This window comes from Seriola aureovittata, chromosome 5, assembly GCF_021018895.1.
Source record: "Seriola aureovittata isolate HTS-2021-v1 ecotype China chromosome 5, ASM2101889v1, whole genome shotgun sequence".
NCBI lineage: Eukaryota > Metazoa > Chordata > Actinopteri > Carangiformes > Carangidae > Seriola > Seriola aureovittata.
In genome coordinates, this window is record NC_079368.1 from 1,196,549 (window position 1) to 1,268,637 (window position 72,089).

Sequence of the window (72,089 nt, forward strand, 5' to 3'; positions counted from 1 at the left end):
TCCCCTTCAATGCAAGTTATTGTTATTTGAGAAATTTTTGAATTTCAGAAATTAAAAACCTTTCTGAAACCACAACAAAGTGTATTCTGCTGGGATATGCTGCAATGTTTACCTCTGAACGTGGCCCCTCTGGTCAGAGCTGGGGGCTGAGGCGGGGCCGGCACCAGGGCACTGATGTGGTTGAGAAGGGGCTGGCCGTCTGGTAGGGAGGTGTGTGTCAGCTCCTCTGGCTCCTCACTGATGTGGTTGTCATCGTCACACAACCACTCCTCGCAGCAGCCGCCCTCAGGCCGCGCCAGCCGGGGCCACGAGCAGCGCCAGTCGGGTAGAGGCACTTTGTGGGGACAGAGGGGCATGCAGCCCACCACCCCGTCCATACAGGTGCACTGGTGCTCGCAGTTGGGCTGAAAGTCCTCGCCGTGCTGGTACATCCGCCCACTTAACTCGCAGGGCAAACCCTGGGCCTCAGCTGTCAACACGTACACACAAAACAGGAAACAGAGCTGAGGACGCTTTAGAAAACACATCTAACACCTCACAGCCTGTAGGGTCAAACTGGGGAAGGAATACATTTTCTAAAGGGAATAGTTCATGATTTCATGCTTTTTAAATTAAAGGGATGTGCTACTGAGGAATAAAGAAGGGATGGTCCAAACTTGTGCAACAGAGGCAGAAACATGCTGTCAAGTCTTTCAGTCCCTATTATATGTCAACCTACAAAAGCCCTGTATCCTACAGTTCCCATAATGCACCCTTTATTTGATCCTCCCTGTCCACATCTTTAAAACTCCAGTTTATGACGAATATTTGTATTCTGCAAAATAACCCTGATGACATCACTAGGTTATTTTCTCCTTCAGACTTTATACAAATTTCTCCACAGGCTGAGCAGCAGGAAGAAAATCAGTACTCCTTTAATATATAAATCTTTGTTTACACTGGTCATTTGTCTTGTGATTTATTTGGACTGGTAGCCATATTTTTCCTCCTTATAAGAAGTGGTCACGAACAGTTTGCCTTCTGTTATGAACTGTTCAATGAGGGATTTTTTTTTCTTGATTTTCAGATTTATTGAGGGATTTTGATTTTAATATCTAATAATTGATATTATAATAACTACCTTTATATTATATTATATTATACTGTCTGTTGTATATACATGTACATGTAAATATGTGAATATATTATATTTTGCTATTTCATTATTATTATAATACTTATCACTTTTATTCAATTTTTATTTTTCATACAAGCAGGTTTTACTTTCAGAAGATGCACAGTTTCCTTACTACTGATATGTTTTGTTGTTTAAACCCAGAGCTGTTTTGTTCTTTCATCTTAGTTGAGTTGAATCGTGTGTTTTGGTTGTGTCACCCTGCTCAGTGTCACCCTCACCTCGACACAGTCCTCTCTTGGGATCTCCTCCAGCCCCAAGATGGCAGCGTAGCCCCTTGATGTGATCACAGGGCTCGGTGGCGCTGCAGTCGTCGTTGAACTGCCTCGCACACACTTTACAGCAGCCGCAGGGGTCGGTCACCCAGCTGACGCCCAGCGGGCAGAGCAGAGGTGAGGGGGCACAGGAGCACTCAGATGGACACTCACCCTCTGCAGTCTGGGTCAGGGTCAGAGGTCAGGTCAGGATGGAGGACAGCTCATCCAACATTAGCCATAAAGATTGAAAACAGTGAACCTTCACAAACACACATGAACACAGAGAAGCTTTAAAAGCAGCCGGTCAGAGACTCACCATAACTGCAGCACCGCAGAGCACAAACAGGGTGGTGATGAGCTGTTGTAAAGTGACAGGGTTAAACATCCTGATGCAGCAGATCAACAAAAACAGGAATAAAGAAGACGGCGCTCAGATGAACTGTCCAGAGTCCTGAGAATAAAAGAAGCATCAATCATCAGCTGTAGGATGAAAGCGTATCCACAGTCCAGAGAGGTCTGAGAGGTCGCTGGCTCATCTACAGTATCCTGGTGTCAGCTCAGCTCTGCCTCACAGAGAGGTCTCCCTGTGCAGGCCCTGTACTTATATACACAAATGCCCCCGCCCCCGCAGTGACATCACTGACTCTCCTCTCCAGACATCTGGAGGGGGTCCAGAGGGATGAAGTGGCAGATACACTGGTGTGAAATACTAACAGACAAACATTGACCAATCACTGTGTCATGTGACCTCGATGAGAAACGTCAAGGTGTCAAAATATATGCAGGAAGCAAATCTTTAACAATTAATAGTGACTAGTGTATCCTGGCAACCAAACAGTGATTAAAATATGTTGTAGTTCAGGCCACACATACCCAGAGGTATTACACAGAAGAAAAGAGAAAGCACAGGCAGGACAGGTGTCATGGAAAACCTGAGTAGGGAATCCCACTCCATCTTAGTTGAGTGGTGATGTGGAGAAAATCCCTGTGAACAGCTCGTCCAACCCACCAGGCTCAGTCCTTTCCACCGCACAGAGCTGTGGGACTGTGCTCAGGACATCCTGTGTTCCTTCCATCTCTTTCCTAATGGGCTGCAGTCCAGGAAACACAGACCTATCTTCAGGTTCCCATGATTGGTAGGAAAACCTCTGTATTCCCATTGTCATCTCAGGGGCACATAAAAAGTGTTTTGCTGGAGAGCAGGAAAGTCCTCGCATTAAGCTTTGGCTCGCGCTGCCATGAAACGTAGGAAATGTACATCTACGGTGTTGTTTTTTAAAAGATGAAGACGCAGTAGTATTTGAGTATCAGCCTATATCACGCCGTGTTAAGATAATGTGTAAATATGCAGTGTATATATGTATGTTTTTGGTGTGTATGTGAAGTTTTCAATGTGTATGTACACACTTTCATTGTGTATGTGGTAAATGTGATGCATGTGCACATTTCCATTGTGTTTCACCCTAATCGGCCTCCCATACAAGCACAAGCTGTCCCACCTGTTCTGTTCCTGCTACAACCCAAAAATATCAAGTTAGCCAATACATTTAAAATGTATAAAATTGTATAAAAATTTATGATATTAATTTGAAATTCATGTTCCTCATACCACTCTTTCTTTTGGAAGCAAGCACTGTGAAGAGTGATGAGCCTCGATTTCAGGATGCATCTTCAAAGCTAGTTCACTATATTTAACCCAGTGTTAGGTCAACCTACCCGACTGAAGTAACGCAGCATTTTTTAGTGTGAATCAGCCGTCTTCTTTGTCTCTGTTTTTGGATTGATACATTTCTTGGCAAATTACCGCCACCTACTGTTGATGAGCAGATTAGCACGAAGCCGTCAGCAGGGCAGGACGTAGCGCTTCATGTATGTTCTTGTGTAACATGTTGCCTCTGGCATGTTACATTAAACACCTAATTTGAGCTTTAACATCTTGTAATATGGAATTAAATTTTGTCAGTACTTTTATCTTTATTTGTTTGTGCATATTTGTGTTATTTTTTATATTTCTATGATGCTATTTTACTATTTCACTGCTGTAGAGAGATTTAAATGGGTAAACTTTCATGCATCCATACAACACAATGGAGCTTGTAAAAACATGGCTCCATAGCACCACTAGTGGTCAAAAAGCCCACCCTGAAAACTTCATCTAAGTTGAACATGTTGCTGAAACCAAACTAGTGAACGTTGGTCTCACTTCCTGAGAGCAGGTGTTGTTGCTCCAGACTGAAGCAGTGATGTTACTGTGTGCACACAGAGCACAACCTCACACCACACACAGTGCACTGACTTACGCAAGCAGCCACCCAGACACCCAGCCGGCCTAGCTGTAAAACCACTGGGAAGCCAGGGTGGGGGGTCACTGGGGTAAGATGGGGCATGGGGCGGAGGTGGGGTGAGAGCACCTTGTTGGGCAGCAGCAGGGAGGAGGGCAGGAGTCTGGATTCTTAGCATTCCTGGCTCACAAAGGCAGGATGTGTGTACTGGCCACACTGCGTAAGACACTGATGGAAGAGTGGGGGGAGGGGTTGGGGGGGGGGGGTTGCCAGTTGGCAGCCTCTTGCCTGGCTATGTGCCAACCATTGTTTGTCAGCCAGGCAAACATTTCCAAATACATGGAGGTCAAGAGTTGTCCGCAATTCATGTGTTTATAAAAGTCTTTAAAACTTCTAACGAGGAAACTTTTCTCTATGAAAACGCTCCTTACAAACCAGCAACCATCTCCACTCTTCAGTGAACAGCTCATCAAACTGTCATAGCAACCCACAGGACAAACAGGAAGTGTGTGCAGGTGTCCTGCTGTTGTGTGGGAAACTCCTTTGTCCCTGAGGGGACAGTGATGAGCAGCCTGTTCTGGCTCCGTTCCTGTTCACCCTGTATACAGCCGACTTAAATACAACTCTGAGTCCTGCCACATCCAGAAATACTCGGATGACACAGCTATTGTGGCGCGTATCAGGAACAGGCAGGAAGAGGAGTACAGGGATCTGACGATGGCCTTCAGTGAATGGAGCAACAAGAACTGCCTCCTTCTGAACACCTCCAAGACCAAGGAGATGGTCATGGACTTTCACAGGTCTAGGCCCTTCAGCCAGTCAACATTCAAGGGAAGGACAGTGAGGGGGTGCACACTTATAAATACCTAGGTGTGCACCTGGACAGTAAACTGGACCGGCCCCTGAATTCAGATGCCATCTACCTGAAGGGGCGGAGCCGGCTCTTTATCCTCAGGAGGCTCAGGTCCTTTGACGTCTGCAGTGAAATGCTGCACATGTTTTATCAGTCAGTGGTGGCCAGTGTACACTTTAATGCTGCAGTTTGCTGGGGCAGCAGCATGTCTGACACATCTCACTGCGCTGCAGAACAGAGAGGTTCAGGAGATCCTTTGTTCCCACTGCCATCAGGCTATACAACACCTCAGCCAAAGGAAGTGGACTAATCTTATTATTATTGTTCATTTGTTATTAACTGTTTTTATTATTATTATTATTATTATTATTATTATTATCAACAATAAGCTGATGGACAGATGAATTTTCCCTATGGGATAAATAAAGTATCTATCTATCTATCTATCTATCTATCTATCTATCTATCTATCTATCTATCTATCTATCTATCTATTTATCTATCTAATAATAATAATAATGATAATAAAAATCACAAAGGAATCTAATCTTGCAAATAATGATTCTGCAGGATCCCCAGTCTTTACTAAATCTCACAGTCACAGACTAAAAACTCTGTGACTTATGACACAGTGTCTTTAGAAATGAGGATGTCAGACTTCTCAAAGTGGTTGGCATTAAATGAAAAAGTAAAGCAATGCAAAACTTTGCACCTCTGACACTTTTTCGTAGCAGGTAACTATTTTATAATGTCTAATGGACAGATTGCTGTTACATCTGCTGAGAACATAACAGAGCAGGCTCAACGTGATGAGCCAGTACAGTTTATAAATAATCAGTCTGTTGTCTGCACCGTCCAGCATGTCGTACTGCTGGGTGTAAAGAACACTGCAGCCTCAACAGGCTTCAACATCATCGATCTTCCTCTTCTGGCCTCAACACATGTAGCACATATATAAGCAATTACTGTCAGCTGTGTGTGTGTGTGTGTGTGTGTGTGTGTGTGTGTGTGCGCGCGTGTGTATACAGTGTGAGTCATGACATCGTCTCCACAGGTTACGTCTCTGCTGCATTCCTCATACTAGTGTGTTTAAGAAGCTCCTGGTAACAGCTGTCATCACTCATCCCATTGTTCTCCTGAACAGGCTCCATTTTCCCTCCATACACATATTTTCTTTACTGTATACACTGATACCGAGCAGCTGATCACCAGCTGAACCTTAGATTCCGTAGAAGAGTGTGAGCAGATTATGTCATAGTTGTGGTGCATTCGGCCCATGACCTGGCAGTGAACATCTGCACCGTAGCTCTCTGGTGCTTGGAGTACAGCTTTTCTTCACAGTTTAACATGAAATTTAGAATTTCTGCTTGGTATCACAGTATCATTTGAACTGGCAATGTTACAAACGTTTCTTTGTGTCAGGGACCAAGCAGTCAAAAGGCTTGAAAAGGCTGAAAATAAGGGTTTTCATTTCACTCAAAACATGTCAAAAATAAACATGAATGAAAATAAAAAAAAAATACTCAAAAATATTCTGCTAACACAATCTTAACATCACACCTTGACTAATAGAAAATCTGAAACCTGCAGCACCAACACCAACAGCAGTTTAGTTGAATTTTAACTTGTTTATTTTTGTCCAAATATGGGCAAGCGGTTAATCAAGTTAGATCAATTAGTCGCAATGACTGGCTGAGTAGCATCACATGACCGGTACTGTAAAGGCTAAAAAAGCTGCACCTATAAAAATAGAAATGCTCACTCAAAACTGAATAATTCTCAATCATTTATAGCACATAGGTCCAGCTCTGGATGCAGATAGGACAGCATCTAGGTCCAGACTGCAATCCACGTATTACTGACCTCTAATATATAAGCAACAAATTAAAAATAAAACAGGAGAAACAGAAACAGAGACACAAAATGCTGCATAAACCTGTGTATTACTGATTATCTGTTATTATTTTAATATATGAAATACTGTGAGTGTATATACAAGACAGATAAATAGACAGATAGACAGATAGATAGATAGATAGATAGATAGATAGATAGATAAATAGATAGATAGATAGATAGATAGATAGATAGATAGATAGATAGATAGATAGATAGATAGATAGATAGATAGATAGATAGATAGATAGATAGATAGATAGATAGATAGATAGATAGATAGATCTATAGATACTTTTTTGTCATTCAAGATACAACAAAACTTAGTTTGGCAGTGATCCACACCTTATAGTGGCATAGTCTACAAAGATAAATAAGAATACAATAGTGTAATATTCATTTCTTGCCTGCTCATGTGACTGAATTTGAAGCTCAGAGATTGGATGTTTCTTGTCAAGTTGCACCTTTGGAGTTGAAGTTACATTAACCCCCGAAAATTGTATGCACACAAAATTTTACCTCTACTTTTTATCAAAGAAGCAGATTGAATGTTTCAGCTGAGTCACATTTTCAAACTTAATCCTAAACCTCTAGTCATTTAATCTCTGTCAGTGTTTCTCCCTTTTCTTCAGCACTTTGTAAGTTTTTGTAAGTGTTATACAAATAAACATAATTATAATTATAAATTAGCAATAGAGGGCCATTGATTTATCATAGCCCAATCCACTCTACAGCCCAATATCACAAATCATAGGTTTGCCATAAAGGGATTTACAATCAGTACAGAGTATGACACCGTCTAAACTTAGATCCACTTCAATGTTGAAATCTCTCCACACAACGTTCAACAGGGAAAACATGGAAGAAAACATAGAAGGGATTCTCTTCTAAGAAGAAAAGTGTATATCTGAAGTGGATCTTATCTCACTCACTTTAATTCGTAGGTTTTTGCTGCCACCAACTAGTGGTGATTGGAGGAACAGCAGGTTAAATTTCAAACCTACTGAGGACTGTAGCTGTTCTTTCAGCCTTCAGCTGATGTGACAGAGCCTGATATGAGAGTATATTTGCAGCAATATTTTTTCATAGCGTTAACACTTTGAATAAAAAAGAACCCGAATCACCTCCTCATGGTTGTATCCCTCCTCCACTCGATAGTTAGTGAGCTAGTTCAGGTTACAGCCTTGTTTATCCAATCATATAAAATATGAACCAATTGTGTGAAATTTTGTCATAATTTCTGTATGAAGTCTTTAGTAATGGCTTAAAAATGTTTTGTGAGGTCACGCTTGACCTTTGACCTTAGACCACTAAATTTAATACCTTGATCCTTGAGTCCAAGTGAACGTTTGTACCAAATTAGAAGCTCCTTCAAGGTGTTACTGAGATATTGTGTTCACAAGGCCAAAACTGTGTTTTGTGAGGTCACCACACCTGTGACCTTTGACCCTTGACCCCCAAAATCTAATCAGTTGATCCTTGAGTCCTAGTGAATGTTTGTGCCAAATTTGAAGAAGTTCGATCAAGGCGTTTTTGAGATATTGTGTCTATGAGAATGGGACAGACAGAAAACCTGAAAACAAAATGTCTCCTGCTCTGACTGTCGCCGGCATGGAGGTATAAAATGAGGACATGAGGAAATGAGTTAATGAGTTAATGTGGCTGATCAATTTCAGCTACGGTAATTCTATTTTAGGGCGCTGCAGTTTAAAAGAGTACAGTGTATTAAAAATAATCATTTACAGGAACTTGTCGCAAAACTCTATTCTCAGTTCTTTCAAAAGGGTTTGCTTGGACAGGTTTTCATTTTTCCACAAACTCTTAAAGTTCCAGGACAAGTAAAAGTTAATGAAAGCGTGGGCTCGTGCTGCATGTTCTGATGTGAGCCGGCAGCTGCAGGCAGCTGGGCAGAGGAAGCTCAGCCTGCACATTCCTCCACAGCATCTAATAGGAGTGATGACAGCAGGGAGCACAGAGCAGCAATAACTGGCCATGGTGCTGGCAACCCTGGCAATAACCTGGCCATTGTGTGTCTGGCATGAGCAGGTGTGCTGCAGGTGCTGATGGACACGCCTCTACTGAGAGGTGGAGGTATAGAGCAAAGCCATTCTTAAGTTACTGTCTCTGCCTTTACTTTAACTGTAGCTACAGAAACAAACTCACTGTTTTTATATTTAAAATGGATCAAATGACTTGAAAATTCTCTGTGACAGTCCAGTTGTACTAGTTACCAATGGTGATGAATTATTAAAAGAGTCATTAGTTGTTTTTTAAAATGGCATCTATCTGACAAACACACAAAAAAGACCATTAAGCCTGCATTTATTATTGTTTTTGGTCAGTTTGGGGCAGTTCAGCAAGTGGTAAATTCAACAGTTACATACACTCAGTTGGCAGTTTATTAGGTACACCTAGCTGAATCTATTGTTCACATACATAACTATCCTTTCATGGTGATTGTGATGTTCAGTTTGTGTTGAAGCTGTTTCAAAGAGGTTAGCCTGCAGTTGATTTACATCAATGAGGGTATACTGAAAAATAGAAAAACGTTGTATATGTCAATACAGTGCAACAGCACCACACATTACATCCTGCACACTGATTATACAGGTGAATCAACGACGCTCTGAAACAGCTTAAAAGAAAACCAAGCATGCAGAAAGCTGTATTAGGTGTACCTAATAAACTGACAATGAGTGTATGATCAGATTCTACATTTTATATTGAGAATATTTTGGCAAACTTTTCTTCATATCTCACACAAAGCACCATTGGCATCAGGAGTGCAGCTCTGCAGTTCTTCAAATGACTGCAGTTTTTGATGCTCGGTCACAACTACCTGACAGTGGTGAATGCAATGTGGATAGCAACCAAAGGTAACACCATCAATTGTGTAACCACTTGGAACACAGTCCCACTGCTGAATATGAGTATTAAATATTAAATTAAATTGTATGGTGCATGGCCAAAGTAATCAGTCATTAATCATGATCCAGGTAAAAGTTTGAAATAAATGTGATACTGTTCTGAAGTCATATCATCCAGCCATAATTCACAGTCATTTTTTCCACCAGGCCCATGGACACGCAACTACATAGACTACAACTGGAATGTTATGACGGAGTATTAGGGCCAATCTGAAATTTTGAGAATAAAGTCATAATATTGCGCAAAAAAAAGTCATAATATTACAAGAATAAAGTCATTATATTTCAAGAATAAAGTCATAATATTTTCGAGAATAAAGTTGTAATATTACAAGAACAAAGTTCTAATATTTCGAGAATTAAATTATAATATTATGAGAATTAAAAATTTTAAATTTCAAGAGAAAAAAAACAAAATTTTTTATGGATATTTCATCAACCAATCAAACAGCTGAAAGGACAGTCGGTAGCTGTCTGAGTTGCTGTTTGTCTGTCTAACAATAGAATAGACTCAGTTTCTTCACAATTTTTTCAATGTCCTGGTGCTGATGATGATGATGATGATGATGATGATGATGATGATGATGATCTCTTTATTTGTGAAACCTCTGCTGCAGTAGAACTTCACAGGATGCTCCACGTTCCTCATTTTAAAGCTTCTGATATTTCCCCTCTAAAACAACATGGAACCTAAAATTACGACTTTATCCTCATTATATTATGACTTTATTATTGTAAAATCACGACTTTATTCTTAAAATATTGTGATTTTATTCTTGAAATTTCAGATTATTTTTCCCTTAATGTGGCTACTGAGTTGTAGAGTGTCCCTTGAATAGAAATGATAACAGCGCTTGGAGTTGAGCCTGATAGTTTGTTGATCAGTGTGTGTGGATTTTAACAAAATCGATCTGTGCTGCAGTGGAGAACAATGTGTCCTTTATTTTGAAAAACAAAAAAGGAGGTAAACTTAGTTCTGCAAATATGAAGGTGGGCAGTGGGTGGAGTTTCCCTCCGATACATAAAGACAAGTAGACAGATAAAGCACAGTGTTAGAGACACTGTACCGACACTGTGAGAATACATGAAAACACAGTGAGCACAAATGAAGAAACAGAGGCCAGAGCATCAACACAGACTCTGCCTCTCCCTCCAGTGAATCTGAGGTGTCTTAAACTGCACACTGCACATTTAGTCCACTAGAATAAACAAACTGGTATTTCAAAGGGCCTTTAGTGTGGGAGCTTCTGGTGTAGCCAACTGACAGAGAGTGTCCTGTTAGTGGGCAGGGGAAAGGTAGCACCACTACACAGAGCCGCCTGTGATTCAGAGGGGAAAATGTTATCACAGTGAAGCCATAAACAGAAAACGTTCCAGGGCTTCCCCGAGGGAACTGGGACACAAACACATAAAGCTCACTGTGTCTGAGATGGCTGGAAAACCAGTATACAGTAAATGGAAATGAACTCATTTTTGATCGAGAGGTGACAGCACAGCAGGTATTGTATCTGTGAATAAAAACAGGCCTGGCAACACTCAACCTCTTTCCTTCGTTTGACATTTCCGTCGGCAAACCAGCGAGATCATTTGTTTGCTCAGCAGCTAGCAGCGCGCACTAATACCCAATGACAAACATTCAGTGTTTTTGGCATCTAAAATTAGACAGGAGTGTTTGTGCTGATATTCGGCTGGATTGAGGTCATTTATTCAAAGGGCTCTTTGAAACCTCTTCAGGGTTTGGGGTGAAAATTCTTCCTGCTAGCTTAAGCTGCCTGGTGGAAGCTACACGTAGCAGCAGCAGCTAGCAAGACTTCCCTTGCTAAAGTGATGTAGAAATGAATGATGCCTGTCCATGGCACTGCTGTCCCTGACATACCACACACTGTGGTTGTTGACAAGTCAAGCCTAACTCATTTGCATATTGAGATCTGATCACAATAAGGTGACCAGATATCTGAAATGAAAACCAGGGACTAACCAGTTCAGCAGTCAATATGTCATTAAAATATCCATTGTAGGGAAACTTCTTCTTCACGTAATATGAATTAAAAAAGGGGACAGTCATGTATTTTGGCCATGGTAACTGTTGTCCTCTAATAATGACTCCCACCTTTCAAGCAGGCGTGAAGTCCTATTGTCTATCTAGTCCTCAATGATTCATATCCTTTTAGTTCATAAGAGTCCACAGATCAAAAGAATCAAAGGGTGAATGTTGTCGGGTGAAGTACATTAAAGACAGCGGGAAACTTCTTCTTCTTCACTTCTTCCAAAATAAACGTGGATCATCACGTTGTATGTTTGTTTTTGTTAGGTTACCGCCCAGTTATGAACTTCTAACCAATGAGTGAGCCAGCTAACATCTTCTCTGCCTAGAGACCTGGACAAGCCACCAAAAGGTGGGACATCTGATCACCCTACATCAAATGGATGCAAACTGAAGGTAACATGAATGCGTAATAATACCAGGTGTGAATGCAAAGGCACGTGGCAAGGCAAGGCAAATTTATTTGTATAACACATTATCATAACACAGAGGTCATTCAATGTCCATAGAATAAAAGAAGCATAAAAATAGAAGTAAAAAGTATAATTAAAAAAAATATGGTGGTCCTGAGAGCGCAATGCACTGCAACTTAAGAAAAGACATTCACATAATGGCTGAAAGACATTTCACCCTGTTTAGTTTTAACTCTGGGCTCCACTAACTGACCAGCTTCTGCAGATCTTAGAGACCTGTTGGCTCATATACATGGAACATTTCTGAAATATATTTAGGATCCAGTAAAAAAAGTAAAACTTTGAATTCAGCTCTGTATCTGACTGGAAGCCTGTAAAGACCTGAGAACTGGAGTGATATGTTCTGTTATATGCGTGGATCAGACATTATTATCCAGATAAGGATCCAGATAAGGATCACATGTTAACACCAGGTGGATATGGGGCCTTAAAGAATTAAAAACAACTGTATTTGTGTTTTAGTTTGATCCTCCAAACTTCAACAGCTGTTGGAAGTCCCTGACATTAAAACCTGTGTGGGTCCTTCACATCTTGACATCCCATCAGTTCTTGTGATTACAGGTCATTAAAGCAACTTCACTGCCAGACAGGACGTTGATATTTGTTATTTATAGAACAACTTTATGGTTAGAGAATGACATGTTTCACATCGTGGCCTTCAGCCATGATGAAGGTCACAGTCTGAAACACATTGGTCTCTGACCATTACATTGTTCTGTTTACTGCAAGTGTTTTTCCCTCTTTACAGACCTTTCTGCACTGTAGGAGCTTATTAATGCTGAATTAGTTTAAATTTCATATGTAAAATAACAGTAATAGACGGTAAGTGATTAAAGAAATTGAAAAAATATGTTCAGTATTTACAGTCTGAGGTATTTATACTTCATGTGACACCATAATTCTTTATTTATGTCACTAAAAGTGTGTGTGGATCATCTAAAATATATAGAATTTAATTTAAGTGACTATTGTAATTTATGGCTGTAATACTTTGATGAGTCAACCTTTACATTATGATATTTTAAATAAATAATATTTCTCTCTGGTACAAGAACGTTGCAGGTTTGTGTTCACAGTGATTCTATGGTGACACCTGCTGCCCTACAGACACAACAACCCAACCCAGTGTTAGACAGTATAACATTATACGTATATAACATGAACCAGAGTCTGAACTCCAGCTGATGATGCTTAGTCACTCATTTAAAGCTGTCACACATTATTACATGAAAAACACCTGCTCACAGTCTCCTCTTCACTGTCTGCTGTCTTTAGGAACGTGAGATTGGACCAGGGGTAAAAAAAATGTTTTCAGCTCGAGACCCAAATGAGAAATCTGGTGTCTCCCAGGGATCCAGACTTACAACAAAAAATACATCATTATTGCTATAACATTAACATATATAAACTAATGATAAAAAACACAACAAACATGAATTTAAAATGTATATGAATAAATATGATATGATGATAAATTTATTGATTGTGGCTTCATGTACAACAGTAATTTGACATCTTCTGTCAATGAAATCACCACTCTCACTTGTCATCACCACAGTCACACACACACACACACACACACACACACACACACACACACACACACACACACACAGAGAGCTCTCACCCAATATCTTTCTAACTCGCTCTCCCATCTCTCTCTCTCTCACTCCCCCCTCTCTTTTGCTCTCTTCTCTCTGATTGTTCTAATGTCCGAACAGTCTGATCTTTTTAATCAATCAAAAATGTTTTTAACATTAAAAAAAATCAACACTCTCACTTGTCACTTACACACACACACACACACACACACACACACACACACACACACACACACACACAAACCTTGATGCTGCGGGTGCTTGGTTTTAGATGTCTGTACAATTTGTTTATTTTTAAGCTTTCACTACTGAGCACCTCCCCACAGAAAACGCACTGAGGCCACGCCTCTGCATTTCGAAAGGCTTTGATGAAGCCAACGTTTATGAGCTCTTCTTTATACTTTTGCTTTGATATCATGGACACCGCAATCTGAAGTCGTCACTCAGGTAACGCTCACTCACTCTCTCGTGCAGGTGTCACTGACCAGGGTGCGTGAAGAGGGGGAGGGGGAGGGGGAAGGGAGGGGGGGTGACAGTCTCGCACACAGCAATGTGTAGCAAAAAGAACACCAATTCTATTTTGATTAGGAAAATGAATTCAGTCAATTTTTTGGCATTTTACTTGGCCAATCAGCGACCCAATAAAAACAGGCTCGCGACCAATTTTGGGTCGGGACCCTAAGTTTGGGAAAGGCTGGATTGGAGGATTGAGCCGTGGAGTCACTTACTTAAGAGTACTGGAGGTCAAGTTCTGCATTTAATGATAAGATGTTTCTACAAGTAATGAGAGAAAAGAAAAAATGATTGATATCTTCTGAGAGTGTGATTTCATCCTGTATTTAGTCTTAAAATGGTGTGTTTAAATGGGAAAAGAGGAGGAAAGGAAAGGGAAAGGAACATGCGCCTCCTTCCACCAGGCTTGTCAATTTACAAGATACAGGACAGTTGGACTGTGGAGCAGCAGGAGGTCTGAAGTCTCAGTGGCAGATGGTAACTTAGGATGAAGATGAAATTCACAGCTTTAGAAAAACGGTCTGCCGTGGTGAGAACAGTGGTGTTACCTTCAGACAGGCAAAGGCCAGTAATGAAGTCCAGCATGACGTGAGACCAGAGATGGTTGGGAAGAGGCAGAGAGAGCAGCAAGCTGGAGGTTGGTGGGAATGCAAACCTTTGTTTTACACTTCTTGCATCTTCTTTTCCATTGTATATTATTCCATCTCTTGTTATTTATTTTTTTATCTTTAAAGCTGTTTTTTATTTTAGTCTTCCACTACGTTGGACTCATCATGTCATTGTTATGACGACGGCCTGTCCTCCAAATCTGTTGAAAACAAGGTGAAAATAAACTATTACAAAGAGAAAGTGTATAGTTTGTGAATACTATAAATACCATATTTAACTTGTGGCTCTGATGAAGTGAATTCTTTGAAGTGTCAGTTGAACCAGGAAGGGAAGGGCTGAAGTCAGATCCTGGTTTGTCCTGGGGCAGTTCAGACAGTGACCTCCAGGTGAAGAACGCCCTGCCCCAGGTCCGCTGTCCTGTTCCTGTTGCCCCTGGGGCAAGAGACGATCAGCAGCCGCCCAGGTCAGCCCACATCCTCCACCTCAGGAACAAGCCGATGGTCTCTGAGGAGAACCGAACCACCAAACATGACCTGAAGCTTAGACACCAGACACAAAGACAGACTTCGACTACAGCTCAGATCTAACTACCAGTCAGAATTTCTAATTCTATGAATTAAGCACAATCTCAAACTGAGAGTCTCTGAGCATGATTAGGAATGGAAAAATGGATTATGTCATGGCACTACAGAGAGAAAAACCATGAGCCAGCCACTTCCCACTAATTTATTGGCATTGAAAGAATGGATTTTGGATTTATGAATTTAACACAATCAAACCTATATAAATTTGTTTAAATATTTGTATATATAGCCTCCATATATAGATGGCCTCCACGTAAGATGCATCTTGGACAATACCAACCACCCTCTCCACAACATTCTGGCAGGACAGAGAAGAAGCTACAGCTGCAGCAAACGTTTCATCTCACTGCGCTGCAGAACAGAGAGGTTCAGGAGATCCTTTGTTCCCACTGCCATCAGACTATACAACACCTCAGCCAAAGGAGGTGGACTAATCTAATTATTATTGTTTATTATTATTATCAGATGTTATTGTTATTATTATTATTATTATCAACTATAATCATTATTATTATTATTATTATTATTATTATCAACAATGAGCTAATGGACTCATTAATTTTTCCTAAGGGATAAATAAAGTATCTATCTATCTATAACACAGAACATACAGATGATGGCTGTCAGGGTATATGTACAGAAGTCCGGAAAAGTAAGTGACTTTTTTTTCTAGGAAGAAAGAAAAATAAATTGGAAAAATGAAAATCAGTTACCTCTCAGGGTTTGTTTTCACAGATGTAAAAAACATAAACTTAAAAATTATCCTGGAAAAAAAAAAAAAAAAGATCACTTGCCTTTCAGGGCTTCTGTAGATATGTATACTGTGATCTGATATATTTTCTGGGAATTCAGTTGAGAAACAATCCATACCAAGGCGTCATGATATGCAAAAAAAAAAAAAAAAAAAATCAAATTGCGATTATTTTGGCAGATGATGTGATTTCAAGGTTTGCCTGGGGGCGGCGGGGTGGTACTATATCGTACGACGAAATCGTGTGTGTGTGTGTGTGGGGGGGGGGGGGGGGGGGATTATCACTCACTCTATAATTTTCAGAACATCTGTGAGAATGAATAAAAAGTGATGTTAAAATCGTGTAAACGTCGGCTTTAATACACTCGTTAATTCACTGCCAAAGACTTGGTACTCTTCTTTGACTCCTCTCTCTCGCTCTGATCCACCGGCACCTTCCACTTGTGGCTGAGAACCAGGTTCTACTGTCAGTCCTGACACATTAACTGTATCTCGTCAGTAACATGAATTAACTTTTTTTCCCACATTAGAAGAACTAATGATTTCTGCACTCTGCACTGTTTCACCTGTCCTCGAGATTCTCCTCCCCGGGAGCTCCATTTTTAAAATAATCTGATTTGAGACATTTCTGGAACAAAAAAAACAGGCTGGGATGTCACGTTAATTTAGGGAAACTCTTCAAGAAGCTGGGTGTGCTTGGATGTAAAAGAGATAATATTCATCTTTTATGTTAAAAAAGGTGGCAACTGGTTTGGTTTTACTTGACATTACATTACTCACTGCACTTACGGGACAAATTGCGTCCCGTATTGATTCAAATCCACCGAGTACCAAGAAAACAAGTGCTACAATTTTGTCGGGAGGCGGAGGCGTCGCGTTATTGACCCGAGTCACCTGTTTGAAGAGCCGCAAACTCATGTCGGCGCCTCCTTCCGCAGGCAGAATATCCAGCGCGTTCGTATTCTTCTTCTTTGGCAATTTCGGATGGCTCTGCCTGATGTACGGATTACGATACAGCGCCGCTACATTGCCGTAGTGGCGTACAGCCGCAATTGCAGTTACAAACGTCAAATCCACCGAGTACCGAGAAAACAATAATAGAATTTTGTCGCGAGGCGGAGAAGGGACGAAATTTGACGGAAGGGGCCGACTCACAGTTCTCTGTGCAGGAAAAATCCTGGGATTTGTAGGCCGGGGCGTCTCTGTAGCACCACAACACTTATGGTGCTAACAACGCACAACTATGTGACACATTTTACCTTCATTAGGTCATCAAATTACAGCTCCTGAGATTTGGAAATTGGTCATATTAATTTCATATAAATATTTTTTATTATTTTTCAATTAACTGTGCAGATGTAATTCATATATAAAATAATGACATAGGAATGTGTTTTTGGTTGAGCCTCTGAATCAAACATCTGACAAAATTCAATACAGCCCTCAACCAGACATTTCATCACACCTCTCTTTGACTCTTCTTTTGCCTGTCTCAGTCAGATCTGTTCTGAAAACTGATTCAGATGGAGAATGAAGAAAAGTTAAACCAAAATGAGGTGTCCTATTGAGATATTATTTCACCATGAGCCTCCAGGACAGCTTCAGTCCATCTTGTCATAGACTCTCCAGGATTCTTTACAGAAGGGTGAACAGCATGCCCTAGTGGTGGTGGAGAGCGCTGTCCAACATGTCGCTCCGAAGTCTCACACAATTTGTCAACTGTCTACACAGAAATAACATTTACCTATTTAGTTGTAGACCGACCCTGACTGTCTTGTTTGCTCTGTGAGTTCCCAGATGATCAGACATGTCTGAGTTGGAATCAAGAATCTGGACCTTTCCCCTGCAGTGTAAAAGATCATCACATATGTACTTCACACACTTCCACTTCAAATACAGCAGAATAAAAAGCAACATTCTGCCTTTTTGCTCCCTATGGTGAAGCCAGTCAGCTGATGAGAATGTTGGGAGGTGCTTATGGGAATCATGTTCACCCAGCATCGGGCCACTCTGATCAAATCACATCAAATCAAATCAAATTTATTTATAGAGCACATAAAAAAAAAAAAACAGCAAACAGCTGACCAAAGTGCTACTGTCTCTATTTGACAAAGTTTAACATTGTTTGGGCCGAACATTAAACTGAAACTGATTGACTGTCTTTAATGTGTCTTGCTCAGTGAGCAGTGGTCATCTCTCTCAGGATGTTACCAGCTGAATGGAAGTGATTTAAAGTGAGATTATTCTGCCATGGAGTCAATATGTATAGAATTGGAAAACTAAATATGCTTAATGAAGGTGGGTCATTCTGTCAGGTAGGAAATACTCACCAACATACACTATCATCATGGACTATTCATTTATGTAATTATTTTTTCTGATAAGTAGGAACAGCCATTTTAACTGCCACAGCATGAAAAATACAAAAACAAAAGTTACATAGATTGAAATATATTGATAATAATTAGATTAATTTGTATTTCAATATATTGAATGTAAATGGGAGAAAATACATTTTCATACTTATGTTAAATTTATTGAATAAATATTTATATAAATAGTTGATTTTGGCAACTTTGTAATATTTTTCACACATATTAGACATGGCTGAATAATATATTTTTATTGGGAATATTTAAATATATTAATTGCCTTTATATGTAAATAGGTTTAGTTCTCCATCTATGTAAATACACTAATTTGTAATATGAATTCATGGAATTTGTTAACATAGTGGTTTTCTGTGGATCCAGTGGACATAATCAATGGCTTCAGGAGCTATAGGACACACCTACTGGAGGTTGACAGAAAATAAAGCAAATTGATTTTATTAATACTATATTGATATATATTTATTGATGGAGTGTTTCTAGTACGTGGCACAGCTTTACTCAAATGAGACTCACTTATGTAAGTTCTGTTACATTTTTCTTTAATTAAATGAGTTATGGACAATTGATGGCATTGAGTTACTTTCACTTTCTCTTTTCAGCAACTGTGTAACTATGAGCAACCACCAAAGCATCAGACTGACAGTCACCAGTTATATAGTTCCTGGACCTGATGAGACCTGATGAGACCGTCCCTAACGCAGCTGACCATCATTAAAGTATCTTATAACGTTGCCAGACGATTTAACAAAGTTTCACACATAAAGTCTATTCACAACAAAACGAGGAGAGAAGACACACAGGTCACGTTTTCCATGTCATTTATTTTCTGAATTGAATTTCAGATTAGCAAAATTGTGTAAAACCTCTATTCTTAAAGCAGCAAGCTAATAATTAATAACCATGGTACAGTCCGATCACTGCTGATTCAACAAACTAATCTGCTACAGTTAAAAATTTGGTATTGAATGACATCACCAACAGGTATCACATGATTAATGAACAGTATTTGTTTTGATTCCTCTGTGAATTACAGGCTTATTTCAACCAGAATCAGAGCCTCAGACTGAGGGTTTGTTCTCCAGGTCGCCGTGACAACAGGTGTCAGTCAGCAGAACAACACAGGGTGAAGAGTCGGGCCGCTCGGTCCACGCACACTCATCTGCTGAAGCTCCTGACGTCATCCTCGCTGCTCCACCAGGGGAAACAGCAGGTGAGGCACCTTGCTGTTTTTAGTATTGATTATTAAATGATTCTGGTTCCATCTCAGTTCAGCCAGTCCAGATCATTATCTTCCTCATCATCACCAAACAGAGGGGCGGGGGGTGGACGCCCCTTCAAACTCTGGACACAAATAAGAGACAGGAAAACATGAATACTGTCCAACAGTGTTGTATTGATAGATTCAGTTAATACAGGACGGGGGGTGGGGGTCAGGGGGTGTTACTGGATCAAATCTGAGAGCTATGATTGAACTCTACAGATCCTTCCTCACCATCTCATCCTCCTCGTCCTCCTCGCTGGGTGCTGTGGGGGGGTTGGCAGGAGTTGTGATCTGGAAAAATGTCTCCTTTCCATTTTTCTCACCAATTCCCCCAGTCAGACTGAGATAGCAGCAGACAGAGAGAGTGTGTGTGTGTGTGTGTGTGTGTGGGGGGGGGGGGGGTACACAAAGAACAGTGAAGAAGAAAGATAAAAGGGAAACCGGGATGAAGCATGAGCAAGAAACAAGTTTAGATGGTTAGTTTGCACAAATACATGTGTACATCAGTAGGAGTGAGTTGGGGGGTGGAGGTCACACACATATAATTCAAGTTAAATGAAATCTAGTTAATAAAAATTAGGTTACATTGATTTTGTGACCATGTCAAGAGATACAGTTCATCATATGATCTAATTAAACAAATGTTTTCTTCATTCACAACAGCAAACCATTTACAAGAATTATGAGTTATGAGGTAAGGTAGGTAAATGTTTTTTATGCTGTTGTATGTTGGGGAGACAGAAATGCTGCACATGATAGAGACAGGATTAAAAAGAGTCAGGTTCTTCAGCTCATTAGAAAAAATTTTGGAGGAAAGAGTTGGAACCAGACTTCAGTGTGATGTCATCACCTTCATCAGCTGTCTGCTGCTGTGCTTTCTCTGATTTCAGCTGTTGTTTCACATGTACTCTTTTTACAATTGTGCATTTTTAAGGTTTCATATTTGTTCCTGTTTTATTGGTCCCATTTTCAGGAACATCACTTTGGGCTGCTTGTATTAAATAATATTAACAAGGCGGTCAACTATGATCACACAAATCCATTGTTTCTAAGTTCCTATGATGTGAAATTTATATGAAATTATAAAATAATGTAAATAATGTTCAGAGCTAAATCAAAGTCACTCCAGACTGAGTCTGGAGTTTGTAAGTTTATTGGAAAAAAAGATAAAAAGGGATTAAAAGGAGATGTGTTTCTATTGTTGGGGTTAAATTATGGAACAATAATAATATACATTTAAAAATGTGTCATTTCCTTTTGGTTTTCAAAAGAATGGTTTACGGAGCTGTTTGAGGGTTACAGTGTGAACATTTTTCTTTTTTTTTTATGGGCAGCTTAAATTGATAAGAATGTAGGAAAACCTCAGCCTGTTCAGTCACGTCTTCATACACAGACTGTTGGCTTGTCTATATTGTTTATATTTACTGTATAATGTGTGGTGACTGAATAACTTCAGAATAACTAACTTAGTGTCCTGGTGGGCTCCTGGATGACACTAATGTCCTCCTACAGCAGTGTCACTGTTGTGTAAGTGTTGGTACCACTTTAAAATCAGACTCCCCTTGTAAAGGATTTACGAATGGTTTGTAACTAGTTTATTCATTAACTTGTTAACACTTTATAAATCATTTATAAGGGGGGTCTGACTGTAAAGTGGGACCGTTTGTCACACTGTATGGGGATGAATAAAGTCATCTGATCTAAACTAGTTGAGATGCTGACTTCCCTCCTGTCGGACAGTGTGTGGCTGAGCGTCACCTCCATCCCACCTGTTGTTTAACTTGAATCACTGGAGGCCAGACTTTGTTGAGACTCAATGTTGATCAGATTTTACTAGTTTACCAAGAAGGATCTGTTCAATAACTCACCGTGCGTGCTCTGCTGAGCTGTCCTGCAGTGCAGTTGGTGGTGGTGGTGGGTCGGCTGGGGGTCCAAAAGCTTTCTGAGAAGCAGTATTTATTTCTGCTTCATGCTCTACATTGTTTTTGCCTGACACAGGTTCCTGTTCATCCTCAGGTGGTGAACTCTCATCAAATCCATCATCTGGATCTGCAGACTTGTCTTCGGGCTCTGGGGTGGTTTCTCCTAGCTCCTGCTGAACTTCAAACTCTGTCCCCTGTGGTTTGTGCTCAGTGGATGAAGCTGGATGGAGATCGGTGGCCTGTGAAGCCTCTGTCTGGCTTTGTGTCTTTGACTCAGTTACTGTCTCAGTCTCTATCTCTGCTGCTACATCCTGATTCATCTGGGTCCCACTGATATGGTGAGAATCCAGCTCAGCCACATGTTCCTCCTCCTCCTCCTCCTTCTCTTCCTCTTTGACTTGTCTCTCTCCATTCACATGTACATTCTGATGAGGCTTCTCCTTTTTTCGTTTCACATCATCACTTTCTTCTTCCTCCTGTTCCTCGGCTTCCTCGGCTTCTTTTTCTTTCTTATGGAGGGAGGACGTGTCGGAGCCACTGAGCAGCTGCAGAGTTACATTCTGGGGACAAGAAATTGAAGATCAAATGATTGAAGAATTCAGTGAGTGTCACTCAACTCCATTACAGTGAATACAATGAAGATTCACTGATATGGATGCCAGTGTTTCCCACAGATTTATTATTTGTGACCCCTCCCTGACCTGACTCCCGTCAGTATGGCCGCATGATATGCAAAAAAAAATCATATTGCAATTATTGTTTATTAATAATAATAATAATAATAATAATAATCATATTGTTGATATTGTGACAGGAAGCAGAACAATAAATCAGTGTATAGGAAACACTGGATGCTAAAAGCAGTGGGGACTCACTGTAACAGTTCAATGTGAACTGGACACGGGATCTTTCTCCATAATTTAGTCCATTTAAAAAATATGTCATTAAGATTCAGATAGATTCATCTAGATAGATTTGATCCTACCTTAATGGTGGAGACAATCACCCCCAGCACAGCCTGTCCACTGTAGGATTCACTGACGTCAAACTCCCCTCGCAGAGAATGAAATACTCCATTCATCACGCGCTTCACCTGCAACCACAAACAGCTGATTTCACTCTCATGGCTCAGTGAGAGTCATGTCACACACATGTCCAAAGACAATTCAAAAGTGAATTCCTCTTAAAAGAGACATCATCTGCTTCTTGAGCTACAGTGTCCACTAAGAGCACTTCTGGTCGTGGACTTTATCCTACTGTATACTGGAGCTGCTGTATTTATGTTCTGAAACTCTGTAGGTCCCGTTCTCAGGTGCCGCCACAACAAATATCTTTTCATGAATGATGGAAAACTGGATTATTGTGCTGCACCGTCATTCTATTGTTTCATACGTGTATGTGTGTGTGTGTGTGTGTGTGTGTGTGTGTGTGTGTGAGACCTCACCTCTGCTGCAGTGTCTCCTGAACTCTCCTGCTCTGCCAGTTTCTTCTCCAGTTCAGATACTCTTCTTTCAAGCTTCTCCCTCACAGCTCCTCCTTGTCTCTCCAAGGCTGTGTACTGAGAGAGGATAACATACAGTGACTGTGTGTGTGGGTGTGTGTGTGTGTGTGTGTGTGTGTGTGTGTGTGTGTGTGTGGAGGGGGTGTTAAGGAAGTTTTCCTCAGGAATGAATAGCAGTTGTGTATGTAAAGGCGATGCCTTACAAACTTCCTGTATGTGACATCCGTGACAAAGTGCATTCCCCATCAGCTGCCTGATGACTGTCCTCCCTCTTACCTTCTCCTGCAGGGCCTGCAGCTCCTCAGTCTGACCGTGCTGCTGCAGAAACCTCTGCTCCTCTGAATCCCTCGACTGCTTCAGAGCTGTAAACTGTAGAGAGTGAGAGAGGCCAGCCAATAATCACACATCATATATTCACATATACACAATATAACCAGGGTCTTCAAATAGAAGTCAAAGCTTTGTCAAAATGTTATAGTGTGGAACTTCTCTAAGCATAATTAAATGATATATTATTTTCTCATTTCAAAGTAAGCGCTGTAATAAGAACATCACAGAGAGCCTAAAATAAAAGTGCTTCATTTTACTTAAATGAAATAGGTCAAAACATTCTCTCCTGTGTGTGTGTGTGTGTGTGTGTGTGTGTGTGTGTGTGTGTATCTCACTGACACTCAAGTCACAATGACTGGCTGAGTAGCATCACATGACCAGTACTGTAAAGGCTAGAAAAGCTGCACCAATAAAAATAGAAATGCTCACTCAAAATTGAATAATTCTCATTATCTCATTATCATTTATAGCACATAGGTCCAGCTCTGGATGCAGATAGGACAGCATCTAGGTCCAGACTGCAATCCACGTATTACTGACCTCTGATATATAAGCAACAAATTAAAAATAAAACAGGAGAAACAGAAACAGAGACACAAAATGCCGCATAAACCTGTGTATTACTGATTATCTGTTATTATTCTAATATATGAAAAACTTTGAGTGTATATACAAGATAGATAGATAGATGCAGCAGAGGCCCAGATGTCCTGACCTTAAATCCTTATTAGAAATCAAGTTCTTAAAATTATAGCTCCTACATTTCCCATAATGTGATAATGTAATTGCTGACATCATCAGAGCTCCATTACTACAGTGACAGTTCCTCTTCAAGTCAACAACCAGTGAGACAAACTTTCAGACTAAAGTGGATGAACTTGTGCGCTTTTGTGTGTGTGTGTGTGTGTGTGTGTGTGTGAGATACCTTCTCCTCCAGCTGGGTCATCTTGTCCTGCAGAGCATCTCTCTGCTCTGATAGGTCAATCAACTCTCTCCTGTGCTGCTCTTTAGCAGAGGCCAACATCTGCTCACACTTCCTCTTCCAGTCGTCGTCCAGCTCCGCCTGCAGCTGAGACAACTGCAACCCACACAGGGTACGAGCCGTTAGTGGTCCTGCTTAGCGACATCTTAACAATGATGAACATGTCTTTTATTAACTGATGGAGAGGATATTTAAGGGAGTTCAGAGAGAAGACTAACTGCACATTATCAATCATGTTCCTATAGTATCTTCTTTGCTGAACAGCCCTTTCATTGGACGCCACCTGTTCAGAAACGGCGGTGTCAGTGCTGGTCCTGGCCTTGCGAAGCTGAGCTCGGAGGTTGTCCACCTCCTGCTGGCTGCTCTTGCGGAGCTCCTCCACCTCCTCGTCCCGACGCTGGCGCTCAGCCTGCCACTTCTTCTTTCTGTCCGATAGTGTCTTAAAAGGAAGAATTTACATGTTTTACAGGTTTTAAGATTTTTTTTGCTAATTTATTGAAATTTATTAAAAATCTAAAACTGAGATCTCCCATTTACAAAACCTATCCAGACCCGTAATTTGGCGCTTTGTAGAAGCCTCTTTGGCAGCAGTTAGAGCTGAGTCTTTGTCTCTAAAAGCTTTACCAATCTGGATTTCGGCAGTTTATCTCATTCTTCCTGGCAGATCATCACAAGCTCCATCAGAGTGGATTTGAAGTGTCTATTAACCAACATCAGGTTTCTCCACAGATGATCTGTGAGGTTTAAGTCTAGACTCTGGCTGCTCCACTGAAGGACAGCCAGAGACATGTGCTTAAGCCACTCCAGTCTTCTCTTGGTCGCCAGCAAGGTGAGGAAAAATGGGCCGTTTGATGTTGACTGAATCTTTATGAACAGCACATCTGATTGGGGTTACATGGTCCCAAATAGGCTACCTATACTGCAAGGCATGTGCAGGACCATCTTCATCTCTCCCACCCTTTCAAGTGGATCTGTCCATCCAAGTAATGTCAGAGGTCAGGAGGGAAATAATCACAAGAAGACACAAAGAAGCCAACGAATCAAAAATCCTAATGTTAACGTTCGTGGACTAATGGAGCTAATAAAGGTAGGCCAGAGGGCATCATGAAGTGTCTGCCATTAATTATTTAGCATGACCGAAATCAAAGGAGTTGGATTTGTCCTTTAAATACAGTCCAAACCAGAACATTCAAAACGTACTCAGGAAAGTGAAAGTCAGGAAAGTTTTTCAATGTAAAACCATGTGTGTTTAACTTTGACCATGTAAGAGAATCCTTTTACAAGTGGAATAAATAACTGGAGACACATTTATCAAGAATTGAGGAACACAACAAAACTGTCCATGGTTCTCGATCAACCACAGCGCTGCCTCTTGATACTGTATATATTGTATAGCCTGATACGTTATAAAAAGCCTGATGTTGATGTTGACAAAAATCACAACTGAATTTTGTTCCCAGTCCGACTCTGGCCTCAAGTTCAGTTTTTGTCTCATCAGACCAGAGAATCTTTTTCCTCATACACTCACTCCAGGCCGTCCTGTACCTTCTACGCCCTCTACGATAAAGACCTGGTTGATGCTGCTCAGGTGGTCGTCCTTCCAGTGGGTTCTCCAGCTCTGTAGAAGACTTCTGAAGCTGTTAGAGAGACTGTTGGCTTCTTGTTCGCCTCCCTGACTAAGGCCCTTCTTGTCTTCTCTGCGTGCCTGTCATTCAGGGTGTGCATGAGAGTGTGCTGCGTGCATATTGTGGGTATGGGCTCACTACTGGGAACACTCAAAGCTTTAAAAAAGGATTTATACCCTTGCTCTGATCTAAGGCATGCCACAATTTTATCATGGAAGTCTAGAGAGGTCATTGGGCTTGGTTTTTGTTTTGACCTGCAGTGAGAATTGAGGGACCTTATATACACAGGTGTGTGTCTGTCTAAACTATGTCCAATCAGTTCAGTTGCCACATGTGGACAATCAAGTTCAGAACACATCTCAAGAATAATCAAAGCAAAGAGGTTAGTACCTGACTACAGCAAAGGGTCTGAATACTTTTAGAAAAAAGAGATCTCAGTTTTTGTTTTTTTATAAATTTGTTAAAATGTCTAAAAACATGTTCGTCATTATGGATTATTGATTGTAGATTGATTGGCAATCTGATTGATTGGCAATCTTATGCATTTAAAATTAAAACTACAACAAAATAAATTAAAAGTGCAAAAAGTCATCCTCGTTGCCATGGTGACCTCTGTGTGTTGTGATATTAAGTAAGTCCTGACTCTGACAATGACAGAGGGACAGAAACATCACATGTACTCACTCGTTCTAGACCCTCTCTGTCGGTCTTCAGGTCCTGCACTTCCTCCTCCATGTTGTTGACTCTCAGCTCCATCTCTTTGCGTCGTTGCTTCTCTGAGCGGTACTGGGCCTGAGCCCTTTCTGCCACCTCCTTCAGCTCTGAAACACATTCGTCAGAGCAGCGTTGTTTTATTATGTTAACTTGATGTCACCTGAGTCCATTAGCATGTAGCATCGGTTATTTTCCACAGTTCTTTTACCTTTTACACTGCAGGAAGAAGTGTAACCACATACACTCCCATTACCAGTTTAGTGTGTCAGTTTGTTTACTGAAGCCTTTTTAGAGGGAAGTCAACTTCCTGCTGCTGCTGATTTTTATTGTGTTTGACTGACAGACGTTACAAATATTTTGTGCACCTCATACATATCAATGAGGGTAGACTTAATATTAGAATGCATCACAATCTAAAACCTGCAATCTACAATCAACACAAACCTTCCTGCTGTGTCTCCAGGGCAGCGATGCGTTGGCAGTGGCTCTCACCGTCCTGCAGCACTGAGCTCAGTTTACTCTGCAGCTCCATGGCCTTCTGCTGGTGAGCTGTGGCTTCCAGCTGCAGCTGGGACAGCCGGGCTGCAGATGAAGCCAGATCTTCTGTTAGACGAACCTGGTGGGAGGACAGAGGGAGGGGTGAGACGAGGAGATGTGCGGTGGCTGTCGACATGTAATCAAAGCCCAGGCCACAAACAGACACTGGAACAGAGCAGTGACAGCCTGGATGAGTGGCTACTGGTGATGGTGGTGTGAGCAACGTGACCCTGTGGAAGAAAAATGAAGAGTGATGGCTGATGGAAAAGGAGACAGACGGGAAAATGAAGAGAGAAAAGTCAGTTCAAATGTCAATGAAGCGTGAAATAAAGAAGATTATTGCAGTGAGAACAGTTAGATCTGGGTCAAATAGTAGTTCCACATGATTCTTGTCATTTTGTGCAGCTTCTTTGGAAGCGGTTGGTAATCATATCAGCTGTTTAGTCCCAGTATCGCATCCAAAGTGAATTTGAAATCACTTGCAGAGACTCTCTAAACTGTGTCCTGTGACCTATGAACTGACTGTTTACTGTCTCAGGGATTTATGTGTTGTGCTCCCTCTAAATGGACATGATTGCAAAATGATTTTAGGCAGAAACAGCAGGTTTAATCTGTCAGTGACTAATTTCACTAAGGAGCTCAAAACAGAATCTGCCTCAGTGAAGCTGCTGATTTGAAAATGAACTTACACAATTTCACTTTTTCATTGTTTTTCTTTATGTTGCAGATACTGTTTGACCCCAGTCTGGTAGCAGTACACAGAGGAAACAGGCTCACCTGGCCAGAGCCCAGGTCCCGAGGCAGTGCATGCTGGGAAGAGAGAGCAGTAAATGCTAGATTTTCCTCAGAGCAGCACAGACAACCAGGGAGAGACCAATTGGTAAAGAGTGGAGCATTTAGTATTAGCATCAGATTTGCAACAGGAAACAGACAGTGCATGCTTCAGAAAATACCAACCCAGTCTCCTCTGACAGTGTATGTCTGAAGAGACAAATTATCAGGTGAAATTCAGATTGTGCAGAATAGAAGCTACTTTTACTTACTAATCCAAATGTAAAGCTATATTAGCTTTATTATTATTAATTAATATTAATATTAATATTATTCATAGATTTTTTTTTTATCAATAAAAGAACCCTTAACCCCAGTTTATTTAAAAGACTCAGAATCACCAAATTTGGAGATTTCAAATTCTAGGAATCAAGGAATCGACAAAATGTGAAAAAGAAATTTAAAATCTGTTACAGAAACATCTAAAATAACTAGGATTACAGCCTCTGCCAACCAGTCAAGCTGCCGGAAATACGGTCACGATCTCCCCGTCTGTTCCTAAGTGGCCAGGAGTCACAGTGAAGTTGACCTTTGACCTTTTGTCATAATTTCTCTTCAATTATTTGTGTCATAATTATTGTATGAATTCTTGAGTTATGGCTGTGAGGTCACAGTGACCTTTGACCTCCAAAATCCAGTCAGTTCATCCTGAAGTCCAAGTCAATGTTTGTGCCAAATTTGAAGACATTCTCTTAAAGCAGTGGTTCCCAACCTGCGGGCCTGTGGGTAGTGTTCAGGAGAATGGGATGGACAGAGGGACAACCCCAGAACAGCTGTCCGGAAACTGAACTACATCCCAACCTTTTTTTTTCCTTTCACTCTGCCTGTTCCCTTCTGTGCTTTGTCTTGCTCTCTCTCTTCCCCTGACCACCTCTCATCCAGCCCACTGCTCTGAGCCTCCGGGCAGAGGGACGCAGGATGAACCAAAATGACAAATGGACAAAATAATAAAACAGCCTAACTAAATGCTACACATCCATTCAGGCGCTGAAACCTAAAGTGAACAGCCCCCTTGAAGATCAGGAGCTGGCTGCGCAAAACCTCTTGAGTTAAGATTTTCTTTAAAGTTTGAGTTAAGGTTTCCTTAAAATAAAAACAATTGCACAAAACACCCTTAAGTCTTCTCCTTAAGGGTTCTTTAAAATGTTCACCTAAGTATTTAAGGTTTTCTCCTTATCTTAGCCTTATACTTAAGGAATCACTTAAAGTCAGTTCAACCATTGCACAAAAGACATTAATGACCAAACTAAGAAAAACTAGAATCACCTCCTAGTGGTTGTCTGCCTCCTCCACTCACACTAGTTTCAGGTCAGATCCCTCTTCATCCAGAGTCATAAAATATGAACCATTTGTGTGAAATTTTGTCATAATTGCGTGTGAAGCCTTGAGTAATGGCTAAAAAGTGTTTGCTGATGTCACTGTGACTCCAAAATCTAAATCAGTTTGTCCTAGAGTACACGTTTTTACCAAATTTGAAGAAATTCCCCCAAGGCGTTAGGGAGATATTGCATTCACATGGCTAAAACCGCGTTTAGTGAGGTCACCATGACCTTTGACCACCAAAATCTAATCTATTTGTCTTTCAGTCCAGGTGAATGTGTTTACCAAATTTGAAGAAATTCCCTGAATGCATTAAGGAAATATTGCATTTAAAAGGCCAAGTTTTCTGAGGTCACCATGACCTTTGACCTTTGACCAACAAAATCAAATCAGTTCACCCTGAAGTCCAAGTGAATGTTTGTGCCAAACTTGAATAAGTTCCGTCAAGGCCTTATTGAGACATCCTGTACACGACAATGGGACAGATGGACGTACATACAAATGTACATACAGGAAAACCTTAAGTGTCAAACTTAAGAAGAAAACTTAAGGTGTTTTGTGCAACTGGCCCCTGGGGACTATTCATGGCAGGACACAGTGCAGCCTGAGTACTGTTGCTGACCATGTTCAACGCTTTCATCACCAGTGAGTTCAGTGAACTTCAGTACCCCCCCACCCCAACCCCACCCAGTCTCCAGACCAGAATCCAGTAGAACACCTCTGGGACGTTGTAGAACAGGAGATTGATGTGATGCATCATGTCAACATGGAGCAGAGTCTCAGAGGAAAGTTTCAACATCTGGTGGATCCATGAAGAACTGAGGAACTACCCAGTGATAGCGAGCTGTTCCTAATAAAGTGATTGTAGATGTTTTGTATTGTGTGCTCACCTGCTGCACTGTGTTTCTCCAATAAAAATAATCCATCAGTCTCAAGTATTAGTTAGCTTTCTTTCAGCACTGAGTCCAAACACTCACCTTGTCCTGCTCAGCCTGCAGGAGTCTGGCCTGGTTGTGTTCACTGGATGATTTGAGGGAGTCGTTTCTCTGTTCCATCAGCAGGTTGCTCTGCTCCACGTACCTGCACAAGCACAAGCACGACCACATTACATCCACCTCAAACTCATCTCTCTAAGATACATGAGTCAGTTCGCTCTGTTGTTCGTGTTGTAGTGGCCTGTACAAAACAATCTAAGTACATAAAGTACACAAAGATTACATTTTTATTGTTTTTATTAATTTTAACAATTTCACCAACTTCAATTTCACTCTGCAGGATACAAAAGATTTTTCAAAGGAAAATGTCTGAGTAAAGCTCCATGTTTTCCTCTTCTTCTGTGTGTTATTTAAAGTGTTGATCCATAAGAAGATATACTTGTGGTTTTAAGAACCAAAAACCATCTCAGTGTAGTTGTACATCTCCTCTCTCAGGCTTCTCTCTGGAGCTCTAGTAACAACAGGTCAGTGAGCCAATCAGAAGAGAGGAGGCTCTGAGCCTCTCTTCTGATTGGCTGACTGTTTTCTGAGTGATCCAATAAAAATATAAAACATAGTAAAATATAGTAAAATATAGCACATTTCAGGTAAACACTCAAAGAAACCAAATTCTGCAAGGTTTGGATGGTGGGTTCTGGTGGGCGGGGCTTGGTGACTGTTTTGTTGTGACATCACAAAGTTCCAGAAGTCCTGACGGCTGCTTTTAAGGTTCAGTTTCTGAATACAGGCTGTGTGCATTTCTCTGTGGACTGAGGCTTTGATACTTTCACAGTATTAATATAGAAGATAGACCTGATCTATAATCAAACTACACATGGACAGACACCTTAAGAATATAAAACACTATAAAATACATTTTAGAATGTGATTCCTCTTTTATCTTTATAACCGTTTTAACAAAAAGAAAATAACAACATGAATCTCCTGATTGTTGTTTTATACATCAAAACTTCACAGTACCATGAGAGAAAGATCACATAAATTTCTACAACAGTGGTAGAACATGATGTTCAAACATATCTGTGACTGTCTGACATTTTGTGACTCACCTCTGGTTCTGGTTGATGAGTTCCCCAATCTTACAGTTTTGCTCCTCAATGCGAGAACTTTTCTCAAACACTTCTTTCTTTAAACATTCGTTTTCCTAAAAAACAAAACAGGAGTTTTCAGAACACTGTTTCATTCCTCATGACAAGACCCACAACATTGGAAGATTTACTAAAGCAACCAATATTTGTTTTATGAACTAGAAACACCTCCTCCACTCAGACTAGTTTCAGGTTACATCCTGTTTATCAAGTCATATAAAATATGAACCATTTGTGTGAAATTTTGTCATATAAAGTCTTGAGTAATGGCTAAAAAGTGTTTTATGAGGTCACACCAACCTTGACCTTTGACCCCCAAAATCTAATCAGTTCATTTTGAAGCCAAGTGAATGTTTTTACCAAATGTGAAGGGATTCCCTTGATGAGTTCTCGAGATATCGGGTTCACAAGGCCAAAATCATGTTTTGTGAGGTCACCGTGACCTTTGACCTTTGACCATCAAAATCTAATCAGTTTTACCTTGAGTCGTAGTGAATGTTTATGCCAAATCTGAAGAAGTTCCATCCACGCATTACTGAGATATTGTGTCACTAGAATGGGACGGACGGACAACCTGAAAACATGAGGAGGCGGAGCAGCAGTATTCAGGTGTGTACCTGCACAATTCTCTGGATGTTGTGCACGATCATGGAGGTCTCCATCGACATACCAGACACACCCATGGAAAGACTCCCCTGCCTTTGAAGGTCGTCGATCTGTAACAGTGAAATAGGACCACGTATTTGTCTTTTGGTTTAAAGTGTTTCATGAACATTTTCTCGTTCATACTATTTCTACCTTTGAGGCCAGGTGATCCACTTTATCTGCTACTTTTCCGACAGCTAACCGGACTTCTGTGTTGTGTTGGCGTGCCTCAGTCATCAGGAAGGAAGTCAGGTCACCGGAGCCTGGAGAAAACAACACGATCACAACTATATCACAGGGCTGCAGTTACATCAATCACAAAGCACTCTTAGAGCTGTGTAATATTATCAGCTACTGAGGCTGCTGTTGCTGAAGAGCTGCATCATCCCAATTTACTAACAGCTGTATAAAACCTCCTGGTTTGATCATAATGACTTCCTGGTATTGAAGTGAACGCTCTTACCCACATATGGGACAGTTTGTGCAGGGTAGACCTGGCCAACATGCTGCAGCTGAGTTGGAGCCACAGAGCTCTGAGTGTAGGCGTAAGGCTGTAAAACAGCACAGTGCACTGACGTTAAAGGTTTGTTTTACTGGTGTTTTGCACTTACTGATGATACGTTGATAAAGAATGTGGTGAAATCTCACCTGAAAGGCACGGCTGCTGTCTGGCAGCCCGGGCTGTGGGGCAACAGTGGTCATAACAGGAAGTAAGGCAGAAGGTGGTGCAGTGTGAGGATGAGGATGTACTGCAGAAACAGAATTTAACAGATCAGACTGAGGGAATTTACCCAGAAACAGACCTTGTCATCGTCATCAGAAACTGTGTCCTGTGATACATATATGAAGAGGTGGAAGAAGCTCACCGTGTGCTGAAGCTGGAGCAGCAGTGGAGATCTGCACTGGAGATGAAGCTACAGGCCGATCCTTCACTCTACTGCTGCTGGTGTCCTGGAGATAGAAACATGGGGGCAGACACTATTGTCAAAAAATCCCATGAGAAGACTCAAACCAACAATGTGTCAGTTCAACACTGTTTGACCCCGTCTGTGGCTCTCAGCCAAAAACCTACTGAAGAAATAAATCTTAGCAGTGGCTCACAAATGTGTATTTTGGTTTTAGAAAAGGTGAAATAATTCCCTAAAACTCAAATGTTACACAAAAAGGACCATGTAGGGCATTTGTTGAAACAATTTATATAATAAATATAACATTTTCTGCACATGAGTATTTCTGGCAACAGAATGGCACGAGTGTGTGTGTGTGTGTGTGTGTGTGTGTGTGTGTGTGTGTGTGTGTGTAAACTACAGTGTGTGTGTTCATGGTGATGAAGGAGCGTGTCGCCCAGTGAGGCTCACTGAGGTTTTTTTAATAGCTTTTAGAAACAAGTACACGGAGGAATAAGATGTTTAGATCTTCTCATGGTATTTGCTGACAATAACAACATCTCCTGACTTTTCCTTTAACATCTATACAGTTTGTGTCCCACCTCAAGCTCAGAGTCGCTGGATTCAGGCTGGCTCGCCACTCCTGCCAGAAAGGGCAACATGGGCTGACCCATCTTCGCCATGCGGGAAATCAGCTTGGCTTTAGTGGCGTCTGGATTCTGGAGTTGGAAAAGAACATGACAAAATGCAATAACAGTTCATTTAAACAAATCTTCACTGAGAAGAAGTGAACTTACTGCCAGCTGTTCACTGAGGGAGTTTGACTTTGCACGAAGTGGAGGCTCCCTGAAGAAGAGCAAAGAGACAAATCAGTGACAGAGGAGTTGAGGGTGATGCTGTGAACTGTTTCCTGAGGCTTAACTCTTACCCTGGTCTGCCTGGGTCTGGGGCAGCCTTGTGGAGTGTGGGCTCTGGGGTCAGATTCTCCACACTGGGGACTGAGGGAGGAGCAGGAGACGGGGCAGCGGAGTCTCTGGAGCTGGCACTGGCCCGATCAGAACCACTGTCCTTTGAAAACTTCACCTGAAGCACAGAACCAGCAGAATGAGCTCTAGTTCACACCTCACCAACATTACAGGGGGGTAGAAGAAAAGAGGTCATGTCAGGAGCTGCAGCATCTTAAACAAAGACGTAACTGAAGTATTCATGTGACATTAGAGCGATCAGGTGTTAGAGAAGGTGAACTACAGGAGCAAATGAGGGAGGGGGGAGAGAGGGAGGGGAGGGGGAGGGAGGGCATTACCCGCCGAAGCTCTGCTTCAAAGATAAGAGTGCTGTTAGCCGGGACACAGTTGGCGACTCCCTTGGATCCGTAAGCGAGGCTGGGTGGGACGATGATGAGACGCCGGCCAGCCTTCTTCATCCCCAGCAACCCTTCCTCCCAGCCCTGCTCACACAGAGGAGGACAGCAGAGTGTCAACGAGGTGATAACATGATAATAATATGATGAAGATTAACAGGATGCAGTCAGTTACTTCATTTTAAAAAAGTGTTTCCCTGTTATTAATTATTAGCAAACATAAACGAAGCAAACGGGGAGAAGTTTGAATTTTTACTCTCTTTTCAACACGGTTTGCTTCTACACTTTACTTCCAGAGGCTGTGGTTATTGTGAGAGGAGGTAACATCTGTCATAACTTCAGTGTCACCTGGTAAAATCTGACACATCCTGCAAAAACCTTCAGACAAACTGCTTTTTTGAGGATACAAGAGAGAAAATACAGCATTCCACATTGAACCGAACAAGTCACCTCATTTCTAGAAATATAAATATATACTAATAAAACATTAGGAATAATATCCAGACGCCTTGTTTAAACCAGTGGACACATAGTTGTGCAATAAAGTTACACTGTCAAAAATGATTTATGCTAGGAAAGTGAGTCCACTGTAAGAATAATGACTCAATTCTCCAGTGATCTGATTGGTTCCTGTGAAGTTAACGTGCCCCAGAGCAAGTTAACTGGACAGCACAGGTTACCATGGTGATCAATCCAGTTAAAAGTGAGCCAGCTACAGAAAACCCTCAAAGTTAAGCTCAAAGATAGATGATGACAGATCGATGTAATGTTGATATCATTATATAACATCAGAATACCATGTTATCATATTTAAATGATGTGTTCGTCTGAACTACAGTTAATATACAGTTTTCTGAATAACTTAAAATGTGACAGATAATCATATCGACATTAATGATTATTTCTCTTGCTGTCCTCTGTACACACCGACATGTCACAACTGAGCATCTTCATATGATCAAATTCACAGTATTTAGAAATGGGAAGAGAAGAAGAACGGGATAAAAATCATGTCGTGATGGGGAACTGTGAATCTTTTGGCAGTACAGTGAAATGTTTTGATACACAAACATTAAGGCATTAAGAAAAAACACCTGGGTACCGCTAGATAAAAAGATGCAAATAAACTGAAATGAAAATAGAAGAAAAATGAATTAGACAAAAAAAACTGTTGATTTAAAACTGTGTTTTTGTGGAGATTCATTTTCTTTTCTTATGTCTTGACTCACTTTTATCACTTTTCCAGCTCCGATTTTCAGTCGCAGCAACTTGTCTTTGTTCTGGTTGGAGTCAAACATCTGAAATGATATTTGAGATTCAATGAGTCACATGTCTGGAAACTTCACAGGAACTGGAGACAACATGTAGCCTGGCATCACCAGACCAATGTGCATTTACAGACTAGATCAAGTGGTGATCAATCCTGAAATATCAATACTTCTGATCCCAAATGTTTCTGCTCTTGGATCAATTCTCATACTGACAGACTGATATCTGAACTTTGGGGTAAATGAGTATTTTATCAATAGCTGAGTCACAGTAGAAAGTAACTGCACTATCACCAGGATCTACTCTACATACTGTAAAACCTGGTTGATAGGAACTACTTCTCCTTTCGCCTGTCATAGTAATATGTGAACAGAGCGTTGACAGTGATGATGGCTGTCTCTAAATGTGTGTGATGTGTGTGTGAGGACTGTGAGGTTCTGCGGCAACACAAACCTCGTTAAGCATCTGAGATTTAGTCACAATAAAGAATATGTTGAGACCACGTAACCACATAACCACGTAGCGCTGTTCCATTCAAATTGATATAAATAAATTTGCTAGCTCATTAAATAAATATGGTTATGAAGTAAGTAATGAAATAATTAAAAAAATGCTACAATAAATAGCTGGATAAAGATCAGGGGTGGAGTGAAATGTGTCTCCCTGGGATCAGATCACAATTAAATATTTCAGTTGTTTTATTATTGTCAAAGCTCAGGAGGCTGAAATGGCTGATTTGTTGCCAATGTATTAAATGATTTACACTACAGGCAACAAATCTAGACTTTGTGTTGACTGACCAGTAATAGTACAGTAATATTATTACTTTCCCTGGTAACAAGTAGTGTAAGGCATTATAATTTCAAAAACAGTAATAATATTGCAGTTACTAATCCTATTAGCACTGTGTTACCGGAATGCAATTGTTTTGTTTGTTTTTTGGAACACAAACAGGAAGCTATGATATCACCCTAAACGTGTAATGTGAAACCATTAAATACTCCCTGCTGCTCTTATGAGAGAATACTTTCGTTAAAAAATTATGAGACTTGACTTTTTTTTTTTTTTTTTTAAACAGAGGTGTTTGTGCTCATGCAGTTTGATTGTTGACTCCTCTGTGAGGTCAGTTGTTCCAAAAAAGTGGATTTATTTGCAGAAGTAGCTGCCTAAACAGGCTGAAGGCCTATGTCACGTTTTCAGGAGGGGGATATAGCGAGAGCAATATAGTAATATAACGAGTAATGTAACCATTAACTTTTGACATGAAGTAATAAGTATTATTATTACTTTTAAAACAAGTAACAAGTAAAAAGTAAGTTATTACTCTTCCTGAGTCACTTGACTTATTGGCATTTATCTATTTCATTATGTATTTCACTGGCATTTTTTTATATTTCATTTTGAACAAAGCCAAATTCAATGTAAGAATTCTCTGTAGACCCCAAGTGACCCCTGTGACCTGTGGATGGAGACACCGTCGTCTTGTTTCCTCACTCGGTTTCCAGGCTTTTCCTTTAATTCGTCACCTGTCGAGTTTTTTCTCCTCTTAGTGTATTTGGTACAAACTATCAGGATCATATTGGTCTTGGTGATTCCATCCTGGGTTTTACTTGGCATCAGAAGGAACCTCTGGGGAATTACCAACGGTCACTGACAAACCAATCAGAGCAACGAAACATGTGATGTAGCACAGTGCGACTGAAACCCTGTCTGAATGGGAGGGGACTGAGCCAGAGCGAATAAACCTGAGCTGCTGATTGGTCTGGGTTCCAGGCTACAAACAATGATCAGATTGATGAAATGATGGTGAAAGTGTGTGACCTGGCCGATTGTGTGGTTCTGCAGGAGCCAGCCTGTGTACACCACCTCCAGACAGTCTCCATTCTCCACCCCCTGCCCCTCCCCGAGACTCAGGTCCTGAACCACCGCAGCATCTAAGGAGGCTGTGCTGTTTGCTTTCGCCAAACACACCTGTTGCACACAGAGGGAAACAAGTCATCAGCAACAGAACTCATCGTGTTTGATGAAACCTTGAACTCGATGTAGGTCAGACTGATAAAGAGGTTTTAGAAGATGCACAAACCTCTTTGCAGAAGTCTGATGAAGCTCTCTCTGATTCAAACATCAGGGACCAGTTCTGCCTCTGGTCGTCGTAAAAAGTGCAGTAGTTGTTTGGTTGTACCTGAGACAGAGACAGAACATGTGGTCAGGAACACTTGAGCTCATTGTGACTCATGAATTTTTCCCTAGGGGATAAATAAAGTATCTGTCTATCTATCTATCTATCTATCTATCATTAATGTAGAGACTTGCTGCAAACTCTACAGGTTATTCTCTCTGGAGGGAATCAAGACCTTGGATATTGTTCACAGGACAACACAGGAACAGGAAGTATTGAGAGTCTAGATTGTGGCCCAGACTTTGTAAATGTTTCTGTTTGTTTTTCAGAAAACACTTATAAATTTGACCACAAATAGTCCCGTTTAATGAAGATTATACATTGACATGATACTGAGAGACTTGAAGTAACTCAAAGAAAAGCTCCACAATGTTTGTGACAAAGATGTTTGGGAAGAAGGTTTTCAGTCCTCTCACTCCAAAAGAAATCACATAGACAAAACAGAACACAATATGAACACAGCTGATGTCAGTACAGCTGGAACTTAGACTTACAGGTTTCTGCATGGTCATGATATGTGATCTGATCTTCATCTAAGTCACAAGTGCTAATAGCCTTTTTTTTTCCTTTTTTTTTTTTTTTTAAAGAAACTAGAATTACCTCCCTGTTACATCCCTATTTATCCAGAATCATATAAAATATGAACCATTTGTTTGAAATGTTGTCATAATTGCTGTGTGAAGTCTTGAGTTATGGCTAGTATAGTGTTTTGTGAGGTCACACTGACCTTTGACCTTTGGCCACCAAATTCGAATCAGTTTGTCCTTTAGTCTAGGTGAACGTTTGTGCCAAATTTGAAGAAATTCCCTCAAGGTGTTATGGAGATGTTGCGTTCACAAGGCCAAAATCATGTTTCGTAAGATCATGACCTTTGACCTTTGAGCTTTGACCATCAAAATCAAATCACTTCATCCTTGACTCTTACTGAACGTTTGAACCACATTTGAAGAAGCTCCTTCAAGGCGTTACTGAGATATCGTGTTCACGAGAATGGGACATACGGACGGACAAGCTGAAAACAATATGGCTGCTGCTCTGACTGTCACCGGCACGGAGGGATAAAAATAGAGCATGTGACAAAGCTCTCCTCAGGTATGAAGCATGTTGAGACCTAGAAATGAGCTAAACTGTGTCTCCATACATTGTTAAAGGTCTGAATATCTGTTAGCCTACATGTATTCAACCGTCTGCACGTCTCTACTCACCGTGAAAACAAAGCCCGTATGAATCTTGGCAGCGGCCACTTGTTTCTGTTGGCTCAAGTACAGAAGCAGTTTGTACTGCAGAGAAGAAGAGGTGCATTATTCATCAAAATCAAAAGTCACACCAGTAATCTCAAACAAGTGACCAGCTAGCAAAGCTCTAACCTCTTTTGTTGCGTGGTTGCCCAGCGCGGCTGCTCCCAGCTTCCCCTGCTTCACATACTGGCCGTTAATACTGTGCGACACACAAATGGCAGAGAAGCTTTTCGTTTGACTTGACTATAAGATGATTTGGAGGATTGTGATTTGATCTATAGAAATCAGCATCAGGTTCTTAAGCTTTGTAGTGGGGAGTGAATACTTGCAGCCCATAGATTTAAGTAGATTTAGAAAACATGAATAAAGCTCAAAGACTTCAATTAATATTATAAAAAGGCTTTAAAATATGAAAAAAAGGCTCCTTACTATCTGAAGGCTTGGACTGCTGTGGCATATAACACTGCTGGAGCTCCAGGTGGTGGAGCTTGTTTCTGGTTGGGCGGCGCTGTGAAGAAAAAGAAGACACATTCAGCTCACGTCCAAGTCGTAGTTAAAATCTTAACTCATTTCTGTCTCTGTTGTGAGTGTCTCACCTGGGGTGGAGCTCTTCCTGGGCTGTTTGGGGGCTGTATACTGAAATGACTCATTCCCCTGACTGGCTTCCTGGTCTAGTCCAAAGAGGGAGGCCAGCTTTGCCCTGGAAGGAGAACAAGTGTAAAGATCATCTAGATACGTTTATGTTGCCCATGAAATTTATGATCCACTGATCAACTGAAGTTTGTTCCACTTTATGGTGATGCTCAGAGTCAAACTGTCCTGGCATCAGATATAAGATATAGCCTCTGACACAGCACTGACTCCATGGTCAGGCTCCAGGTAATGCTGCTCGTACCTGTCATCTTCATGTGGGAGTTTTCAAAAGTTACTGTAACTGCCTGCAACACATCAACAGCTCCTACCATCACTTCATCTGCAATTATGTTCATTCAATCTGCACAAATGTGCTAAAAAGTACAAACAACAGTAGGACTTCATCTACCAATTATTTTCATTATTCATTTATTTATTTTGATTAACCAATGAATCATTTAGTCTTTAATGTGTTAGAAAAATTATTCGAAATTACCATCAATTTTCCGGAACCAAAAACGATGTGTTCAAATAAAAAAAAAAGTCCAAAACTTACAACATGGTCTCATGGTCGTCCTCACTATCATGGAGCTACATGATACACTGACATACACTGAAGAAAACATGCAGCGTGTGAAGCTCTAAAAACAACGAGTTAATAGACCATGCATAATGGTCTATATAAGAGAGAAGCAGCAAATCTTCATGTCTGACAACAACACGCTGAGACCACTAGACCATTACAAACTGTAAACATCATCACAACTTCTACCTCAATCATAGGCACCAATCAGCATTTCCAACAGCTAGGATCAAACCTGCTGAGTCTAGACCAACATTTGTGGAAAGCCTCAGTGGCTGCCTGCTACTGACCCCTGGAACTCCTTCCACTGGTAATCACTGGTATCTCCCAGGATGGACATGTTGAATGCCTTGAGGCCCTCATCTCCGATGGTCAGGAACTGGGATGAGGAGGGGCTACCTGTTTGCATGTGTGAGTCAAAATCCTTCTGGTGTACGTTCCAACACTTCTGCCCTGGCCCCCCCCTGATCTCTGGTCACCCCTGTGAAGTCACACCACCGTGATAGATTCAACAGCATAGCAGAAGAAAACTGAGGAGCTCCGACTTAGCGTTCTCCACTGAGCAGAGATGGGCTGTGGCAGAAGCCTTCACCTTACTCCTCTAACAAGCAGCATGTGAGAGGAATTAGCTGCCAGAACACTCCTCCCTCCCTCAAGCCCCAGCCCTGCACTGACTGCTCAGTCCACCCGCTCATACAATGCTCCTGCAGAGCACAGCTCACAGCGCCGTCAGTCTGAAAATGTGGCAAAGCTGCAATTGAACACTGCTCAACTAAGAGGCAATAAGTAGAGTAAGTAAGTGAATCTGTCTCATAAAAAAAGGGTCAACATTTGAAATCCTGCAACATGTAACAGCAAAATGCACATAAACCTAGAAAAAACAACATACACATGAGAAACTTTGAAAATGTTGAGCTAGTTCTGAGGGATCTGGTTTATCAGGCAGCCGTTTACCAAAGCTGGTAAATTATCACATTAAGTCAGTGTCTGCATCATGAAGCTAGGTTGGAGTATTAGGGCCACATTGAGGAAATTTACAAGCATGAAGTGGTAATATTACAAGAATTAAAAATGTAAAATTTCTGGAGAAAAAAAACATAATTTTTTTAGGAATATTACATCAACAAATCAAACAAGTGAAAGAACAGTCAGTGGCAGCCTGAGCTGCTTCTGGCATCTGCTGTTTGTCTAAACATAGAACAGATTCAGTCTCTTCACAATCTTTTCAATGTCCTGGTGATGATGATGATGATGATTATGACGATAATGATGCTGATGCTGATGAGCCAAAAGATGAAGTATCTCCTTGTTAGTGAAACCTCTGCTGCAGTATAACTTCACAGGATGCTCCATGTTCCTCATTTAAAAGCCTCTGATATTTCTCCTCTAAAACAACACGGAACCTAAAATTACGTCTTTATTCTCGTAATATTACGTCTTTATTCTTGTAAAATTACGAATTAATTCTTGTAAAATTGACTTCATTCTCATATTATGACTTTTTACTCGTAAAATTACGACTTTATTCTTATAATATCATAACTTTATTATTGAAATTTCAGGCAGCTCAGTGGCTAAAGTAGGAATGTGTAATCTATTCTTTTTATCGCAACTTGAACATATCACAGAGCCTGAAGAGCTTCATTCATGAAAACTACTGAGCAGAGAACAGATTGGGTGGATTTGTGAAATCATGTGACAACTCATCAGACCAGCGAATGGACCAGGGCAGAGATGCAGTGGAAACAGGATCAGTGGAAACGTATCTGATATAACATCCTAGAAAAAGCTCCATGAACTGCTCCAATTCCTGGTTTGTTACACGACAATACTCTGTAGCCACTAACTTCCATATAATGATAACAGTCATGTGATCAGACAACTCTGACGTCTCCTTTCAAACATCTAGCAGCATAATTAGGGTTAAATCTGAGCAGGACCTCTGTCAGTATCAGTGATCACACATGTCCTTCAGAAAGGAAAACTTTTGTATAAAATCACCCTTCACGGTGCTTCTCTTGGTATTTTGGTGAAAAATAATTATAGACACAAAAAATATTTTATAACCATTTATTGGTATATTTGCTTCATACCCAAAAATGTAAGATGAATAAGAGAACAACTTAAATCGCCCAGGTTTTCAGTCATCTTCCAAAACGGATCACATACAAACAGAAGTCACGATCAATTGACAGATTTAAATTTAAAATTAAATCTGGCCCATAGACGAGTACAGCTAACCCCGGCTAAGTGGTGCAAGCTAGTTAGCTTTCAGGCTAATGGAGTTAGCTCGGTGGACAAAAACAAACTCACCCTCCTGACGGAGACAGGAAGTCTCCGTCCTCGTCGTCTCCGCCGAACATGTTCAGAGTCTGAAGCCTTTTTCCTCTTAAATAAAACAAGTAAAGAGCAGAGTTAGTTATTTTTACATGACTAGTTTCTTGAACTGTGACTTCCCCTTCCTGTTTGTGGTGGAGTCAGCTGACTTTCCACCTGATTCAGATTTAGTTACCGCTCGCCACCACTGGATGGCGCCAAAGACTGTGGCAGGTTGTTATAATTCAGACCCACAACAGTGCAGCAGGTCTTTCAAAATGAGTACTAAACTTGGCACAAATCCTCTTTGGGTATAACTCTTTGGATAAAACACAGTAGCCACTCAAAAATTCTAGATAGCTGCCATTTCTGGTAAAAAAAATTCATTTTTTGCAATAAGTTCACCTACAATTTTCCCATATGAATGATGTAGGTGTCAAATCTTACATTTTAACAACGTAGAAGGTGAAATTTAGTACACTGTAAAAACTTAAACTTGCATATAAGTTAAGCAAAAATATCAGCAAACTCACAAAAGTTTCCTAAAAATGCATTTAAAAATAAAGATTTTTTTAAACCAAAACCACTGCTAGCAAGATAGTAAGCTTATATCAGCTAACTTTGACAAAGTTGCACTGAGGTACGTTTTCATGTTGATGTCCAAAGTGCATTTGAAATGTCAAAGAGTGTAATTCAACTGAGAGGATTTCTTTGTTAACTTGTGAACCAGTTCACTAACTAGCCTAGCACGCTAGGCTATTAATGCTGACTTGAGGCTTTACTAAAGCAGGTAGACTGCTGACTTTTACAGAACTTCTGATTCATCATTCATAATAAATTGTTTGCAATTACATTATGTTTTATTCATTTTCATATATTAAATATTACAAATAATGCTCTAAAGAAATTTAAGAATTGTTAGTTTGATGTAATCAGGGTCAAAACATAAGATTAAATTACAAAATCATTTAAATCTGTCCCGTGGGTAAAATTTAGGTAGCCATCTTGGAAAATGGCGACCATATTTTTCAAGTGGCTAATGCGATTTTTCAAATGAATGGCCCCAGAGGAATAAACAAAAACAACTGCTTCTAACAGGGTAGGATTCAATCCTGTGGAAAAAGCATCACAAGGTCATGATGAGAGTGCTGCCCAGTCATCAAGTGTGCACAGTGACTGTCAGAGGCTACTTCCCTTTAGCCAACCCTGACCTTTGACCTCACTGAAGGAGAGAATTTCTCAACAGCCCATAGAATCAAAATCAGTTTTGTATTCCTGTTAAGACCAAGGAAGCTCAATTCACAATTTTACATCAAATCTGTACATATATGATTCCTCTTTAAATGTTAAAACATCAGTAAACTTATTCAGTCAGAGTAAAATAATAATCATGTTTTAGTTACATTTACCTAGATTTATTTTTAATATTTAGTAGATTTTTATTCACTCTTAAGCTTTTTGCTATTTCTATTTTATACATACGTTTTAATATAATGTTAAATATGTCATAAGCACCCTGGCTGACTTGTTATATGTCAACATGTTATGGTTTTATGTTTCTTGTCGTGTATACTTACACGCAAGTAATGCAGATAATAAAATAGAAAGATAATAAAATAAAAAGAAGTAATTAGAAAAGAAAGTTCTTGGATATATAATGAAATGATTAAGGTAGATGTCATAGCCCCTTCTGTGACTGTTAGACTTCCCAGTATTTCCTGTGTTTTTCCCTGCCTGTCTTCCCCTGTGTCCCCTCCCCTTTTTTCTGTCCGTGCTTCTCAACAGGGGCGTGGCACAGCGCTGGCTACCTGGCTCGCCTGTTTTCCATCTATCATCAAACTCTGTATAATAACCCCGGCTCTTCATTAACTCATTGCCAGATTGTGCCGCTATCCATGTGGTAACACTCCAGGCTACTACTACAGCTCAGCTAAAGGTTGTGACTAATTACTTCTGTTGTCTTGGATTATCCCTCACCAGTGTCTCTCTCCGTTTCCAGTTACTGCTGCAACCCGGATTCTTCAACCCCCAGCATCCCCCCGGTACTCTCTCCCTCTCTGATCTCAATTAAATAACGTTTATGTACACACTGCTGGTTGTTCAGTGCCTGAATCTGCTCTGTGGTTCGAACCGTGTTTTTAGTCAGATCATAACAAGATCCCAAGTGTAAAATAAGCCTATTTTTGAAATTCCTCACGTTATTGTCAAAAACTCACAATGGAACCCATAAAAACTGATAATCACATCATAAATTTCACCAATTACAAAATATTCAGTACCTCCTATGAGATATGGACTAGAATCAGTTGACGTGTTCCCACCAACCTGTTATCAAAGATTTTCCTCTCAAGTTAAATATAGATCTCATTACATTCACAGCCACAATTCCTGCAATCAGTGGTAATTCAATCTGAGGCCCATGTCCTCAGTCTTTGCCAAGTTTATTAGAACGGCTCCGTTAGTTGGCTGAAATCCAAATAGCGTCTTGATCTGTCATAACATTGTGTCAGTCCTGGTGACACATTGATCTAATACAGTCTGATCTGACATTTAAACTTTGGTGTTTGAATGAACTCCACAACTGCTGCACAGATTTGTGCCCTCATCCTCCTCAATGTTGCTGTATTTTTTCTATTTCATTCAAATATTTTCTCCTTCATCATTCATCATCATAATTGCTCTTGGCTGCTTTTGACCGCACTGTCATTTGTTAATTTGAGTTGTAATTAAACACTGTACAAACAACAGTTCATTGTTTTCTCAAAGCCTCACGGTTTATATGTAGCACTCTTTATGTTTCAGCCACAACACTGTGGTTCTGAGTGACACATCACGATTATATGGACTTCCATGAAACTTGGTCCATGGGGTTCACTAGAGTCCCCAAATCATCCCAACATCCCCAAGTCTCTGTCATGTTGCAGTTATTAACCATAGCTCCCCACCAGTCAACACATACACACAGGACGATTAAATATAATCCATCTGCTTTACTCTCTGTCAGTATTTACACATGATCATTTTACAGCAATATTACTTTAGATTTATGGCATTTTAATCATTGTTTACCTATCAAAATTATACAAAAATAAAATTGCATCTGTTTCTTCTCACATCGCAGCTGGCATCAGTCCATTCCTTTTGCTGTGCGTTAGGAAGAGGTACGTGATTTCCTGTTCCGCTTTGCTCGACGTGTGGATGGAAATCGGATGAACTCAAAGTGTTTGCTTTGGTCTGTGTTGGGGAAGGGAGGCGGGCCCGTGTGGAGCCTCTTGATGAAATGGACTTCTCTCTGGTTCTCCCGTGTCCTGGAGGCCTTGATGGGCCTCCCTTTCCTGGTGAAAGCCACATACCAGCCCTCATACTTGGCATTCTGGAACGCTGTGTAATTGTTCTCCAGGACTATCTCTGTGAAGATACAATCCCTGCTCCGGCCGTTGGGCTGTGTGAGGAGACACAACAGGTATCATCATATAAAACAAAATTGATCACTGGATTTCAAGGATAAACAGTTATATTACCAACATCTGATCTACAGTGAGAAAATGGTCAATTCACACATTTTTCTCTTTAATATCAAAGCCACCTTGAATTGAGACGATGCAACATTTGCAGGTGGAAATGACACAATCTTCTTTTTACAAATGAGAAGTTGAAGCAATAAAACAAAAGCAATAAAGCACACCAGTAATTTTGCTATCACAGTCTTACTTGGTCTGGTTTAACCAGTAGCTTACCGCGGGAAATGTTATCTAGTATTAGCAAACTTTAAATAGACATTGCAATGGACATTAAGCATTTAGCGGTTAGCATTAACCACCGTTGTCACAAGTTTACATAGTCTAATATATACAGCATGTCTGAAATTTTTAAATGCAACACATATAACAGAATTGTCAATATCTTCAGTTAGCTTCTGTGAAAGGAATAGTTTGATCTTGTTGCTGAGAGTGAGATGAGAAGATTGACACCAATATCATTTCTGTCCGTTAAATATAAGGCTAGAGGAAACCGTCAGTTTGTTAGTCATGTGGCTCTGTCCAGAGGAAACTAAATCTGTCTCTGAAGCTCATGACTTAATACATTATATCTTATTTGTTTAACATATATAGTTTGTCTCAAAACTCTCCTGTAAAACCACAATGATTGGTGTGTGTTTTTTTATTTTATTTTGTTACCTTTGGACAGAGCCAGACTAGCTGTTTCTCTCTGTTTCCAGTCTATATGCTAAGCTAAGCTAACAGGCTGCTGGCTGTGGCCTCATGACTAGCACACAGACCTGACCCACATTGCGAATGAGACGACTCCTCATTAGTCAACTTTGCTCCTTTAACTCATCCAAACAAAGCTGGCACAACAACGTTCCCTCATTCCATGTTCCTACAGTTTATATTGAATGGTGAAGGTGCAGCAAAACATTTGTGCCTTCAACAGGCGGTGTAAAGGAGGCTAGTCGTATCAATCCTATCGTCTAACTCTTAAAAATACTTAATTTCTTCAGTCAACCTCTGTTATGTCGCATTTACACTGGACAAAAAACCTGCTAACATCTGGCTTTTGTTTTCAGCGTGAAAAGGTCCAATCTGTATTTGTTCCCAGGTCATATGACTCTGCAGGAGTCAAGGATCCGGTCAGTAGTGATGTAAACATGACACACAGGTGACCCCAGGCGTAACGTCTTTATGCACAAACACTGTAAACACCTGTCACCTGCAAAGCTTGGTGCTGTTGCACCTTCTGCTGAGAGTGAGTTGCAACCCTGAAATAACACAATCACCAGTTGAGTGTCTGTCTCCTCTCAGGCTACGTCCACACTACTACATTTGAAAACAACACTTAGTAGTGCGGACGATCTCCGTCCAGACTTTCACACCTGAAAACGCATAAATACCTGAGTAGTCAGGTACGCGGGGCATGTGTGAGCCAGAGTAAACAGGAAATAGGTTGTCAACTCAGTTGATTAGTTGGAAAAAATACTATGAACGAGGAACAGTGCAGACAGCTGCAGTGATAAAATACAGAATTTAGCTCCTCAACAGCTGCTAGCGTTGACAACAAGGTCAGTAACACTGTAATTCATTATCATGTTGTATTCACCACTGGTAGTCCAGGCTGATGAGAGCCAATCAGGAGAGACCGTGGGTGTGGGGAGTTTTCAAACTAAAACTGGTCCAGCAAAGTTTACAAAAGTCTCCATTTTCGGTGCTTGAAAACCCTGGAGTCATATGGACTGGAGGAGGAAATGTAGCAGAAGAGATGAGTTTTAAAACAAAAACATAGTAGTATGGACGTAGCATCGGTTTGAACAGAAAGGCAAACTCGTCTGGCAGTGTGAAAGGAGTCAATCTTACCTGCGTTTAAAAAAACCTGCTTCTATGCATCAATTTTGATGTAAAAAGTTCTACTATATAGTATGTAGATATACTGTAGGTGCATATATATGTATCGAAATAAAAATGATTGTGGCAGCTGCACATTTCAGTAGTTTGAAGTTGTGAACGTTAAAGTAAACTCTTATGAAATTGGACTTATGTAACGTGTCGTGTGAATTTTGCAGCTTGAGTGTCAGTTACAGATGTAAGAGCAGCCACACCTTCAACACTTCTAAACTATGATGAGAAATAGATTAGTGACTCGTCATGTCCAGATATGTGGACCCATCTTTTCCATTTCCATGAAGGAAGTGGACGTTTGACTTATGACCAAACACACAGGCAGTGCATGATGGGATGGTACTTTCCCCTCATCGCTGTCAGCCAGTAAGACTGAGTGATGTCACTCAGTCCTCTGAGGATTTCTGTTTTTCCAGCACATCATGTCCTGAGGTGACTGACACTGTCAGTGGACTGAAGCTTCAGTACAGGAGTTCTCAGTGTTAGTGAGTGTGACATCTGACGAGGTGTTTACAGTATAGTCTGTTTTTTGACTTAATTTTATCACAGTATCTCTCAAATAAAGAAATATATATTGGGATGTTTATCGTACCTTTCCTACCAGTTTCCCCTTCCGGTTCATGCAGATGTAACGCCCACTTTCTGCACCTCGTATCCTCACCCGACTGCCGAACGTGTCCGTCTCAACAAACAGACGAGCTGCCGGAGAAAAAGAGAGGGAGAACGTCAAGACAACAGAGTTATTAATTAATAATAATCAATATATATTCTCTTAATATTTGTTTGTATTTTCAAGAGTTCCAGATGATACACAAACATGATAATTAACAAATATTATTATTATATTATTACTGCACAGTGTCAGACATGAAGAGTGTTTAAGGTCTATGTAAAAATATAGTCTGTAAAGTTAGTGTAAGAATTAGTTTGAGAATTAGAATGAGTTATAAATGTGTTTGTGAACACTGTGGGACTAATAAAGGAAAATCTTAACTGTTATTTTTCCACTGACCCAGGTATGCCTCTGGAAATCACCTCTAACACTGAATAATTAAACCAATGTGACTGAATGGCCGAACATTAAAGAGCTGAACTGGAAGCAGAATAAACATCCCCAGCTGAATTTGTCCTGCAGTTAATTATGGCCTTGGGCATTACAACAGCCTTGTGTATTAGGGTATAGAGACAAAGGACTTGCCCTAATCAGCCGTTAATTTGCTAGACGATGGATTCATGGATGCAGCAGGGAGGCTGAATTAACATAGAGGCCTGAAAACATCTCACAGAGGGAAGAAACAGGCTGGAGGTGAAACTGCTGTTTGTGCCTGAGGACGTTGGGCCCCTGCAGGGAGTCTGAGCCTTTAGTGTTAGGGGCCAAAAAATGTCATTTGATCAGAGTTTTCTTTCTCTGTCGATAAGTGCTGCTCATTGTGGGAACTGTTGGCTTCTCTCTATATCTCTTCTCTCGCTACAGGTCTTGACCTTTACCCTCTAAAGAGCCTTGAGATAATGTTCTTAATGATTGTATCTATGCAGATAAAACTGAACTGAATTGAAGTTCTTCTTGAGAATATCTCTACATTTTTATTGTAGGCCAATCTATGTTTACCAAGAGCCAGTGTGTGTGTGTGTGTGTGTGTGTGTGTGTGTGTGTGTGTGTGTGTGTGTGTGTGTGTGTGTGTGTGTGTGTGTGCGTGCGTGTGTGTGCAAAAATCACAGTCAACATATAGAGTAAAACTGCCTGAACATCCTCTGTTTTCAAACATATTGTAACTATCAGAATTTTGATTCTCCTATGTATCATCACATACAAGTTACAAAGCAAAGCATGTGACTCCCTGACAAATTATTATGAAGCAATCTTTTAAATTCCAGGATACACAGAAAAATAAACATCGATTCACAAGTTGTGATTATATTTTCAAATCAGGCACATGAATGCTGGAAATGACATTTCTCTGTGCAACATACTAAAACAAACAAAAAATGCTTTCATATGTATTGATTCTACCTGCCACTATATTTTCATATAATTAAAATATAATTATACATTCATATTTTGCTTGTGTTGTATAGAAAGAACGAGGATGTGTCAAACTTTCTTGTGTAATCATTTTTCATGCAGACGTTTAGAGGAGTTTTGGAGGATTCTGCATAAGAGTTTTTATTTCTCAGAAAATCTTCCCTCAGCTCCGTGGCTGCAGTGTAATGGTAATGAGGTTAGTCTAATCCTTCTTCATTAAAAAAAAAAGTGGTTTTGTTAGAAATGAGCCAATGCCTCTGATACAAATGACTGCAGGATCCCTGTGGACCTCCTCTGTTAGAAGTCTCCACTAAGAACTACAAGATAAATGTCATGCAAGGTGAGCAGCAGACCTCGGGTCAGCTCTTACCGTACATATTTCCATCCTCAGCTGTGGCGGTGACCCTTTTACCCTGAATCTGGACGTGCTTCCCGCTGGTGCGGCTGTAGAGCTGGTACACCCTGATCTGTCTGCGGCTGAGCTGGTCCGTCACTGCGCCCTGCGTCCTCACATACTGGTTAAAATTAGGAGACGGGTGATTCTCCCCCTTTTTATGTAAAGGGAAAAATAAAATACATAATTTTTTTTCTTTCTAATCTGGGATAAAGAAATGTGTAGCCAATTTTACAACCACCACAACAGGTCGAAATTTTCCTTATAAGTACCAGACAGTAGCCTGGGCCTAAAGTTCATAATATAATATAATATAATATAATAATTAATGTGATATTCAGGAGTGAGTTATTACAATTAGCACTATCCTAATTATAAAATAATGTCTTTGAGAGGGTATTTACCTGAGCATGGCACCACAGCACGAAGAAATGAAACGATCTGCAACAACAAGTGAAGATTTGTTATTATAAAGACGTCATTTTGTGGCAATCGTGCAATCACAAGTTTACGACCCAGTCAGTCGTCTTACATGTAAACACAGCGCCGGTTGATTCCATACATTCTCCTGTTTATTTCATCCGATCAAGGAGCGACTCTGGAGGAGGGTAATCCCGGATGGACGCAGTGAGTAATTCCAACGGTGCTTCCACAGTGTCGCATATGCGCCTCTGACCTGTCCATCCACACCAACTGAGTCTCTAATATAAACCACCGACCTCTTATTCCCCCCTCACATTTAGGCTTCAAAACCCTGATCCAGCAGACTGAGCGGTGAGGAGCTCTGCAGGAGATTTGTGCAGCGCATCAAAACCACAGACATCCATTATTATTATTAAAGAAAAAAGTTTGACATCACTGGGGTTAGATGTGATCAGTCCCGGCTGTGTGGAGGTCTGCTCGGGGTAATTCCAGGTTTTGAAAAGCACCTCTGTCTGGCTGGTTAAATGTTGAAAGGCAAAGTCCCTCCCTGGGTCTGCCTGCTGTGGGTGGGCACAGCCAGGAGCCCTGAGCTGCTTTAATACAGGAACAGATGCGCAGAAAAAGAGATTATTCTCGTTTTTTAAGAAGTAATGTCACGTTTAGTTTAAAAAAAAAAAAACTGCTCTGAAAGTTTCAGCTCTAACTTTTATTCCCTGTCCCTCTGTCTGCTCTAATGTGGATCATTACTGCTGCATTGTATTTAAAAGCGAGGAGACTAATCGCACCTTATGGGTGTGGCAATTAGGTGTTAAAGAAAAGCATTCCCACCGTCCCACCCCCCCCCACCCCCCCATCACACTTCCCTTTTATCTTATGTTGACTGGCCTCATGTAAAAGGGGCCGAAAACAAATCATTTAGACAAAAAGGCAGTTTCACCTTCACATAATGCGCAATCAACATCCAGAGATGAGTGAGACCCTCTGTGAACAATTCATTCATTCATTCACTGAGAGAAGAGGTTGACAGTATTATTATGTATATTCTAACATATACATTTTAGTAACTTCTGAGTCACAGTTTGTGTCAGTGGACATCAGTGTAACATGAAGCTTCAAGTGCCTCCACATCTTGCCCTTCTCACGTTCTCTTGACCCCCATCGCCCCCGTCCAAGGCACTAAAGTGGTCAAATGCAGCAGTGAGACATCTCTGACAGGAACCAGCAGCAGCTCCATGGTTCCACGTGTTGGTGTCACTTCTTACTGTGAGACAGTGTCAGACCATCAGTCCACTGTTTCTTTCATATCAGAAACAGTCCGTGTTATTATCATGTGACTGAGAGGACAGGACGGCAGCTGTGTGGAGTTTTATGTGTCCACACAGCTGGATGTTAGTCAAGATGATAATGACTCTTCATCACCAGGAAAAACCTGACAAGCGTTTTCTTAAGTGATTAACTTGGCAGGACAACTCTGTAAAATAAATGGATGAAACACTGAAACAGTAAAGTTTGTTAAGATAATAACAGAAATGTTAGTTTTACATATACGTGTTGCTAACTGTTTGTGAATGTATCTCATTATTGCTATAATTAATTAATCTTATGAATGTATATTGATACATTTATACTCTGTTTTGATTATTAGGTCACTTACTAACCCACTAACTTTGTTCACAATACAGGATACAGACATATACTTAACATGACATAGCAGGACAAGCATACGTGTAATTTATACCACAAAGGCACAGTTCCACTTAAAGTCATAATCTGTAACTTTTCCACACTAAAATGTTGTTGAGTTAAGTTCTTACATTATCACAAATGTTTCCATCAATTCTCAAATCAGAGAAATCTGTGATTTTTTTTTAATCAACATTTCATTGGTCACCTGTCAATGACATCATGTCCTCCGTGATCATGTGTTCCAGATGAAGGATTTTAGTCATCGGACGTCTGGATCTGAAGTTATCAGAGAAACAAGCTGAGGAAATGTTAGACAGCTCAGCTCCCAGCTGCTGGAGACGTCCTGTCCTGTGTCACTGAAGAGCGTCAGTGAATCTGAGTTTTAAAGTCAAACTGTGTTCTGGAGGTTTCTACTGGTTTTAATCCCCTGGTGTGTTTGTTATGGAGAGGAGGACACCTCTGTGGATAATTCAGCTGCTGGTAAAAACCTGCTGAACGTCTGCTTCATAAGTTATCAGAGAAACAATCAGAACAAAGGTTAGCATCAATGTCAGCTCCAACTCTTCCCTGAGTCTCTGTCCTCCGTACAGCGTCGCTCAAACACTGACTTTAAATGTCAAACTGCTTCATTCAGTGTTTTTAACAGTCAGAATCACTGGGTCTGTTTGATTTCCTGAACCACTCACACTGAAGGAATCTAACCCTGGAGGAGCTTACGGTAATGGTGGTGAAGACAACAACTTCTATGATTTACAGTGACTCAGCACAACAGTTATGTTGTCAGTGTTGTGCATAAACGTCTTCAATGAACAGCGCGCATTGAAGACGTTCAAATTTTAAGTGAACGCTGAACTGAACAAATCAGTTTACAAATGATGAACATGAACATCAGCGGTGTTCACTCCAGCCTTAGTGAACACTGCTCACGTTTTACGTTTAAGTTTACGTTTTACAGTATATATACATATATATACTTATATATATATATGTATACATATAACATAACATAACAAGACACATCAGATTGAACTACTTGTCTGTAATCTCTGTTCATTATTAGGGCACAACTGTTTTTGATAGAGCCAGTCCTATAAATGCAAACAACGCTGACTGACAGAGAAATCACAGCTCAGTCTTTGTCTTCTACTGATGTGTTTGATGATGTTGTCAGACAACGTCATGATTATAAAATCAGGATTTTAGTAGCAGCTTGACTGCTGGTTAACATGTCGTCTTAATGGGCTGATACTAGAATACCAATACTACATGGTCCAGTCATATACTGGGTTTTGGCCTAGACTTATTTAGCTAAACAGAGTGTAAAGGCATCCAGACAAGTGTAGTTTTGTGATGCTAACCAACAGACCAGGTCGCGTCGACCCAGACCAGCTGCAGACCAGGAGATCAGCTTCCAGCTCAGATCAGATCTTTCTCTCTGTGCTCCTGTTCTCTGCCACACTCCACACTGTCAGGTGAATTGGAATTTTTTTTTTTTTATTAATTAGCCTAAATTAGCCCTCTATTATTTTTCATCCATCCTCAGCTCACAACAGACCTGATAAGTCACCATCTCTCTCCCTCCTGCTATTTCCTTGGGTTTCCTCCAATCTGAATGCGCCTGAAAACTCACTCCACATCAACACATCCAGACAAATCCTGATCAGATGCTTCCTCAGTGCAAGATATGACGTCTTATTTACACAACTGCCCTGCTCATAGATCAACTCAGCTCTCTCTTCACCATTGATCTCTCAGCTTCAAGTTCCATTGTTAGCCTCAAGACCCAGAGAGAACTCCTTCATCTGGAGCAGCAACTCACTCCTAAGAGGTTATGTGTTGATATGTTAAAGTTGTTGGAATGACTTTGCTTTGTTGTGTCAGCAGCATGTTCTCAGGATGATCATGTTGGTTTGTCAGGCCAATATGAAGAATATATAGTCTACACATTTCCTCACAAAGCGATCTTTTTTGTGCTCTTCTTTTGCTGCCAACTTCAGGTCACATTTATTTCTGTGATCAACTTTGGTGCATGAAAAGATGCCATGAAATATTCAGATTTGCTGAGGATATTCATGCAAATGTCGGCGGAGGGATATACTGTAGAAATGGGATGTGGCTTAAGGGGAAAATGGGCACAACACAGAATCAGTCTCATCCACTTGAGTGTGTGAAGTGATGCAGAGATGTGAGGCCATGTAACCCGATCATATTTCTGTGCGTCTCTGTGGCAGACACTCAGGCTGGAACAGAAGAGCTAGATGGTGACAGACATGCAGGCAGAACAGGTGAGGATCTCAGCCATGCTAGCAACACGGTCTGTCTCCTTTCATCTTGTTTCAAATATCTAGACACCTATTGGATGGATTGCCGCTAGTTTTGATGCATGTAACCATGGTGATGAATACTAATGAGTTTGGTGATACCCTGACTTTACATGTAGAGTCACCGTGAGATTGACAGTTGAGGTTTTAAGGGTCAGTTATCACATGGATTGTCATGAAATATGGTTCAGACATTCATGACGAAGACTTTTTAAAATGTGATTCTCTGACTTTTCATCATCATCATCATCATCATCATCATCATCATCATCATCATCAGGTCAAAACTTAAATTTGTCGAATACTATGTTTTATGACCAAATCCCTACAAAACTAGTGACAATTCAGTTAGCCTCAGCTTTATTTCTGCATAGTACTAATTAGTATGCTAACATGCTAACCTAAAGCTACATCCACTATACATTTTTGTTTTAAAATGCATCTCTTTTCATGTTTCCTCCTGCCGTCCACACGACTCCAGAGTTTTCGAGTACCTAAAACAGACTTTCAAGAACTCTGCTGGACGTGTTTTATTTTGAAAACTCTGGGTTTGTGTTGTCGACAAATTTTAAACCGAATGACGCAGACACCCATGTTTGCTCCCTGATTGGGCCTGATCAGTCATCGCTACCAGTGGTGAATACAACATGATGATTATTCACAAGTGTTGACTGACCTTGTTGTCTTTGCTAACAACTGTTAAATTCTGCATTTTAATGCTACAAGTTCCTCATTCATAGTATTTTCTGCAACTAACCAACTGCAGATCTGCAATCTGCGACTTCCTGTTTACACCGGTGCCCAGTGTAGGTGAATGGCCATGTGATATGTATTTTCAGGTGTGTTTGTATACGGATATCGTTTTTGTTTTAAAATGAAAACATATAAGTGTGGACGCAGCCTAAGACAGTGAACATGATAAACATTATCATTTCTAAACATCAGCATGTTAGCATTATTGTTGGGAGCATGTTAGCATGCTGATGACAGATCTGCTAGGATGGTTGTAGACAACTTTTTTTCATTATTAAAAAGAAACAGAAAATTCTAACATTTGGAAGAAGGCAGGAAATAGCTGCTTAAGGTCCATGTTTTTCTATAGCTCTAACTTTGTGCTAATTTGATTCATTGTGAATTACAGCTCTTTTTGTGCCCCTGGCCCTCCAGCTGTGAACAGTATATGCTGCTAAAACAACATTCAGTTCTTGAGATTTTCATTCATCCCTTTAAAGTTTTTTGTATGAACTTTGGTTCACATATGAAGATGTAAAACTGCATCATCCACATATTGGTGAGCATAGTTGGTAATATCTTCACACAGTGTGTGGGTAACAATTCCAGATCATCTTAAATAATCATAGAAACTAGTTCTGTTTATGAAATTCATTTAAATCAATTGTGTGGTCTTCTTATTACCGGGAGGAAAAACCACCTTACAGACTTGCTGAGTGGTTTTTCAGAGACTTCAAGCAGTAATGTCCCACACTGCTCGGGTCCTCCTTGGGGCCACTGTTGTTCCAGGGACAAGTGAAAGGAGAACTGGTGGTCTCCAAACAGCTCTGACCACATCGTAAAAATCTCCACCATAAAGAGCAACTGGCCACTCTTTCTGACCCTGCGAAAATAGCGGCAAGGGTTCAGAAAGTGGGTGGTCCAATTTATGAATGATCAAAAGAAGAGAAAAGTAAAAGACAAGAAGATTCAGTTGGACAAGTTTCTTCTTCTTCTTTCACGTCCACAGTCAGGTCCCTGCGTGGGGTTGAATGTGAATCTAACAGTATCTGTGAATGTACTTTTGTCCCTTTTTTCTGTAGATGAACACTGTTACACACTGAGAGGAGAAAATGTACAACTCTGTGCTTATTACAAAGGCTGTTGACCCTAAGGTATCGCCCTGCCATTTGCAAGCCGACCATTTGAGCTTGCCAAATTTGACACAGCTGACGCAGGCAATAAATTTGAACTAGTTTCCCCACCCCCCCTTTATCCATAATGAGTGTTGCCTTGCAAAGCCTTTGAACACAGAGACACAAACACACTCATGCACACACACCAGCAACCCTAATGTGATAATCATGGGATGAAGTTGTATCATATGATGAGAGGCACGAGCGATCTGCAAAAATGTGAATCTGCAGAAGTGTGAAAATGTGTAATGACGACTAAAACTGTAACGTTGCAGGTCAGACTCATGTGTGAAGAACTAATGACGATATGTCAGACCTAACAGGGGACAGACAACATTGTCAGAGAGACCAGACTGTGTAAATCCCCCTGAGCCCCGGATCACTGCAATGTCCGACAGGTGAAACCCAAGTTGCTGATCCACGATTAACTACTAACACTGTGATTGATTCATACACAGGCCAAGAAGCTGGGAACATGTCAGACTTCAAAACTAATAAAGTGACTCACACAACTGCCCTTCTCAGAGCCGTAGACCCTGGGGGGGGGGGGGGTAATGAAAATAGCCGGACACTGTCCAGCTACAGACGGAGTGAGACAGGGTCCAGCATCTGTGTTATTTTTAAGGAGCAAAATGTCACTGAGCAACGAACATGCTCAAGGCACATATCTGACCGGGTTATATGGAGGGTCAAGCTGAGGCCACATCCAGATCCAGATCCAGCAGGTTAATTGATTGTACTGGTACGTCCACATGACAATATCTTCTTGTATATTCAACATTTACTTCTCTTTATTCACTGCTTGTCATTTATGAATTCAATACAACTCCTGTTATTCATTTTATTGCTCAGTATAGAAATAGTTGTATAGAAATGTACAGTCTCATTTCTGGGAGACAGAGTTGGGTTTATTGAAATCAGTTCCGTTGTAGCTGCTGACATGAACATAGTGGATCCACTGGCTCTATTTCTATGGCCCTGAGAGCTCAATACACTGCAACTGCAATAACTTCAGAAAACATCTTCATCAGTGTGACAACACATGAGCTGCAGATACTCACAACACAAGCGAGGTGGGGAGTGAGTGACTGGTGAGAATTATTACACCCCAGATAGTGGACATTATAAACGGACAGTCGAGTACAATTACAAAGAGTTACTAAAGAGTTCAAAAAAATAACAATAAGGTAAAATAGAATAAGACAAAGACAAATAGGAACGTATTCATAAAGCACTTTGTATTTATCTGTTTGAAAAAACACACTCAGTATTATATCATGTATTCATAACAAAATGCACACATGTATTAATTTTAGGTGGTTCATTTGCAGACGTTGATGCGGCATCTTTTAATTGATGTAATTGACAGAGCGGAGAAAATGACCAAAAGTGTTTTTTCATTTAGCAGATGAGCTCGTTATGTTGCAGACTGCTCACAGACAGGTGACACGTTACAGGACAAACCAGGAGGCTCAGTCAGGTGTTGTATCTCCACAACAGCTTCACTGCTCCAGGTCTCTGAGCTACTGGAGGATGAACACTGTTCTTCATAAACATATTCCTTCATGTTTTGATGATGGTGGTGGAGAGCGGTGTCTGACACATCAGTCCAAAATCTCCCATAGTTAAAAAGGACTGAGAGCGGGTGACGGTTAATGTCACAGCATCTGATTCACATCTCATCAGACCATCAGTGACCCCTGTGACCTGTGATGGAGTCCTTGTCAGTTTTCAGGTTAATCTCTCTGTGGGCATGTGAAACTACGTGCACACTACTGTGTTTTTATTTTAAATGGCATTTCAAATGAGAACAATCAAGCATCTTAGCTCAGTATCAGAATCGATCTCCATCCAGACTATCACACCTGAAAACACACACATACCTGAGTAATCTCGTACACTGAGCATGTGCGAGCAGGTGTAAACAGGAAGTAGATTGTCTCCTCTGCAGTTTGTTAGTTACAGTAAATCCTCTGAAGGAGGAAAAGCAAAGACAGTTGTAGCATTGAAATAGAGAATGTAAGTGAACAACAGCTGCTAGCAAAGACAACAAGGTCAGTAACACTGTAACTCATTATTATGTTCTATTCACCATAGTCTAGGCTGATGAGAGCCAATCAGGAGAGACTGGGGGTGTGACGTCATCGTTTTCAAAGGTCTCCATTTTCGCCCATCCAGACTACAACACAGACCCCAGGGTTTTCAGAATAAAACAGGTCCAGCAGCATTTCCAAAAGCCTCTGTTTTCAGTGTTTGAAATCGCTGGAATCATGTGGATGGGAGGAGGAAACGAAGCAAAAGAGATGAGTTTTAAAACGAAAACGTAGTAGTGTGGACGTAGTTTGAGTCGGCAGCAGGAAGGAACTGGAGACAGAGACAAGAAGAGACAAACAAAAACCAAAAACGAAGGGAAAGGCTTAACCACAACAGTGCAGTTCACTATAACAACTATGATAGTGGTATTTCTAGTGTTTCTGTGTTTCTTTTTGCACCTGCATCATTCATGATTTCTGTTTTTCTCTGCCTGAGCCCCCATTTTCCATAAGTTCATTTATTTATTTGACAGGGATGATGCAATTTAACATAGATTGATGCACCTTCCTGTTAAAGGAACAGTCTGACAAATTGCAAAATGTTTTTTTTTTCTAGCCAGCAGTTAAAACAGACATTGAGGTTCACGCAAGAACATGTTTCATTCTGATCCCAAACCTCTCGCTCTTTCTGTGACTTGTGCTCGTACAAATGTCCAAGTCACCAAACTGTCCTGGCAGCACAAACTTGTTGTAAATCACTTGTTTCAGCCTGATGAATGTCAGGATTCAGTTTAAAGTCAGAATTCTGAAAAAAGTGAGAATTTCTGTTCTGAGAAAAACGTTAGATTTGAGATTAAAGTCAAAGTTGTAAATAATCTTTTTTTTCACGTGGCCCTACTGTCCTCTTCTGTATTAAGGCTGCCTTTTCCGACCTGTGAATGTTGAAATTTCATTCACAAAAATGTTGTCACTGGTGCACTGTCAGGTTTTATAAGAGGATGATACTGAACAGAGACATAAATGCTTTTCCTACAACTACTGAACTGTAGAAGCTGTGCCAAAATATAATCAAAATCTAAAACTCTCAGTAAATTGACAAGAATTCATTTTGCATTAGTTACATATTGTATGTGAGTTATTTTCAGTTTCATATTTCAGCTCAGATTAAGGCTGTATACTGTTGCCCTGAGAGCTCAAAGCTCTTAAGTTGCAGTGCGTTGAGCTCTCAGGGCCACCGTAGCTTTATGATCTCGGGTCAAATGAGTGGTTTTTGCCATATGAAGAAAAACATCCAGCAGGTCGGACCACTCCTGAGAGAATTTTCTAAATACAAGAAAACGTTTTTCTTTTTGGTGAAAGAGTTCCCGACAATGAAATCAATGATTTTAAAGGTACAGTACATTTTAAAGCCTTTCTGTGTCACTAAATTGATTTTACTGTGTTGATTATTAGCTACAACCTACAAACTTGACAAAAGCCAAGAAGAACTCAGAGAAAAAAAAAAAGCATGCAAACAATTTGACCTTTGAAAACTGGCGTTGGGGAACTGGCCATTTATTAGAAATTAGTCGTGGATGGAGAAACATGTGACCTCTGCTCCCAGAGGACACATCAGGCCATTATGTTTGACTGGTTTGGGATTTCAAGGACTCACTGATAACCATTTTCAAGATTTATTCTGTCATCAAGTGACGACGAGACCGAGGACATATGTCACTGATGTCACTGGGTGTCACGGTCAAAACACGTCTCACACCCCCGAGGAATTCCTCAGAGGAATCCTTTCCAGCTATACACACAGCCAGAAGGGACGTGTTCTTTACCCTGCAGGAGAAATCAACAGCGCAACAGTGATGATAACAAACATACAAACATGCACTTTGAGGTGAAATACAGAAAATGTAGCGTGGACAAACCCCAATGTGAACAGTTATTGATTCTCAACATATTTTTGCAGCAGTATTTGTCAGCAGAGGAAAAGGTTTATAGACATCTTCTCTTCTGATACCAGTGTTAGACTTAAGCTTTGTGAAGATAATGTGATATTGTTACATATATTTTGCTAGTTTACTGCTTTATCATGGCTCAGTGAGCATGATGTGATGAAGATATCTGCCAACACATTAAATATGAGACCTCCATGTCTTTAGCATTGCTTCTAATGTATGTTAATCGATATATGGTCAGTTGAGTAGCACAGTGAAGACCAAAGGTGTGTGATATATGACATATATCTTACTTTCAAAAGTTCTCAGTCCTTCATTCATTATGTCACCTGAGTCATTTGTTTATTTCATTCATTCCCAAACTGATCCATTTATATAAATTAAACGAGTGTCCACCCCACCGAAGACAAGGATTACAGAAATGGGGGGTGATGGCCTGCAGCCACTTACGCCACATATCTTCAGAGTATGGATTATCATGTTTGAAAACAGGGTTTGTATCTGTAACTGTAGTTTTGTAAATTTGTGCAATGAAGTTTGTATCTGTGGGGGTGGGGTCACATTTTGACAGGTTTATTGTACGGTAACGTTCTGTACACAGGGTGTTGCAAAAGATACAGGCAAACGGGTCAGGAGAGAGGGTGGGACCTCCAGCTTCTGACCAATCAGTGTCTTGCTACACAACCACATATTCAGATGAGTCAGCTCATCCAACCCTGAAAGATGAGACCTCTGTTCTTGTTGAATTCAGGTCTGGAGACTGAATTCAATAGAACACCTTTGGGACGTGGTAGAGCAGGAGACATGGAGCAGAGTCTCAGAGAAAAGTTTCAACATCTGGTGGACCCATGAAGAACTGAGGAGCTACCCAGTGTTCGTGTGCTTATCCTGATCAGTGCTCAGTGAGAATGGTACAGTACATCTCCAGGATGTTCTGAGATGCATCTTCAGTGATGTTCCTGGGCCATTGGAGGTTTCAGGGCTTTCATTTCAGAACTCCTGGCCCAGGTGAGCCCAGCCTCAACTCAGATCTTAACCCCAGCGAGCTCATCCAGTCGCCACTGTTCCCACTGAGGTCTTCCGCCTCCTCCAGCCCTCTGGATGGTGAGCTGCTGGATCTGCCCAATGAATGACCCCAGGATACGCTCATGATGAGGGGAGAACTCCTGCTGCTCATGGGAGTGGATTGACGTTGGCCTGTGGAGCAACTTCTCTGAGTGTGGGAGCTGAGTTGGAAACGACAAGACACTAATTGGAAATGGCCGTGACCACTGCAGAGTGAAAGCTGATTGGACTGTTTCACACTGAAGACAAAAGCCTGATGTTAGCAGGTATTAGTTTTTTTTAAAGGGACTTAACACATGACAAGCTATGAATAAAGTAAAGTGTCCAATCTGCCAGGTACAGCCAGACATGCTCTACTGACTCTAATGACTATATGCAAATATGATGAAAATGTGTGTGGCTGATATTATCTATGTGCAGACTTGGCCATATATCTACAGTGTGTGTACACTGTAAAGAAAGATATATTCACTGTCCTCAGTTCCCCTGCTTTGCATTAGTCTTACTCTGAACAGCCCTCTCTGCACCACAGCATGGCCACCCTGGCTGTTCTGGTGAGAGCCGGGCCCCCGGCACTGAGCCGAGTCCCAGCCAATGTGCTGCAGTGGAGGGGCTTGATGTGGGGCTGCAGCAGCTGTCTGCTCCCTCCTCCCCTTACGGCTCTGATCTCTGCTCTGCAGTTCACACCTGATCAACAACGACTGCACTTCACACAGGAATTTTCCATTTTCTATTTTCTGTCACCCTCCAGAGCCCGGCCCCACCACCACACAATGGGCCCCAGACCAATGGCAAGACAAGTGGTGCCCTACAACTGCAGCACGTCTGGTATGTCAGGCCTGCCTCCATCACTCTGGCTGTGGAAGGAATGGAGAGTCACTGTTCCTACATTGTTAACAAAAGCCACCGACATTACGTGATCAAAGACAGGGAGAATGTCAAATATCACATCAGAGTGAGGAGACGGGAGCTGGAGGAACCATTAAAGGTGCTGTGATTAGCATTCTGCCTTCAGTACAAGAATAAGTTCATTTAACCTAAACAATTATATCACTTTCTACATTTGTTTCTTACATTTGATCAAATGTGGAAAACATGTTACCACATGTTGTAACATGTCACAAATACTGCAGATTTTCTGTTTCCCCATAAAATCTTCAACATGCGCAGTAGACAACAAATATGTCAGTTTCCATGTCCAAAACCACGTTTCCCATGTGTCAGCACGTGTTCCACACATTTCACATGGGATTTTAACATGTTTTCACATGTTAAATTTCACATGTGTAAAAATCACATGTACATGTGGTCCCATGTGAAATTCATGTGGTGTTTCTGTAAGGGTTCATACAGACAATTATGTATAGCCCAGTGTATGTGGATGGTCATGTGATGTATTCGTTTTCAGGTGTGTTGGTTTGGACGGAGATCGTTTTCATCTGAAAATGAAAACATATTAGTTAGTGCAATACTGCTACGCTGTGCAATATGGACAATTTATAGTTTATAGTTATATCGTTGATGCTTAGATGCATATTTTATTTAAAATCATTAAAATATATGATTACATATTTACATAATTTCGCTGTGTATTGTAACAATGAAACTCTTTTTTTCTTTTTTTTCTTTTTGAAAATCCTGAATTTCCCCAAGGGGATAAATAAAGTATATATCTATTTATAAAGAATCTATCTATAACATATTAGTGTGGACGTTGCCTGACAGACTATCACATTGAGAGTTGTGATGTTGCTGGTTTGAAGGGGATTGTTTGACATCTCCAGCAAAGCTTCAAAGTAACTTACAAAAATATATTGTGTGAGTGAAAAATTTTATTGGGTCTTGATCAACTACAAATAAAGCAATATGATATAAGAACTGTCTTACTAATACAGTTGTTTCTCAGTGACGATGGATGTGCACCAGCATTAGCAGGGAGCACTGAGTCTGGGTCTGCACTGGCTGTGAAGGAGCCTCAAGAGGAACAATGGGCCAGTGGAGGCCAGATTGATGATTGACAGGGGTCAATGGCGACCTTTGTGGAGGTCACAGTGAGGTAAGAGGGCGGCTCTGTGTTCAGAGCCACTCAGAGAGCCATCAGTAACTTGTTCCACAGACATAATGACATAAACAAACAAGGCCTGGTGTTACTTCACCTGGGAGGAGGGAAAACTGCCATCACCTGGTGGAGGTGGCGATGATGTGGGGATCATTCTATTCTGCTCTCTGTCTGTGGTCTTCAGGATAAAAGCAGAACTCAGAGCATCAAATGACTGAATACATGAAAGATGAAATCTTCCAAAAATTCTCTCCTAAACTTTCTTGCTGAAATCCTGCAGAGACAACCACACAGCTGTGCCCAGAGTGGAGGGGAGAAGTGTGTTACCTGTGCAGGAGGAGGGGCTGGGGTCAGGTGGCCTCGGAGGGAGCAGTGTAACAGGACACTTTCAAAGACAGCACTTAAACACTTAAAAAAACCCAACAAGTGTGTCTCTCATTTCTGCTCACCTGTGAAGCCCCGGCGTCGAGCCCCAGGCAAGTCGCTACAGGATCCAGAGCTGCGGCTGCAGGTGAAGAAGAGCCTCAAATGTAGCTTCACATCATCACTACAGTGTCGACAGTGAGCCTTTTACTATGTATATTTCATATATGTTATATATATGTGTGTGTGTGTGTGTGTGTGTGTGTGTGTGTGTGTGTGGTGTGTGTGTGTGTGTGTGTGTGTGTGTGTGTGTGTGTGTGTGTATGCATGCATGTATGTATGTACGCATGTATATGTATAATATAAATTACATATTGAACCTGTTTTGTTGTTTTGAAATTGAAACAATTTCCTATATTGACATATATGTGTAGCTATTACAAACATGTATGTTTATGACATATGTTACATAAATATATATCCATCCCAAAGCCTGTCAGTATATTTTGATACATGAGTATAAATATTAAAGATAGACATGTATGTCTAAATTAATAAGAAATTAATAAGAAAATCATATATAAACATAGAATTTTTATGTTTTAAGTATTTTCTTGCCTTTTACTATGTATATCTTATATATGTATATGTTATAAACTTATATATTAATGTATCCAGAGGATGTATATATGTGACAACAAATATCCCCTTATAGGTGACATATATTGCAACATCATATAGGGACATATAGCATATGTCATATATTACATTTCTGTATGGGATCTCAACAGGTGAAATGCAACATAAACATACCTGTGGCAGGATTGTTCTCCAGGTGTAAGAGAGCAGCATCAGTGCTGTCCGAGCAGTGGCTCTAGCTTCTTGAGTAGCTGCTGGTCGACAGGCCTCAGTCTGAGGGAGCTCTGATAGCACTGTTTGATCTTGTTTGTTGGGTGGAGAGCAAACACTGCTGGGTGTCAAAGACTTTTACAGTGATGCTATTAGGCCGCTCAGCTGGGTCACGAGTGCAGGAACTAATGAGGCGTTAGCTCTGTTATCAAGTGAGTAATTGCTTTTTAATTAAACTGTAATTGAGTAAAGTTGTTTTTCATGGTAAACGGGGGTGGGGGGTAGGAGCGTGGTTAGGCACATCTGTCAATCATCTGTGCAATATTCCTTATCTGCTGCTATTTTCTGCTTTTTGTCATCTAATTATACATACTTTTTTAAGTATGCAGTTTTTTTTTCTTTGCACTGTCACTTTGCTGCTGTAATACTGCAAATCTCCCGACGGTGGGACTAATGAAGGATTATCTGATCTTATCTTATCTGGCAAGACAAACCAGGTGGTTTAAATACTGGATGATAGTCTGTCATCCAATCAGCTTCTAACCTGATGGGTGCTGCTGAGGATCTGAAGAGGTGCAGTGTTGACGGTGACTTTTTTTGCCTGATGATAGTTTAGTTAGTGAGTTATGGTTTCTCAAAAAGAAACATTATGTGATGTCACTGATGACATCACAGGTGGACCTGCTGTCTCAGGGGCTGCATCCTGCCGAGGCTGCATTTGAAGACTAACTGCGTCATGGCGACGCAGCTTGGCTGTCCCATTTCAAAGGCTCCTAGCAATGATGCAGAGTAATGATGGATCCTTCATGGCAAACATATCCAAAGATTCATTGCATGGTGGTAATGAAAATAATATGGAAGCAAACAGCACTGACGGAGAGTCTGAAGATTGGGTTTCAGCTCACTTCAACAGGTACAACTGTTAAAAACAGACTTAATCCACAAATTCTTGTAAAAAAAAAAAAAAAAAAGAAGTTACCCCTTGTCAAGGTTGGTGCCAGGAGTGGCGCTATGTGACACAACGGTAAGAGTGGGAACAGGTACTGACACAAAGCAGAAATCCTGCGTAGACCAGACTGCCTCATTCTGGTTCGGCCTTAAGGACGCGGCCCCTGCTGGCCTAACAAAGAGGCCAGACTGATTCCAGCCTCTTAAATGTGAGGATTTCATATCGTTGTAAACTGAATCTTTGAGTTTTAGACTCTCAAACTGCTTTCACAATAAAACTAACTCGTATAAGCAGAAATTTTAAATACAGATGGAACCTCTAAAAAAAAGTCAGTTGACTCCTTTCACTCTGACAGACGAGTTTGGCTTTCTGTGTCTTTAAAACTTGAACGCAGCTTCTCTCAGTGGAAGGTGTTTCAGGTGTAACAGCACCATGCTGGGCAGGTGACAGGTCTGTGGCATATACGGTATTTATGTGTATTTACCCACTCATTCGTAGCTGTAGTATTTTATAAATAATAGGCAGTTTATTTTGTTTCTTTACAGATACCCCATTCACTTTAATACATCTTTGATTTCAGTGACTCACACAGAGCAGCTGTGTGAATATAAGTCATGGGCTTGTGCTGCGTTCTTCAGTTGGCAGTTACATCCTGAAAGACCAGCCAAGTTATTGTTATTGTTTCTCTTATTCCTTCAGGCCTAAATACCTTCATATTTTATTGGTAGTATACTCTTTATAGTTGATTTGTTTACTTTGTTGTGTTGTGATTTGTTATGTTTTTTGGGGGAACTATAACATTAGTTAACAGCATGTTTTTGGACACGATTTAAACTGTTATTTTCTAACCTGTGACAGCACATGAACCAAGTGTCAAGGTTTGTGGTAAGCAGGACCCAAAATGCAGCCAACACAGAGGAGACGGTGCAGAATGTCTAATAAAACAAAATAACTTACAAAACAAGCACAGGGAACCACAGGAGATGACAACAGCAACATGAACAGACTGAAGACAAACCCAGAGATCAACAGACAAAGGGAAGCACAAAGACTATATAGACAAGGGAGGCACTGGTGATTGAACACAGGTGAAACACATTAGGGCGGGGCAGACAATCACCACACAGAAAACAGGACCAAGCCAGGAAGGAAAACACTGAGACACACAAGGAAACAAATTACAAAATAAAACAGGAAGTGCACGGGGAAACAGAGCACAAGACAGGGAAGACTAAACTAGACACTAGAAATACCCAAATCAGAAATACTCAAACCAAAAATACTCAAAACCCAGAACAGAAACCCAAAACACAGAAAACTAAATCAACGAGAAAGTCCCAAAAAAGTCCAGAAAACCAAAACCCTGGAGCCTCCAGGCTGAGACCATGACACCAAGAAGGTAAAGACTGTAGTAGATTGATTTTGTTTGAATTATAATAATAATTGTAAATTTAAGGAAATTTAATTCAAGTGTTGTCATTTGGACAATCTAGCTAAATCAGCTGATATATGCTAACACCAGGATCGAGCTACACTGTAAATATGGATAAAGAACAATGTGTTTAACACAGGAAGTGTGGTTTTAGTGGTTAGAAAATGTATAGAAAATCATTATTTTAATTTGTAATACTTATATATTGGAATCTTTGGGTTCATCTATTGTTTTTAATAAAAATATACTAGTTATAAGAATTGTACAGCAGAGAATGTGGTTTAATAATTTTTGGTATTTTAGGGTTAGGCTAATTATTCCACATACTTTGTTATATTATATATATTGTTATTATTATTTTATGTTTTCTTTTGAAGTCTTACAGTTCAATGATTTCAAATGGAGATATTCAGAGAATGTTTGATTATTTTTGGATACTGTGATTTTGATATATTTGTTCTGAGCCTGATGAGTTGGCAGTTACACCCTAAAAATCAGTAAAGCCACTGAAGACCAGCCAAGTTATTGTATGTTTCTTTTATCCCTTCAGAATAAAACCACCCTCTTTTCTTTCCTTAAAATGTGTTCATCCTGTATGAGTCTGCTGTGATTCGTGGTTGCAACATGTGATCTGAGAGACGCCACAGCTTGGAAAGGGGCAAATAATTACCATGTTCACCCAAAAATTAGCATGTTTACATCAATGCTGATAGATAACCTGTGACTCCTGCAGAGTCACTGAAAAACAGAAACAAGCTATTTGAAAACGTTACTTTGCAGTCTGGCAAACATTTAGCATTTTCTGGCATATTAAAGACCAATTTTCAATCTGTATATTTTCAACATAGTTTCGATATTTTGACAGTTTATTTGTTAATAGATTAGAAATATTTATACTACGTCCACATTACTATATTTTAATTTGAATCAATCTCCAGCCAGAAAAACACACCTGAAAACACACACATACCTGAGTAATCTCGTACACTGAGCATGTGCGAGCCGGTGTAAACAGGAAGTAGATTGTCTCCTCTGCAGTTTGTTAGTTACAGTAAATCCTCTAAAGGAGGAACAGCAAAGACAGTTGTAGCATTGAAATAGAGAATGTAAGTGAACAACAGCTGCTAGCAAAGACAACAAGGTCAGTAACACTGTAACTCATTATCATGTTGTATTCACCACTGGTAGTCCAGGCTGATGAGAGTCCATCCAGACTACAACACAACTCCAGAGTTTTCAAAATAAAATGAGTCCAGCAGAGGAGGAAATGTTTTAGAACGAAAATGTTGAAGTGTGGACATAGCTTTAGGTTCTTAGTGGGACCCCCTGAGAACACCTCAGTGTACCCCTGAATATACCCAGATCCTTAAGACCCACTAGTGCAGACAATTGTGATGAAACCACAGGGGTTCTTACAAAAGTTTATTCATCCTGATTCAGATGTTTCTGCTGGGACAAAGGCGGGAGGGTCGGCCCCCAGCGAGGCTCAGGTTCAGACAGGAGGCATCAGCAAACTGAAGCAGCAGTCAACAGCAGAGCAGAGATAAAGCGTGAGATCTGACAGCGGATACGGTTACATGTCACTTCTGATAGCTCCCAGCATTCCTGAGAAAATGTCTGCCTATACCTCACTTCAGCACCCCAGCCCCCCCCCCCCCCCCCCCTCCTCTCATTCAGTTTGACAGGCTAAGCAGCAGACACAGAGGTCCACAGCAGGGTGTGTGTGTGTGTGTGTGTGTGTGTGTGTGTGTGTGTGTCGGGGCAGTGATAGACAAGCATTACCCCGCTCCCCATCATTCCCAGTACAGCTCCAGTCGCACTCCAATTAAAAGAGGAGCAGCTCTGGTGCAGACAGCAGGTCAGAAACAAAGAGAAAGAAACAGACGGTCGCTCCTGACAGCGTCTGTCTTCTACACCAAGAAGAAGAACTTCTAAGCCATCATGGCTGTTTGACAGTTGTTTCAAAATAGAGTAATGGCTTTTATTTTGGTAGGAATTAAAGAAGAGTTTTTTTTCTGTATTTTATTATGAATGCTGTGTCTTCCCCAGGACATTATACAGCAGAGGTTATAAACAATGCACTAACCACACTTAGGTTTATGAAATACAGCATCTGCTATTTTATTTATTACATAGCATTTACCTATGTGCATAGAAACACACAAATAATGCAACAATTGTCCGTCCCGCTCTGACACAGTGACACAGATGAGCCGAAACAAAACAGGGTTTTTTTGGGGGGGGTGAGTTCAGTACCTCAGACTGGTTCCCGTTCCAACGAGACAATGACCCTCAGCTCACAGCCAAGACAACACAGGAGCGGCGACAACTCTGAGAATGAGTGCCTCAGGCAAAGTCCTGACTTGAACCCAATTCAGCATCTAGAGAGACCTGAAAACATCTGTCCACTGACATACACATCAACCTGAGCTGAGTCTGAGAGGATCTGCAGAGAAGAACGACAGAAAATCCACAAGCCCAGGAGTGTAAAGCTTCTGACATAGAACCCAAAAAGACTGGAGGCTGTGATCACTGCTAAATGTAAAGGGTCCGAGTACGTCAATGTGGGCACCAGAGGGCAGTGCCCCCCACTTTCCTCGCTGTGCCCCCTCAGTTATATAAAAGTATCTTAGAGTTTTCTCCGTCATCAGTGCAAATTTTAAGGCCAGAGAACTCTCTCTCTCTCTCTCTCTCTCTCTCTCTCTCTCTCTTCAGATGCTGACCAATCAGTGTGCAGAGTCTCATCACTTGGATTTTTAGTCAGATTATTGTAAGGAAAGCAACAAGACTGAACTATTTTTTTAGCACTGTTTAGTATTTTTTAGTATGAAAAACGTGAAGGGGTCTGAAGACTTTCTGAACATCTGACAGCCACAGTCTTTACAAATGTCTCCACAGTTGTTTGAGCTACCCCCCAAAAAAGTGCAGAAAAATGCTGTGACAGTGGTGAAATCCCCTCTCACACCATTTTTAACACTTTCTGTAAACTGATGAATGACATGTGAGGTGCTGTCCGTCAGACCAACCCCCCAACTGCAACTTGTTACTGCTTCAATACACAAGCGCACCTGAACCGTGACAGGAAGGTGAAAATTAAATCTATTTTGTGGAATTAAAAAATAAAAGCCTGTGGCTTATCTCCTGGCTGGAGCCCCCCACCCCCCACCCCCCGCCCAGCCTCCCTGTATGAAACACAAGGAGGCAGGGAAACTGCCTTGAATGGGGAACAACATGGCTCTTTACAAAGACTTGGTATAAACAATTAGTCCTGAGTGCCAGGGTTTTGATTTGACCATCTAATTGCTGGTTCAGGGCTGAGAGAGTATGTGAGGTAGCTGTGAGGGCCGGGGAGCTGTGAGGGCCCACTGGGGAGGGGCCACTCTTACACAATAGCAGCCTTTATTTCACATTCATCTTCTACAAGTGGGTGTGCTCTAAAGATTTAATCCCACATTCAGACCTGACAAAAAAAGTCATTCATATTGAAAAGGTGGATACAGCACTGTTTCAGGTGCCTCCTGTCTGCCTCCAAAAAACACGTCACGGTGTGTTCGTTTTTTCCGGTACAGAAGAACACGGCAGAGAGGGACCCTGATCCTTATCAAGATCACGTGTCAATCCTCCAAATGGACTTTTCTTCTTCACAGAGACCTGATCGACAGGGATCCAGTTCCTAACTGCAGCATGTGGAACTGACGAGTGGCTGACACAGATAACAGGAGGCCATGCTTGTAAAAGGATGGCACCGTGGTACAGGATTACAGCGGAAACTTCCCCTGCTCTAAAATGTCACCTGCTCTCTGCTCCTGTTATCACCTCGGGATGAATTCCTTCACACAGGTTACAGTGCGGGGGTGTGCACAGGTAAAAGACAGGTGAAGCAGGAGGGGCACTTCACTTTCAATATGTGTGTGAAATAGATCATTTGGAGACTCCAGTTGTGACATGTATAAACCAAACTGACTCACTGATCTGTATGTTTGACATAAAATATTGTATTTGCACCACCTACTTCATTGGATGCATTTATGCAGTTAATTAATATCTAGAGAAGCAGCGATATTTCTCAGATGTAGCAGAAACATGAGCAAATGTCTGGGTCAGACGAATTTATTTAGGAGAGAAAACAATGGTAAAACCATAAACCATGTATTTTTTTATTTATCTTTTTAATATTGTTACAGTTTTACAGAACAAAATACAAAACACTAGGACACACAAAGTTTCTTTTCCCACCCCCCACCCAGAAAAGAAAAAACATAATAAAAATAAATAAGTGCATAGAGTGAAACATAAGAGATATTAGACTAACAGTTGAGAGGTCATTGGTTAACCACAGATGGCTTGTTATGGTGGCATCAGTGATGTTCCTAGAGACTGTAGATAAGGCTGCCAGATTCTCAGAAAGTTATTGTTTCATTTTCTTAAGCTACATGTGATCATTGCAAGAGAATTACAACTGTTCATTTCTGACAACCATCTATCAATGAGGAGGCTGATGTCAGCGCTCTGCAGGCCACACACAGTTCTGCTGATATTTGTGAAATTCCCCAGTAAGCAAATTCCAGGATCCAAGGTAACTCCGGTGTGATAAACCCCAGATTCATTACTGAATGGAACCAGTGATCCAGTGCCTCTGTATGAAGTGAGTTTTAATATTTCCCAGTTACAAA

General features: G+C 40.7%; 3 protein-coding genes across 7 annotated transcripts in view; all 3 read right to left on the reverse strand.

Moving 5' to 3' along the window:
• The window catches only part of ccn1l2 (cellular communication network factor 1, like 2), a 4,756-nt gene extending 2,765 nt beyond the window's left edge, over positions 1-1,991 (reverse strand). The window contains exons 1-3 of the mRNA XM_056375422.1: positions 1,748-1,991; positions 1,396-1,612; positions 113-469 (exon numbers count right to left, since the gene is read on the reverse strand). Of these exons, the coding sequence (XP_056231397.1) occupies positions 113-469; positions 1,396-1,612; positions 1,748-1,816 (643 nt within the window). The 5' untranslated portion in view covers positions 1,817-1,991. The remainder of the gene's footprint in view (positions 1-112; positions 470-1,395; positions 1,613-1,747) is intronic.
• Positions 1,992-19,158: 17,167 nt separating this feature from the next.
• fkbp15b (FKBP prolyl isomerase family member 15b) lies at positions 19,159-42,736 on the reverse strand. Of its 4 annotated transcripts, XM_056376605.1 has the most exons (30): positions 42,571-42,735; positions 39,638-39,741; positions 39,471-39,549; positions 39,171-39,240; positions 39,009-39,083; positions 37,708-37,806; positions 37,446-37,595; positions 35,585-35,653; positions 34,299-34,442; positions 33,924-34,078; positions 33,793-33,841; positions 33,598-33,714; positions 32,975-33,059; positions 32,757-32,857; positions 32,572-32,659; positions 32,262-32,371; positions 32,081-32,179; positions 31,425-31,519; positions 30,358-30,460; positions 28,007-28,039; positions 27,137-27,308; positions 26,663-26,799; positions 24,637-24,792; positions 24,297-24,449; positions 23,318-23,410; positions 22,985-23,098; positions 22,526-22,633; positions 21,487-22,100; positions 19,850-19,958; positions 19,159-19,698 (listed from the first exon to the last, which is right to left on the reverse strand). In XM_056376605.1, the coding sequence occupies exons 1-30, from the start codon at positions 42,618-42,620 to the stop codon at positions 19,621-19,623; spliced, it is 3,609 nt and encodes a 1,202-aa protein (XP_056232580.1). In that variant the 5' UTR covers positions 42,621-42,735; the 3' UTR covers positions 19,159-19,620. The 4 variants fall into 4 exon arrangements, with proteins under 4 accessions (XP_056232580.1, XP_056232582.1, XP_056232581.1 ...); XM_056376607.1 differs by lacking the exon at positions 19,850-19,958 and having other exon boundaries at positions 42,571-42,736; XM_056376606.1 differs by lacking the exon at positions 28,007-28,039.
• Positions 42,737-45,517: 2,781 nt separating this feature from the next.
• Positions 45,518-51,628, reverse strand: fgf17 (fibroblast growth factor 17). Of its 2 annotated transcripts, none has more exons than XM_056376610.1 (5): positions 50,916-51,628; positions 50,788-50,824; positions 50,360-50,504; positions 48,559-48,665; positions 45,518-46,015 (listed from the first exon to the last, which is right to left on the reverse strand). In XM_056376610.1, exons 1-5 carry the CDS (start codon positions 50,945-50,947, stop codon positions 45,725-45,727), a joined length of 612 nt encoding a protein of 203 aa, XP_056232585.1. In that variant the 5' UTR covers positions 50,948-51,628; the 3' UTR covers positions 45,518-45,724. The 2 variants fall into 2 exon arrangements, with proteins under 2 accessions (XP_056232585.1, XP_056232584.1); XM_056376609.1 differs by having other exon boundaries at positions 50,360-50,537.
• Between the last annotated feature and the right edge of the window lie 20,461 nt (positions 51,629-72,089).

What these genes read in the sequence shown, in the direction of transcription:
- fkbp15b (XM_056376605.1), bottom strand. Translation starts at nt 42,620, where the DNA reads ATGTTCGGCGGAGACGACGAGGACGGAGACTTCCTGTCTCCGTCAGGA. An exon ending in GAGCTGGAAAAGTGATAAAA is followed by an intron (nt 34,443 to 35,584) that starts GTGAGTCAAGAC and finishes CTGTGTGAGCAG; the next exon opens with GGCTGGGAGGAAGGGTTGCT. An exon ending in ACAAACTGTCCCATATGTGG is followed by an intron (nt 32,372 to 32,571) that starts GTAAGAGCGTTC and finishes TGTTTTCTCCAG; the next exon opens with GCTCCGGTGACCTGACTTCC.
- fgf17 (XM_056376609.1), bottom strand. Translation starts at nt 50,947, where the DNA reads ATGTATGGAATCAACCGGCGCTGTGTTTACAT. An exon ending in AACCGGCGCTGTGTTTACAT is followed by an intron (nt 50,825 to 50,915) that starts GTAAGACGACTG and finishes TTGTTGTTGCAG; the next exon opens with ATCGTTTCATTTCTTCGTGC. An exon ending in TGAGGATGGAAATATGTACG is followed by an intron (nt 48,666 to 50,359) that starts GTAAGAGCTGAC and finishes TTTCTCCGGCAG; the next exon opens with CTCGTCTGTTTGTTGAGACG.